Source organism: Chenopodium quinoa, unplaced genomic scaffold, assembly GCF_001683475.1.
Source record: "Chenopodium quinoa cultivar QQ74 unplaced genomic scaffold, ASM168347v1, whole genome shotgun sequence".
Taxonomy (NCBI): Eukaryota; Viridiplantae; Streptophyta; class Magnoliopsida; order Caryophyllales; family Amaranthaceae; genus Chenopodium; species Chenopodium quinoa.
The window spans coordinates 2,573,793-2,635,112 of NW_018745080.1; the positions used below are offsets into that span (position 1 = coordinate 2,573,793).

The window sequence follows — 61,320 nt, forward strand, 5'->3', positions numbered from 1 at the left end:
TCCAAGATATATATTACACAAAAATTGATTGATTGAGAAAACTAATTCTTTGCATTTCGTAATAATTAACCACGCAATATGAGAAATGACACATGAATGACTTGATATCGACACAATAATAAGGTAAAAATTCAATAATTACTTTAGTTTAAAAATGAGCTTATTTGGATATTGAATTTGGTCAACTCGACCAAAATCTAGACAAACACGGAAAGGATTTGAATCGAAATTGATCAAATACTGAATCAACGTTATCTTAATCAAACCGAACTTGACCGAACCGAAATCAACCCGACCCAAATTCATCCGACCCGAAATTAACCCGATCAAACCTGTTTTGAACCCAATTCGAATTTATCCGAACCGAACATGAATCGACTTTGGAGTTGACCCGACCCATATCCGACCTGACTCGATAGACCATGACCCAAAGTTGACCTGACCCGACCCGATCCGAGTTAAAAGAATAATTTTGACCCAAATAGACCCGACCCAAACTCCATCCGGTTATCCAAATTGACACCTCTACTATTAATACGTCTATTTCAATCTTACTTTTTATTTTTGCATAATTAACAGAATCAAATTTCTAATTCAATTCTACAAAAGATTTTTTGTATCCTCCAACAGTTCTTAGAGCAAACTTCAATTCTTATGAATAATCTCAATAGTGCAAAAAGAGAGAGTTGGTCAGCTGTCTTTCCACTTGTTACGCAACATTGTTTCGCAAAAACTATTGCTTTAGAGTTGGGGTGAGTCTTGCATTTGGCTAATGGTCAAATCTTGATACTTGTATTATAAAAAATAAGGCTTGGAATTTGTTAATTTTGTTCTTGACAACCTTCTTAGATGTAAGAGAATTAATGTATCTCACCTCCACTTTGCCCCAAAAAACCATCATTAAAAGGGTTGTTATGGACATAATTTCTTATTATAAGGTCAAAGTGTAGAGTTTTCTTTGCGAATTGTAATGTACTAATGTGAATTTATGATGTTGTACTATAAACGTATTAAAAAGTGGTGGTTCATACTTCATACACGCCATTATATATAAGTATTTTCTACATTTCAAAATAAATTTTATGTGTTTTAAATTTTATGAGCATAACTCAAGTAGTTATAAGTTATTGTTGGTATATTACATTTAATTATCACGCGTATTGTACATAGTCAAAACTATTTGTAACATTCTTAAATTTGTATAGCCCTTGTGATATTTGTTTGAGAGCAACTAATTGATTCAAGACGTACATATTCTAACACTTATCTGATAACCTCTAATATATTATTTTAAAATTTGACAATGACTTAAACGTAGTAACATACACTTGAATCTTCTTGTTCAAAGTAGAATACACAATACAAATGTTGTATACTCCGTAATTATGAAGGAATATTGAGTAGTATAATGTACCACAGTATAATTATCATTATTTTTTCAAAAATTTAATTTTACAAAGTCAATTTTGCTTTTAAAAGGGGAAAGAACGAAAAGAATGTAAAAGCTTTAGAAAAAAGAAATTCTTCTTTTTCTCTTTTTTCCCTTTTCCCAAACGTCACAAAATTGAAACCAAGAACTTGTTAATGAAGCATAGAGCTCTATGATATATAATTCATGGCCTACCAAAAAAACAAGCTCAAAACTTCAACGGCAAAAGCTACTTGTAATGTCAATCTCAATTTACTTGTCCCGTTTTAAGTTGGGGTGTTCCATTTATTTGTTTCCTTCCTTCTCTTGAGTCGGGTTTCACACTTATCCATAATATATATTTTTTTTTTCCCGCTCTCACCTATCCTATTTACACGTCGTACAAGATCAATAAATTAGATATGAATGAAAAGCAAAAAGAAGTAAACATGCAAGTATGCAAGCTAGGCTGGAAGAGAATGGATTTAAGCAAGAATATATAAATGACGAAACAATTTTATAAAAGCAGGAAAAGATAAATAAAAAGTATATCAAAAATAAAGAACCAAAGGAAAAAATAAAAAAAGGTGAAAGAACAAGGTATGGGGTCACATGGAAGAAAAGTCTAAGTTGTTCCCATTTTGATTAAGGTAGCCTTCATTTCAGTTTCCAATTTCACATCTTAGGGTCCCTTTTGTTCATGTCTTTGCTTCTTTGACTCATCTATATCATTAGATATACTTTGCTACTTATTAAACAAGCTCTAGTATGAGATGTCTCGGGTCGTTCTTCTTCGTACGAATGCATAAACTTGGGTGGGATGGTCTTCGTACGAATGCATAAACTTGGGTGGGATGGATTCAATGCGACATTTAGTAGACACGTAGAATTTAGTGAATGGTTTAGTCATTCATCGCAAAAAGGGGATAAGTTTGATTTAGAGTTGGTCGAAACAATCAAGCTAGTCGAATTCAGCTTTATGACTTATGAGACGGAAATTTTGTGTGCAAGGAGCCATATAAAGTCGTTAGTCAATTATTGGGGTTATATGGAATTATCTCAATTGGATCTAGTGGAATGTAGACTTGTAAGTAAGGTGATGATGAAGAAGTTTGTCGATACATAACTGGCTTATGAAAGGTTTTAAAAAATACACGTACTTTCAGTTGCTTCTTTAAGGAAGTTGAGGTTGGTAATAAGCTACGTTAAAGGACAGCATGGACATCAACCACCCCTAAAAAAAGAGATCAAATGAAAGGCAATAATCACAATACTAAATTTTGCAACAAAAATTTCGATTTTTTTTAGAAATAATTAAAACATCATCGTTTTAGAATCGAAAGTCTCGTATGAATATCATTTTAGAAGGTATTAAAAAAACTCGAACGTACGTGGTTTGATTCTCATGATACGTACACATGGAATAAATAAGGAAGAGTTTAAACGCGTATGATTTAAGTTGATTTACCCTTATGCTGTTATGCAGCATACTAAAAATCACTTGGATGGTGGATTGAATATCTTTGCTTACCTTTCTCGATTATTAAAATTCTTTCTCAAAGAAGTTTGAACTTTGAAATATGGTGATAGTACCTGCACATTAAAGTTTAGGCAAAGTGGGCGTACTAATGACCGAGGACCATCGTTAGAAAGGAACATATACCCGAATCCTTATATTTACTTATCCTTATCCGTCGACAGAAAGGAGTCATAACTTGTTCTACATTAACATGGTATAAATTTTCATCAAAAAGATAGCAAGAATTCCTAAAACAGGGGAAACCCCCAAGTAGATGAACTACAGCAGATTACTGGGCAAAAAGTGATAACAGGGGCATAGTCTTTGGATGTATGGGAGCTTCACAAACTTACGCAAATGCTTTCTTAATCACGATTAAGCGGTCTTAGTATAAACTCCCATCATCTATAAATAGTTATCAGACTAGTCACATTAGGAAGCCCTATTCACGAGGGGAATTCCTAATGTAAATATTAAATGACATATACACCCTACATACATGTACTTTTCAAGAACGGGACATTATTTTAAAAGCTAGCATCGTGAAGGCAACAATCATGCCCATCCATTTTACTCCGTGGTTGATATAGCATCACCATACAAGTTCAAATTGAAGTAGAGTTATCTAGCTGATAAATACTCCGTAGTAGGTAGGCTTCACTATCCTACGAGTTCAAAGTTTCCCACACTAACTAGTGGTTGCATAAATGGTTACAACGACCTTGAAGAACAAATCTAGCTCAGAAAATGACAGCAGGATCAAAAATTCTGAAAACAACATTAATAGCAGCATGTCTAATCAAGTATCCATTGGTTTTGGTTCATTCTTTGAGATTTCTATAACTTGTCTTGTGACGTTATCACAAAGAGAACTAATAAATAAATAAATAAATTCAATGTGCTCCTATTGAAGATCAACAAATGAAAGAATAAACCGAGAAAGCAGATGAAGTAGATAGGTAATTTATGTAACCCCCCTCCCCCCCTCTAAAAAACGAGGCTTGTGTTGGCAGGAATTATGTTACAAATGATAAAAGCAGAAGGAAACAAACAGGTGAAAAATACCTTACTGTGCGACATGTCTGTCATACAGCAACAAATTCTGCACAATGTATTATGTAGAGTATAATTTTGCGAGCTCGTCTGAGAATGTCTTCTTGACAACTTCTCTCTTGAGCTTTAAAGCAGCTGTTACTAATCCTGACTCTGGTGTCCATGGTTCTGAAAGCAATTTGATTCTTGCAGGGATCTCAAACTTTTCCAAGCGAGCCTTCTTCCCTTCCTACATAATAGAATAACATAGCATAAGAAATCAAGCAGCAAATGCTATACATTACTTTAAATCTCGTGCTTGTTTGTTAAAGAAAAAAAAAAAAAAAATCCTAATGTTTCAAGTCTTTCGACTTTTTTATACTTAAATTTCCTGTCTCTAACGAAAGGCCAAACATACATAATCCCAAAAATTTATGCTTAACGTTATTTATATTCAAATGTGTGTTATGAAGGGCATTCTTTTTCCATTTTTATTTGGAAGGATGAGAGGCCTCATGAGGGTGAGAAGCATTTAAAAAAAGTATTAATCATAATAGACATAATTAGACTAGACGCATGCTAACTCAAAAGAGTTTCCTCTTTGCAATCAAATTCTGTAGTAGACTAACCTTTACTAGTGATCCAAGAACTTCTTTAACAGTTTCTTCTTTCTGGCACAAGTCAGAAAAGTCTGTGAAACTAATTCCTTGCTTGACTGCCCAATCTCGTACAGCAGATTCTGAGGCTACCACGAGAGCCACACAGTAGCTATGATAAGGATCACAATGCAGCATGATGTTCTCGACATAGGGACTTGTAATCAGAGCTGCCTCAACCTACAGGTAAAACAAGACTTCAGGTTTTGGAGCTGATAGTAAGATTTATATTTATGTGTAAGCAAATACCTTTCCCAGAGAAACGTATTCCCCATGCTGAAGCTTAACAATGTCCTTTTTACGGTCAACTATCTCAAGGCAACCATCAGCATGAAACTGTCCTATGTCACCAGTATAGAACCACCTCATCCCTCTCTCATCAACCTTCCAATTACAAAGTATCGAAATTAAATTGAATGCATATTACCATGGTTTTCACAAAGCATGGCAGGATAACCAGCAGAAGACGAAAATAACCTTGTACACTTCATTGGTCTTGTCTTCATCTTTGAAATATCCAAGTGTGACATTCGGACCACCAATTACAATTTCCCCCCGAGGCATAGGTTTATCACTGACAAGATATCCTCCTTCAGGCCAATCTATTAACTGCAACATGATATGTGTTACACATGTTTCAATAAAGAGACTATACCTAACTACATGTGAAATACAAACCACCATCATATTACAGCAATTATAGATGTTGCAGCAAGACATGAAAAGAACTAAGAATTAGACCATGGTCATGCATCTTGGTCCAGTGAAAAACCATTATCATCCTCGTTTTCAAGTAGAAACAGTTTCAATTGACAAAGCATGTAATAGACGTGATTACAACAAAGCTTGTTGATAAAGTACTACATTAAGCATTTTCCCTAAGAACAGCCACAGTAATGTATGTAAATTCACAACAACAACAACAAGAACAACAACAAAAAAAAACCTACAATATTTCTGTTTTGCGGTAGCAATTTGAAAAATATATATATTAAAAAAAAATCAATTTACTTCACCTTAATATATGAGCAAGGAACAGGAGGTCCAACACGACCAACGGTAGTATCATCATACTCGGTAAATGTTCCACCAGCACAAGTCTCAGTAAGCCCATAACCTTGACCTATAGGAGCACTGAATGTGACCAAGATGTTAAATTATGCAACAGACACATTGGATTGCTATATATGGAAAGAAACACTTTGGATTATTATAGGCAGACTTCCATAATAAGAAAACAAAACTTGTTTTGACTTGGACATGTTAAGGAAAAAAAAATTCATACATGTACAACTTGAAAGTTATTAAAATTTGTGAGCTAGTATAGATAACTTTCCAGAGATAGTTGCAATGAAAACACCATTTTGATATTTACTTAAGTAATTGCAATAAATCAACACCAACTTGACTATGACATGAGCCTCTTTTATCTACAGCGAAATTTTAAATGACATATACTAGTTAATTGTAAAAAGTCAACACCAATTCGACAATGATATGAGATTCCCCTCCCCACAAACACTTGCCATGGAGCGATACCAACAGAAAGGCAATACAACATGGAAAATATTCATAGCTGCTAGGCTCTAACTAGACTAAAGACGTGGCAGGTAATAGCACAACTACTTAAAAGGATGATGTAATCCAACTGTCCAAATTCTAAAAGAATTTAAATTTTATCAAGGATTATAAACAGATTGGCAAAAAAACACACAGCACTCTTGTTGGGTCATCAAGGTGCGAATTGCTTCTTAAATACACAATGAGCAAGAGATAGAGACAGTATATTTTTATTAAAACAGGGAGCATATTCTAATATTAAGAAAATAAAACCCCCAATATCTGCTCACTTAAGAACTTTGGCAGAAACAGGTTTATACAAAAAATATCAATATCAAGTATTCACTGTCCAAATGAAAACCAATAAGAGCACTTCAGTGGGAAAACATGAGACATATACGAATAACAACCAACTCCACTTCTCCCCACATTTTGTATGTCACCTATTTAGCTTTGAGTTAAGATCCATATATAGATGCTCGTGACAGAACAACAGATCAATTAGGAAACATAAAAACCGCAATGAACATACTAACCCGATACAAATATTGATAAATCTTTGCGTATCACCAGAAAGAGGTGCACCTCCAGATAGAATAAAACGTATACGACCTCCCAACACTGCTCGGACCTTTTTAAATACTAGCAAATCCCAAAGAATTTTCTCTGGACCCCTTGCACCACACCAGCTACCATTCATTGCTGATAAGCGGCGGTTGTACGCAAAATCAAATAATCTTTTGGCCAATCCACCCTTTGCATCAACCTTAACCGCAAAACAATCCAACATTAAAAAAATCAAAATTTACAATCATAAAGAGGAAGGGGAAAAATCACACTATCATGTTCTATCTTCATGTATCATGAAATTAAAAATTCACTTACCCCACCCCCCAACAACCCCTACAAGAGTATCTGCCTCTAATAACTACTTGTTTTGTTAGCTTCTACTAAAGTTTCCTTGGATGCCAATAAAAACGAAACAAAATAGAACAATATAAGGAAAGCAAATTTCTGCTCGGTTGATAGGTGCATGAGTTTAGTAAATAGGCAAGGACAATACAAACATATTGCTTGTAATTCCTGAAGCTGGAACTATAAACTTGGACTATAAGAGATATACGAAAGACTAGCTGCATAACTGTAGTCTGCAGTAATGAATTGCACCATTGCCAACTTAAAGGCGTGCAGTAATCTATGACCAAGCAATTATTACTATTCTAATTTTTTCACAAGCATGGAGCATTGTATCAGCCATATATAGCAGAGTCTAGATTAGTTCTGAAATTTATTTTTCTCTCTATAAACAGAAGGTTCCCAACTGAATTGGGGCATCCAACAATCAACAGACTTTCTTATGTGTTTAGGTTCCTGTATACATCTTTAAAGCTAGAGCCTTAAAATTTTAGGGCACAGAGAGATGTATATAAGGACCAGAGAAGGACTCAAATACAAATGCATTAATATATTTGAAACTGTGTACAATGGATCATGTTACAAAATGTTCAGGAGGCTCATCTCAGATTCTCAGGTCTGAAATGAAGTAAGTTGATCGTCAGAATGTATTTTGCTGTGAGACAGAAAGGATGGAGCCTCTCTTTAAGAGTTAAAGTAGATAGGCCTTAATCAACTACTACTTCCATTCCCACCAGGAATAATATGTAAGCTTTCATTTGGTTTATTATTTACCCCTCCAACAAGTACTCCAAACTTGTGAGAAAGAGAGCAAGATATCACCCAAAAAAAAAAAAAAGACCATTCTTACCAACCTTTTTGCGTACACCATCTCGAACACGGTCCAGAATTGCTGGTACAGCAGCCATCAGTGTAGGTGCCAACACAGAGGCATCACCCTTTGTACCTTTTTTAATCTTGTTTGATGTATCTGTCAATGTAAGTGGGGATCCATATCCTATTCTCCCTCCAATTGCAGCTGCTATGTTCTGCAGTAGAAAAGATATGAAATTATAGGATGAGATTGAGCATGTGTTGATAATTTGATAAATTTATTGGTCAGCTAGGCACCTAGGCTGCAAGGAATTCTATGGTACAAATACAACATAGATCATACCTCAGCAGCTAATTCCAGGATGTGAGCTAGAGGTAAATATGCTAAATAAACGTCTTTTTTGCCAAGTCCAGGAACAAGAGTCATGACAGCAGAAACCGTGGCAAGTACATTACCATGCGTCATCATCACCCCCTGAAAGTTGAAATCGATTCACATACAACTTGTAAACTCTATGGAAGAAGGGGGTGGGTGATTATGAGAAGTCTCTGCAGAAATCTTATCCATCAGAATACACATATTATAGCACTTTCTCATACTTATTTAGAATATGTCAAATTGTCAACTACAAGAAAGCAAGAAATCTCCTCCCCATACATATATTTTTGGCATAAAAAACAATGGGAAAATTATTTGCCAGCCAGACTGCACCCCCATTAGAACATAATACAGGAAACCCCCACAGATAAACAACACAGCAATGCAAGGAGAACTGCTCTATTCTGCAAGGTTCGCGAATAGAAAACCAAATCCAAATTCACTCATTTCTTTCCAGCCACCGAAACAAATTCCTATTCTTTGCAAAGTAGCAAACCTATAAAGCCAATTAGTAAAAGTTCTAAAAATAAAAAGGCAGACACAACACCTTCTGCAGCAGCACAAACTATAAGATTCTTCTACAAAAAGACATAGTTAGCTTAAAAGAATACATAATACTCATTTTCTATAACAGCACAAAATACACACATAAGTATAGGTATTTGCAGAGATGGGAAAGGATGCTTTCAGTCTCTGACTCTAGGGTCTGCCATGCTATTGAGCATTTTCAAAATACCACACTCAAATCTCAACATTTTCCGAGGTGTTGTGTTTATGAAGAAAAATAAACCAAGGATTCTTCTTACTTAAGAAGGGACCCTCAAGATTGAGGGATGGAGATCTTACTAGCTCATAGAGTGTACTTCAGGCCCTTTCCTAAATCTCTATAGATTAAAAACAACTAAATTACTTCTTAATAATCAAAAGTAGAAGATACTAAATTTAAGGAGCAACGAAATTTAGCTGCACTTAATTGGAAGATTAAACACAGATGAAACAAATTAGAAAACAAAAAAAAAAAAAATCAATATACCCAACAATCAATTATGTGAACAAAAGCACATTAAATGATATTAGAGGTAAAATTTGCTACGACATGATGCAAGACCTTAAATCTGACTGGAAAAAGGTTTGAATAAATCTTAAATACAAGTCCATTCTTGTATTTTGCTGTATGTCCTAATATTGTGGTCCGGAAATTGCACCTTTGATATCATTTAATGCATTGTTGTTCAGATAGTTAATAGTCGAACATATTTTGTGTAATTTTCTAGTATATTTTTGTTGGATCACCCATACTTCACTAGATATTCATTAAAACTTCCCACTTTATTTCATGTTGAAAGCATCAAATAGCATCAACATTCAGTACAATCCTTACTGGGCACCAATTTTTCTCCCCATCCTTCATCAAACTAAGTTTAACAAGCAATCACAATCCAGCAACTTTAAAGCACATCCCAACAGAAGCACAAATCACGATCATTGATAGTACTGCACAACAGTGGGCTTACCTAATGAAAAGCCCTGAATGTTATCTGAAGTACCTAAAACCCTCCTCATATTAATTGAATACCTACCCTTTTTTTTTTTTTTTGAAAGACATTGAATACCTACCTAGAGATCCCGGAATTTGCGAAGTGGATAGTCAATCAACGCACCACTTAAGTTGAGTTTTTTTTATCTTTTTTCCAGACGTATACCAAAATTTTATTGCTGCCCACAAGTGACTGCATTTTGACTCTATAGAGGCAAAGAAACAGCATCTTTGTCTTGCAATTAAATCAGTCAATAATAAATCAGACAAACAAAATTGTCCATTCAGAAGAAAGTTGAATGAGCTTATGAGGGGCAATTATTCAACTTTAAATTACAATGGACTAAATGAGATGTCTAATTACATTTTACTTTTTCATAGTCAAATAGTATGTTAGTCAGTAGCTCCAGGATCAGGGGCCCTGAAGGAAACAAAATTAAGGCCAAAAGAGCCTCTTTGGAATAGTAGAAGTGAGAAGACACACACCTGAAAAGCTGAAAATCCTAACTAGCCTTAGGTAGGGAAGCCTAGTTAGATACATTGGGGTGATGGTATGGTGCACATGAAACTATCATCTCTGTCTATCAAGCAAAATAAAAGCATTTATCGACAGAAACAGAAAGGCTAGAGAAATTATAAAGTTAAGCCGGTAAAGATTATATTTCATGGGTTTATCAGTAGATGGTATCATTGTATATTGGTATCACTTAATGAAAATCTACAATGTCTAAGTAATCAGTCAATTACCCATAAACATCAAAAGATAATGAAAGAAAATCATAAAATGCTGATAACTCAAAAGGAGCTAAGATGTAGCTGTGGATCAGGTTCAGAGCAGTAGAGGAGAAATGAGGGAAGAACAGACATTCTAAATCTAAATTTTAAAAATTAAATGGTTCTTGTAGCCTACTCACTTTTGGCAAGCCCGTACTTCCACTGGTATACATTATTACTGCAGCATCAGCTGCTAGGGGTAAATCAGCATCAACAGGATTTTCTCGTCCAAGCTTTTCCACAGCAGCAAATGATATGACAGTCCAATTTTCCTCCACCAATGAGGCATTAGATGAGAAATCATCATCCATACATATAATCCTCTTTACAGTGTCAAGCTGTCCACTTATGTCCACAAGCTTTTTCATTTCTTTCTGCCCACAAATTACAGTCGTGACCTCTGTCTGCAAAAAAAATAAAAGAAAAGCTGTTTAGAGAAGTGCAAGTAACAGGGATCTATAATTCTATATACAATAGACTAAGTAATTGCCAAACTATACACTTGGCAAGTTGGCAGGTTCTCTTTAGAAAAATTGCCCACCAAAAAGTTCTGTGATCATAGAAAAAAAATTTCAGGCTTGTAGATTTTCTGTTAAATGGTTTACAGCCCTATCTGCTTAGTTGGACTCCCATAGCTAGCCCCTTGGTTTTCCCCAAAATTGTACCCCTGTTACTGTAAAGCCTTCAAAACTAATGGGAATTCTCAATTTCTCAGAAAACTATATCGTTAACATCAAGAAAAGCATACAGTAGAGCACATTCCTACACTCCTACTTATCTTAAATATCTAGTTATCCACAAGAGCATACAAGATTGAAGTCCCTATGCATCATCTGCCCTGCTTATTTGCTGTTATCTCTACTCAACAGAAGAAAAGGTACAAGAGTGATTAAAGCGTGCAAGTTGTGATTGAACAGGCATTGAAAATTTTTGCAATTAGACAGAAAAAACCCTGCAGTTATGCATGTCTCTATAGTCCATGGATCGTAATGCTCAAAAAAGTCAAGTGCATCATAAGCCATAACTGAAATTTAACCACAAATCCTAACACTATATTTACAAACGGACAACATTCAGCACAATTTTATGTGGAAGGACTTTGCACCATTGCTACTTTTGCTAGGAATCAATTCTTTGTCGGTGTTCTTAGAGAATGTCCGGGCCATTGAAAGGTTCTGAAGGCACAGCATAGAAACTCACAGGAATAAGAAGCAAATTCCAAGAATGAAGAAGGGGTAAACCTACTGTGAGTGCCTGCAACAAGAAATGCCAGGAAAAGAAATCAAAGAAGAAGCAGAGAAAGAGAAAGCGAACCTGATTCAATGAATGAGATAGAGCTTCCTCCCCAAGAGAAGAATATATTGTCACAATAGTTATGTTGCGCCTGAAACAAGCCTGTCAAAGAACATCAATGTTATGTTTCATTCAAGGACTGATAAAAAAAGGGGGGTGGGGTGGGTAGTACTTCAAGACTACCAAACCCATTGGGAGCAGAATGCGGAAAAATCAATAACTAACTACAAATCCTAACACTTGTAATATGAAGTTCAAATACACAACAAAGAGTAAGTCCTACTGCACAAAAGTTTCTTCCTGGATAAAAAAATATGCCTAATCAGCAAGTTTTTCAATTCCCTTTTTTCTTATTCTAATTAATGGAAAACAAAAAGATTTACCAAGTACCTGCATTGCGATGTACCATTCCTCTCGTGTATCAGCAAAGATTGCAGCACGTTCATTCCTTGAATGTCCAAGTTGTGCCAAACCAGAAGCAAAACTACAGACAGATTCAAAGGTTTTTCCATAGGTAAGCCATTCATACTCTCCCAAGTGAAGTTTCTCAAAGGATTTCCCATCTCCTGTCACTTCAGTCTCCTTAGCAATCAGCTTTCTGGTTCCAAGAAGGGGTTCATCTCTGTAATTTTCACATGACCTCTCAAAAAGTTCCGCGAGAGTTGAGACACCCTCCCATGCTGTTGTTACAGGGGAAGTAAACCGAGCATTCCTGATTGCATATCCAGGTTCCCCAGCAACATCAATAGGCAATCCTCTTTTTTTCCCACGCTTAGTATTACGAATTATAAGAGTAAACACAAGAGGAACAAGGACCCCAACTACATAGGGAGTCATCTCCTAAGTGTACACCTAGGAAAAAAAAAAAAAAAAGGCATAACCCTTAATATCACATATTGACAAAATCCAATTCTATATAAACACCTTCCATTAACAAAGATTCTATCAGCATTAGCTTCGATATATGCCAGTTCTGATGTAAAGAGAACAATCAAGGTCCCCTATGTAGCAAGCCTGTATTCCACATCAAACTAAAAGCTATACCACTATAGTACAATTTAGATTAATCCTAACATTCATGACCTCCTGGTAAATCGTTACGACCAAAGTAAGAGGAAAGAAACTGTATCAATTAATGAGGCCAATCCTCTAAAGCTCCACCCTCAAATTGTTATTTAGGAACTTCTAGCAACATGAAACAGGAAATAGTAATAGAACAAAAAAAACTCCAATCAAGCAAAGTGATGCACAATGGAAAAAACCCAGTCCAATTTTTTTTTTTTTTTTTAAAAGGGTAAAAGTAAGTCAGCAAGAACCACCATTGATGGGTCCCATTCCCACCACTTGAACTTTCAAAATAAAGGTTGATAATACACTAATTTCAACAAAAGTTTCAAACTATATTGTCACCCATAATGCTTAAATTACCTATTAATTTTATAAAAAAATAAATAATTATTAGGTGAGCTAGAATTGAGTTGGGCAGATCATACAAATAAAAACAGCACAAAAAATGGCTTCTTTGAGTTATCTTTAAATTTAATGCTTCTTAATAGACAAAATTACAAATAAAATAAGATAATCAGTTCAATTCCTTCGAATCAAAATCAATGATTTTTTTTTTTTTTTTAATGATCCAATAACCCCAGCATTTCCATATACTACGTACATGAATTATCAAGTAAAATTCTGGTTAATTTTAAGTTCTGAAGAAAGACAGAAAAAACCTGAGTAAGTAGAGGTTGAAGATGAACTGAAGTGGCTGTTTCTCTATCTATCTCTCCAAATTTGTGATTGTATTTTGCGGCACACTAGATTTTAATTTGAATTATTTTTTTTTTATTAATTTTGAATATGGGTGAAAATAATGCAGGTGACTGAGAAATCGAGGAAATTGCTTCTTTGTTTTTATTATACGCAGTAGGTTTTTTTTTTCTCAATTTTTGGTGAACAAAGAACAAACTTTGCATTAAGGGCGGCTTATGCAATGTGTAAATTTATTGATACGAGGGCCCATCGAAATAACTAGTACGAGTAGCTTTTCTTTGGTCCTTTTTAATTTTTTTTTTTTTGTTTTCCAACCACACTCAATCTGATCCAACTCAATGATCTAGATTATATTTTATTTTATTTTGATTTTGACTTGAGTGAACATAATAATTTAGTATAACTTAAGTTTAAAAATAAACTGTTTTTAAAAATAAATCGGTGTAATTGTTCGCTTCCTACCTGGTTGCATAATGCTTTGAAACTTATGCGTTGTTTTTAAGCCTTTATAGATATTGTGTTTGTCTTGTATTAAAACATTCTCTCCAATCTAAGATAACCTTCCAAAAAGGCCCCTTTGTCGTCGGACCTGCTTATGCCTACTTTGAATTATCGTCAGTCACAAGTCCCGACTCTGCACTCATTATCCATAGACGTGTGTTTCCTTGAAATACTTTTGCCTGCTTGTGTTGCTTTGTACTCACGAGCCCTATTTTCCACTAAGCTTGCATTTTTATAGCCAGAAAGGCAAGAACATGCCACACGACCTGGTATCAAAATATCCAGGCCATGACAATTGGTACGATATGGATTCAGACATCCGAATTGACACCTCTAGTCCAAAAGGATGCCAACATTATGTGGAGGATAGAGCTTCGATGCCAACATTAGACGGTCTAAAATGATGGTCTTATCCGATGAGGACAAGTGGACGGTTAATCATTACACTCTCCCTCCTCAGTCCTCACTACACTATTATAAAGTAAATCCACCCCTTACTCTTTTTCTTATCTCTATCTATCAGCTCCATTCTGTTTTTGATAGTATCATCAATTCGCAATTACTCTTTGAAAATGTCTTGCTGTGGCGGTAACTGTGGTTGTGGATCTAACTGCGGTTGCGGCAGCGGCTGCGGAGGGTAATTAATTTTCATCCTTTTCATTGTTTTTGTTCGTTTATGCACGGTTTTTTATGACGATTTATGTTAGTCGACCCCACGAACGATTTTGTCACTGATCGTCATAAATTCGGTGTTATGAAATTTTACCATTTATTTTATTTATGTGAAAGGGTTTTATTTAATTTTCTTATAAAAATGGATTAATGGTGTTTCAATTAAATAACTTTGTTTATTTATCAAATATGTTGATTCAGTTGCAAGATGTTTCCTGATTTCGTGGAGAACAGCTCTAACCCCACCGTTCTCGTCACCGGTGTTGCCCCCAAAATCTCGTAAGTTTTTTGTTTTTTTTTTTAATTATGTTATTGATTTTGATGGAAATTATGCGCGAATTGATTGGTTAACAAATGAAAACAGATACGGTGAAGGAGCAGAGAGTGGAGTAGCTGCAGAGAATGGGTGCAGGTGTGGTGCCAACTGCCAATGCGACCCATGCAACTGCGGCAAATAAATACCATCTTAATTAATTAAGATGAAGATATATTTAAACTAATTAATGTTGTTGTGTTAATTTAAGAAGTGTTGTATGTTTGTGGGACTATTGTGGTGTATAAGCCAAACTCCTAATTAGGCTTAGAATAATCGTATTATAGCAGCCTTATGATATGGTATGGTATGATATGATATGACGTCGTCTCTATCGTGTTACATGTGATGTTTACTTTATACCGGTTGGACTAATCATAATATTGTGTTCGTTTTACAATACTTTGTGATCTTGTTGGTTGGTGTTCAATTGTTCATATATTTCAAATCTGCGATGCTATACTTAACTTCCATTATTTCAAATGGCAACACTTTGTACAGCTTTGGTTTTCCGCTTTGCTCTAAATTTAAAACTGACTTTAATAAGACTTGACATGATCCTATATGAAATAAGAGTATATGATACCAATTGGTTGTTGGTGTAGTGGTGATTGTGGCTGCACTTGGTAGGGAGGAATGCGTGTTTGATCTTCCGCAACAATAATTGGGAGGGGATCGGAACCTAACTACTCCTGAGCCCTGAATTCGGATTACTCCAAAAGGTGAACCGGGTGGAACACCAAAAAAATAGGAGTATATGATTCTATTGTAGCTAGCGTAGAAAAAACGAGGCAAACAAAATAGTCATCCTCTTGAATAAAGTGAATAATAATAATAATAATAATAATAATAATAATAATAATAATAATAATAATAATAATAATAATAAAGTTGTAAGCATAAAAATCACAAAAGAAATTTGTCAATGAACTTGGGCCCTACCTCAAAATATCTCCCCAAAATGTAACTAAACGCATGATTGAATCATGTGAACTAATGAATGACAATTGACAACCAATTTAGTGGGGGTATTGGTGTATGAAATTGTTGAAAAGTATAACACAAATTTTTATTGCAGTTGGGTTACTCGGTTAGGGGTTATTCACTTAATTAAGAATTACTGAATTGATAAGGATTTTCCTGATTAGTGTTTGGTGTATGTTAGCTTGTTCCACGGTAAAGCGCTGAAAGAGAAAAGGACGATGAGTCAATCAAGTCATTGATCACTTCTCCTCCGTCCATATTATTCGTACGCCTTATCCATTCCTTCCCAACGAAAACGAAATTAAAGCTGATATTTGTGGAGTGGGGTTTTCCTCCCAAGCTTGCTTTGGACTGGGATTCCCTACAAGTGTATGGAATCTTGGTAAGAGATTTGATTGTTGACCCTACTTGTACAATTTGTTTATCAATTACTCCTTCTGTCCTCGATTGAATACTACCCCTTATGTTTTATAATGATTTTCTTTTTAGGAATCTGACACTATTTACTTCGTATGAGATTAGAAAATCTTCTAAATTACACTTAATATATATAAACATAATATAATCGACTTAGGTCTTGTTTGATTTGTGTCAATGTATAATTAATATTTAATTATTATTTATTTTACTAATATGCAATTAAAGATATATATACAAAATATTGAAAGGATTGCAGTTAATGCATACCAATTGTGCAAATTTAAAACTAAAACTGGGTGAAGCCTTCACCATCTGTACTAGTAAAAAAATAGCAAGAGAGAAAATTGAGAATTATCATAAGATGAAAGGACTGACAGACTAATAATAATCACAGCTATTGCCTCATTGCAGTTATCTTAAGGCAAGTCTTCCATAGCTCTTGATTTTTCTTGAGGCTTTCCCGATAACATTCCCATCATCGATCTCAATGAATATTATGAAGATAACAGGAACGACAGACTAGTGAATTCGTGATCATATCTATTGGCTCATTGCACTTATCGTGAGGCAGGTCTTCCATCATCATCACTCTGTTGATCTCCTTGAGGTCCCCCGAGAACATTCCCATCATTGATCGGAGAGTCCTATTTAAATCCTCGGGTGTTTGCTCATTAAAGTTGAAACTGAAGCTTGTGCTTCCAGCATTTATTTCTGGGCCATCAACACCAGCATTGTTACCTCCTTGTGGTTGGTCTTGAGAGCCTTGTCCATGAGAACCTTGTCCAGCCATATTCATGAACATACTAGCAAAATTAGAGAGCGGATTAGTAGGTCCGCTTTCATGGTTTTGCTCAGCAGACCTGCTCTGAGATTCCTGCCCCTGAAATGTACCCCCGGCCATATTCATGAACATGCTAGCAATATCTGAGGGAATAGCATTGCTATCAAAGTTAGTTGATGCAAATGGAAATTGTGTCTCGTGATGAACTTCCGCGGGCCTGCCTTGCCCATTCTGGTTGTGAGATGCATTTCCAGCAATATTGGTGAACATGCTCGCAAAATTGGCAGGAATAGTACCGGCATCAAATGAAACGGATGCAAAGGGTGGTGGGACAGCTTGGTTTCCTGATGCTCCAGTAGAATGGTTCCTTGAATCCTGGAAAGAATGAGAGCATTACTACCAAAAATGCCACATGTCAACTATTACTTGTAAATCATAGATCAAATTAAGATCCTCTCAAATTCTATAGCTACAGTCTACATTGAAGAATGTAAAAGCTTTTGGTTAGACAAGATGATAACTATTCAACTTTTAAGCCATGTTTGCTAAAGATTTGGTTTTCTCCAATCATGCCTCCAGGGCAAATAACAATTTAGAGAGATTGGTTCATTAAAAGTCAACTTAAAAACTTTAATTATAAATGTAGAGAAGAAACTAGAAAGGCAGGTTCTCTCAGTTTTTAATTTACTCTCTAGTTTGTCACCACTGTAACTCAGACTCCGGAAAATACAGACAATGGTTGCCTTTAATAGGAGAAAGGGGAAAGAGAGGATGATGAAATCATGTTAGTCGCCACGCCTCTGCACGATAAATTACTTGATATTGGAAAAGCTAGAAAATTACCTGATAACGACGTCCTTGCTCCTGTTCTTCATTCAATTTCTGCTCTGCCACCTACAAACAACAATGACAAATTAAGAAACTGGAACAAGTGCGGCACTAAGAGAGAAAGTAATTATCTATGTACAAACCTGAAGATTTTCTTTGACAGCATCATTATTTGGATCCAATTCCAATGCTGCAAGGTGAGAAGATGGAAAAAGTGAGATCAAACTATCAATAGCATTAACTCTTTTAATAAATGTAGAAAATCAAGCTGATGCATCTTTCTATTTCCTTTTCTTTTTCTATATCTGTTTTTTTTTAGGATGTCTAGTAAGATGGGGAGGGCTATGGTGGTAGGCAACTCTACATATTTCTTTGCCAAGGGATAAGTTTGACAATGCATCTTGCAGAAACAGAGGTAAACTAGGGGATTGTACTATCATCCAATTAGGTATTTCAAAGTGTGTTCACCAAAACATATAAAAGGTAAAATAACTTAAGGGTTCTTATGACAGTAATATTTGCATTTTGCACAACTCAACTAAGATCACGCAGGAATCTCTAAAACTGAAAGTACACAAATTCTGGGTCCTGATATTCTGAGTTAGCATTACAGACCTTTTCCAAAACCATTATTGACAGCATCATCACTAGACATACTGAAAGCATACAGTTCCTCGATCATGAAATTTGAGTAAACAACTAGAGACAGGTACCATACTGACCTCTTTTGTAGCCTCTATTGATTGCATCACTATATTTTCCTTGTGCATAATATGCAAGACCCAAACGACTGTATGCCTTACTATAATTTGGGTCAATTTCAATGGATTTGAGGCAATCTTTAACAGCTTCGTTGTATTTGCGCATCTGAGTATAAGCAGCTGCTCTGGGTGAATAAAAACAGGATAAAGTGCATAAAACAAATTACTTACGGTGAAGTTAACCAAATATAATCACCAAACACTGTAACGTAGACAATTTCAATTGATTTTATAAATGACACATAAATCAACATCTGGAATGAGAAGGATTTGACATTTGCCAAAAAAAAAAAAAAAAAAAAAAAAAGAGCCTCACCATATGATAATGATGCAACTCAGTATCCAACAATCTCCATACTTGCTGTGTCATATTTTCAATCAAATAAGTGGCCAAGTAGAAGCTTTTCTTTGTTTTCTTGTTTTATCAAATTTATAGTGCCAAACAGAAGCATTTAATGCAAAAGAAAAGGTTAAAAAAAATATAGTTTTCCAGACCACCTTTCTTACTTAATACCAATAAGAAAGAAAAGAAAAGTGGTCTGGATAACTTCATTTTTGGTTATATTCTCTAACCCCAGGACTTAACCAGACCCCAGCGCTGTGGTTAGTGCACGTGCTGCTTCCAATAAATCAATAATTAATATCTAATCAATGGTTGATGGTGATGGAGAGGTTAGTTTCTAAGGCTATTGTCAGTGGATCAACAACTCAGATACAAATTTATCGGTCAAAGTAGCAATAGATATTGTATCAAAGCAGAAAACATCAAGTTTCCAATTCCAATGTCCTTACCTAACCATAACCACCAAAGCTACCAGCTCTAGTGTTCAAGGCATCAGGCAGCACATTTGCACCAAGACAGCTAGGTATGCTGATACAGAAGGATCATCATAACTCATAAGCAACAAGAAAGGCTAGTCCTTTTTGCAGTACTGATGAAAGAAGTTCAAGGGCTACATGTATAGCAGAAAACTGATAGGTACAAGCAGGTTTGACACACAGCAACAGTAGAAAGAATGGTTAACATGGAAGTTTTGGAGGCATGGTCTTTGGTTCACCCAAGCAACAGATAGAGAGACAAACTCATTTAGTTGCTATTTCTAAACATGGAAAAAACTATGGAACATCACATCAAGTTAAAAACTGAAGCCATAAATTAAAAGCAAAACTGAGATGATAACATGGGGGGAAAAAACACTACTTGTAGAAATCTGTGAATATACCTGTTACAGTAGTACACTGCGTTTTCACAAAGAGCAATAGCGCAAGTATACCGCTCAATAGCATCTGAGTATCCATTAGATTGCACAGCTTTGTTGCCTAACACAGAGTAAGACATGCAATATATTAGTGAAGACATTTACATGCTAAAAACATGTGACGGCCTCTTGCCGAATTCATATAATGATATAACAACTCAAAACACATTTTAGAGAGAGAGAGAGAGAGAGATTGATAGTGAAATGTGCAAAATTATTAGACTGAGAATAGAAAGATGCATATACAAGCACATAAAATCCTGGAATGTACCACCATGCCTTATAGATGGCAACAAGTCCAATGATTGAAACGATAACTGAGGATTACCTAATGTCTTTAGAGCATCAGCCAAGTTTTTACGATCAAATATCTTACACCCAGATCTTTCCATCTCCTGCATAGAGTGAAACTTCCTATGTCAAGCGAAGATCTCCAATAATATAATCAAAACAGTTGTGTTAAGTAAATAGCGTGTGCATAGTTTACAACCACACTGATATAAAAGCACACCACAGAAGAATCTAACAAAAATAATGTTTTAATGTCAAGTTCTAACCTGAAAACAGCTTGCTATTTGTATATCTGTTCAAGTTTTATAATTATATTTTAATCTTCCAGCAATTTATAGAGGTCTACACAAAAGGCACACTCTGACTGCCTCATACACATAACCTTGGATCCACAAAAGTTCACATAATTTTTTATATAATAAGCTCCCTTACTCAGTTACTCCCACTTTAATAAAGACCAAAGCAATGATTGAAGAAGTACCTAGGATAAAACTTTCTTTTCTAAATACTCAGGTGCTTTAACAATCAAACTTAAAATACGCCAAAAGCATTCAGGGTTTGGGTGGGGGTATTCAACAAAGGGAAAGGGAATCAACTGTCATGATTCCCTTTGTTGATGTTTGATAGGCAAATTCAATCATTCCCTTTACCCCTCCCATTACCCCATTTTCCTCTATTTTCATTCCCCCCCCCCCCCAAGGGAATCACTCTAACCCCCAAACTCCTCTTCACCCAACTATCTTGACCAACCTTTTAACTACCTTGACCACCCTCGAAACACCAACTGCCCACCGACACCACCGCCCAACCACCACTAGAACCAAAATCCCAGCCCACCACCGACGCCGAAAACCACCAACCAGCCTTCTCCACCCACCGTCGGCGACCGAATCTGTTCCCCAGCCAACCCACCTCCCTCCCCTTCCGGCGTCGACCCACCCCCCTCCCTTTCCCTGCTTTCCGCCATCTCCGGCGATCCCCACCTTCTTTAAAAGCAAAACCCGACCCTCCCTCTCCCACCGTCGGCATCAGATCGACTTTCCCCTTACCCCAATACCGCCGGCGACTCAGCCTAAACCCTAATTCTAACCCGAAAAACCAATTTGAAGAAGAAGCCGCTACTATGAATTTTTTGAGTTGTAGACTCAATTATGAAGATTGATGATGGTGTCTGAAGTAGCCAAGCAGAGGATCAAAGCCCAAGTTGGAGCAGCCAGCCAGCCAATTCGAATTGAAGAAGAAAAAGGGGGCAGGTTTAGGGGTCGGGTTTCGGCGATTTGTGCAGGGGCGTTGCGGCGATTGCGGTAAGGGGAAGGGAAAGGGCTTGGTCGGCAGTAGGTTAGGGTACTGGTAGGTGGTCGCCGGCATTCAAGGGTGGTGGTAGGTGAATGGTAGATTTAAGGGGTAGTGGTGGTTGATTGTAGAAGGAGGAGAGTAGTGGTGGTTGCAAATGTGATTCCTTTGTTTATGTAAAACAAACAACAATACAAAAATGAGGGATTAGCTTTCCTTTCTCCTCCTTTCCCTTTGTTGACTGCATTTTGTTTACCTTGTGCGAACCAAACGGCCTCTCGGTATATAGATGTTAGGACATGCAATATATTATTCAAATAATATATTACCACTTTACCGGTCCTTTAATCAGTGATCACCTTTTTCTAGCACCCACCCGCCTTTTTCCACACATATTTGGTCAACGAATTTGATTCAGTTCTTAAATGGATAGATGCAAATAAATGCATGAACATTAAGCAACACCCAAATTGACCCATCAAACCCCCAAAATGCCACCTCTCATGGTGCAAAAATCAGCGGCCGGTAACATTCTCCAAAAGACATACACGCATATTGGCTTACTCTTCTGATAAGAAAATGGTATATAAATTCAAAACTTGTCAAAAGTTGCATACATTGACAGCATCGTGAAACATGCTTGTTGCTCTATCTAGCAATACGTGATCATCATCTCCATTTGGTGTTGTCCTGAAGAATCGGATTTTTTCTAAAGCATCAAAAAATTGCCCAAAAAGTTCATCTTTAGACACCCCTGCAAAGGCAATTATCAATCAAAACAACAGTGATAAAATAACCTTGAATATTTGGGAGCTTGTCAAACTCAAAAGAAGTGGTGGCGGCATAGAGAAAAGTACGGCATAATTTACATTGTCAAGGAAACAATTACATTCAAAATGTTCACATTCACATGTTGAGGGACATTTCATAATCAATCAAAGTTTTCTTTATATAAAATAAAAGGCTTCAATGTATTGTTATCTTACTATATACTTATTAAAATGCGTTCCTATACAAGTTTATGTGCCATGTGGCACTCCTTCATTCAATGGATCTTTTAATTTATGTAATTTATACTATATAAAACAGCTTTCTTACGTATGTTCATATATTTATAAACCTTGATTCAACGAGCTATACTATATACAAATAAATGTTCCTAAGCAAGTTTTGTCAATAAAGTTAATAACTTTGAAACATGCAAGATTCAAAACCGCAATCTAAAGTTTAAACAATAAAGTCTTGACCACTAGACTAAACCATATTGCAGGTCATCCTTTCAAAATGAATGATACAAAAATGAAATTAAAAAAATAATATCATGTCATTCATGCATTAGAGTATAAATGTTATTCATGTGATAATTCGGGGCATCACCAAGGCCCAAACGCTAGTTATTTAATTAAATAAATACGAAACTATATTAAAGAGGGGACACAAATGCAAAATTCCTTCATACCTAAATAAGACATGTCAGAAAGATAGAGGAACAAGTCCTACTCTTATCCCAACTAGATATATCATAACGGAAAAGGTTGCAAATCTTGTAAGTCTTTTACCATATCACTCTTATTTGCAGAATGAAATGCACAAAAATCTGTAGCCCATATAATCCAGGAATCAAATCCTCCCAAGTAGCGACTAAAGTGTATCAACAACTTTAAAGTGGAACTAAATTTTGAACACAAGATACCAAAAGTAGGAGTATAGGATATCCAAAACAAAGGTACCGGAACTGGAATTTTGCAAAACCTCATTACCCATTATGAAAATTCTCCTTATTTAATAGAATTGCATTACAATGACTGTATACCCACATAGCTTTGTCAGGGGAAGACAGATTTTATATCCAACAGAAACCAAAACACCATGGCAGAATGTTACAGAGGTTAAAAAATATATACCTGTATCACTGCTTTCCCTCACTTCAACATTACCCTACCAAGACAAGAATGAAATCTCAAGGTTAACTTAAATAGGAAATAAAAAATATAATTTTTCTCAGCAGAAAAAAAGGAGGGGGGGGGGGGGACAATAGTAGGACATGACTGAACGGACAAGAAATTATTATTTTCTAGAAGTAATTGAATGAGCATAAACCTGATTTTTGGATGTTCCTGAAACATCACCAGTAGCATAATTTTCCGCAGATGGTCCAGGTTGGGCCTCCTCGCTACGGCTGATTCTGACTTCACTTTCAGTATCTCTTTCCCGAGAACTGAAAATGTTTAACAATAAGTTAGGTTCTGGTTGCTCACTCTCCGGCAGTTGATGAAGTCTGAAGACTTCTTTCAAGCAATCTTTGGCAACTTCAAGACCTTCAAGATCAACTCCGGGGGCAGGTTCAACTGTAAAGGGATATAAAATTGAATAAGTTACAGATAAATACATGAATTTCACATCAGGAGTACAGGCAGAAGGGTTTGAGGCTACAAATTTTATATCAACGTATCAATGTGCCTGGCTGATAGGATAATTAATTATATACAAGTCAAATATGATGTTTGACAACTATTCTTGTGCAGCAGGCCCTTGTCTGTTAAACATTAACAAAAATTAAATAGAAACAACATTTATACATCATAGAGTATACTCATTCAAGGGCTTTCAGGAACCCCTAAGTCAAACCACCCTCAATCTCCACACAGACACATAGATAAATTTGAAGCAAACATGTCAAATGATTATGGCACATAGTGTATGACAGTATGTAGCATAGAAACTTGTCACCAAATCCTAAAAGGCTATAAAAGCAAAATTGATTTCAAAAAGAAAAGCAAAGAAAAGAAAATATATCCTGATTCAAGCTGTGATGCCATTAAGTAATCAAAACATTTAATTGCCTTTTTCCTAGCAAGCACATATAAAGATAAATGATTTATACCCAATACTCTACAAGGATGTATGGAAAAATCTGCCTTCACAGTTTACACAGTAAGGTAGTGGGATTAAGGGCAAACTTCGCAGAGATAAGCAAAACAAACATATTTATTTTCAATATCTATGGTCTCAATTGAAAAGCAACACCGACGAAGAAATCTCCTAAAATGTGCTTTGTATTATAGTATAACGCCCACAGCCAAAAAAGATAGCTCAAGGCAAAGAAATATTTATAGTTAGTAAAATATTAACTAGAAACAAAATTAAGATAGCGGGCTTTGGAGTGATACATCAAATAACCACAAATGTGACAACTGATTCTCCCCGGCAACCACCAGTTTCAAACCATTATATCCAGTATCAGAAAATTACAAAGGAAATGGCCTCCTTCAGTACATTTTGTCGCACGTCAAGCTGGAGGTACACAAGGTGCAGTTGCAAAAATAGCTGTTATATAAGATCTGTTGCAACAGCCTTGGCCAACAGAGTATTCATAAGAAACACTCCCCCCCCCCCAATCAATCTCTTTCATAAGTGTTTGAAAAAGCGTGCCTAGGCGCAAGGGGGTTAGGGGTTTACGCTTAATTGGTCTGGGCGGGGCTTTTTGGTTAGGCGCACTTAAAGCAAACTTCAGCCAAATTGTTTTAACTGGCCATATAGTGCGCCTCACTTCAAAGAGGCGCACCTAGGAGCAGCAGAACCTCTCTCACTTCAGTGCACCTTGAGCTTTTGTATACATTGCTTTCATAAGAAACACATTTTTTCAATATCTATGGTCCCAATAGAAAAGCAACACTGAAGAAGAAATTTACTAAAAAAAGTACTGTAGTATTATGCCCACAGCCAATATGATATCTCAGGGACTCAAGGCAAAGATATATCTATAGTTAGTAAAAGATTATACAAAAAAAATTAAAAAATTAAAAAAAAAACACTTCGTATAGCAGGCTTTTAAGTGATACATCGAATAACCACAAATGTGAATCCCCCAACAATCACCAGTTTCAAAACATTTTGCTGCTAATCAAGTCAAGCTGTACACAAGCTACAGTTGCATAAACAGCTGCTATATAAGATCTGTGGCAAGACTTGCAACAGCCTTGGCCAGCAGAGTCCCCCCCCCCCCGCCCACACACACACACACAACGGCAGACGATTAAAAAGCTGAATTTAAAAGGCTGAATTCGTATCAATTCCTGACAGACCTTTAATATAATAAATCCGATACCAGAGGAATTTATTGACCAATTGTTCATTCCAACTGTCCAAGTCAAATGCCTACCAAAACCCATCAATAAGAGAGGAAAAGCATGTAAAAAGGCTGTTTTCAACCCCTCCCTTCCAAGACTAGCAAGAGCATAATTAAAATTCAAGAGGGGTACAGTTAATAGAGTATTGACATATTTACAGCGCTAAATTCAACAAACAACAGGGCTATAGCTAGATTTAACGAATACAATAAGAATAAACAAATAACAAAAAAAACCTTCAACGTCTCCAATCCTTACAATTGCCTATCACCCCCTCTGGCACCGCCTCGCCCCTGTCCATTAATCACCACCCCCACCAACCAAACCACCACCTGTCTCACTCACCATAATTGCCACCCATCACTATCTTCCGCCTAGCACTCAGCTCCATTTGGGTATTCGGATATCTCAAATCCATAAACTGATACTCAATTATACCTACCTATAGTACTGTACTTAGGTCCAACCCAATGCTTAACCTACAAATAGGCTACCTTTAATTCCAACAATCTTTCCTGAAAAACTCTCAATAAGATCAGTAGCAAACCTCACTCTTTACTAACCCCCAGCACTCAGCCACCGAGGCGCCGGCTGAAGAACATCTAACATACAGTGATATTGTTTAGAAGATCACTCCCCCCACCAATGCCCGGCAAAAAGGAACGCTTCATGAAGCGCCCTTAACCCCCCTCCGAAAAAAAAAATAAAAAAATAAAAAAATTATAACAATAGAGAGTGATTGCAAGATTCAAATGCATATTTTCACAATCCAAGAGCTGATTTTTATTCATAATCCAACAACAATCAAAATCAACCTAAAAAACTGAAAAAATGATGAACAGATTCACAGCAGAAAATACATCAACAACCAGGAAAACTCAATGACAAGTAACAATAATGTATGAAACAATGAATTATAAAACAACATTAATCTCTAAAAATGGAAAAGCGTAAAAAAAAACAAAGACAAAGATAGAGAGAAAAGCATACCAGAATCGAGAAAGTCCAAGAAAGCACGGGTAATACGGCGAGAGATGGGAGCATCAGTCCTCAAATTCGCCATGATGGGTCGGGGAACACTGGAGAAGGAGAAGTGGGTTGATGATGATGAAGAATTGTCGGGTAATATGGAAAATTTATGAGAGATTGGATTGTAAAAGGAGAAATTATTCTAGGCTTCTTAAAAATCAAAACTTTAATTTTAATCAAATCATGTACAAGTACTACTTGCTTTATTTTAATAAAGAGCGTTTTGTCTTCAAAAAAAATAAAAATAGTGTTTCTTTTTTATTGGAAAAATACACTTTAATAATCTCAACTTTACCCAATTTACTTTAAATAATCTCAACTTTTACTTGTGTTTTTCTTTTTTCAATCCCATTTACCGATAACCTGGAGAAAAGATTATTTTTTTTGTAACAAAATATAATTGCCACGTGTCGTTTGTTTATTGATTCAAAAAAAATTTAATAAATTTTTTTTTAAAAAAGAACATTTAAAGAAAAAGAAAAAAAATTCAAAGGCCAAGCCTGCCATGACCATCGCCAGTGGCCACAGCCTCCCTAGCCCAGCCCTATTTCCGACCCTGATTTCCGTTTTCCGGCGCCCACCACCAATTTCCGACACCTCTACCCCGATTAACCTAGCCCCGAAACCGTAAGCAACGTTGGAGCTTGGGGCAGATTTCGAAGGTGAGGAAGAAAGAAGGTCGGTTTTTGGGTGGAGAGAAGAGAGAAGGTCGGTTTCTGGGTTGAGGGAAGGGAGGAACAGCCGGTTTCGGCGGTGTGGGAATTGAAGGGGCGTTGGTTTCGGCGGTGTGTATAACACCTTAGAAATTTCTTTCCTTTAAAATACCTATTTTGCCCTTTTTAAAATACGAATTAGGAAATTCTAAGATATTACCACCACCGTGATAACGGCTAAGGAAATTATCAAAGACACACAGCGAAAGACTTGTTTTAAAAACCATTCAAAATAAAACCAACTTCAAAAGTCAACCAAACGAAAGTAAAGTCAAACAAAATCAATCTACAACTTGGAACCATTGTAGGCCCTTTTAAAAACCAAACAAATACTTAAAACCATTGTGTTAATCTCACAAGCAAATATATATAATAATCAAAGCAGATAAACACATCATATCTTTATAAGAATTAAACAAGATTCGCTTTTCACTCATGCCCATCATGAATATGCTTTATCACCTAAAAGCTTTCCTTTACTTTGTCCCCACTACTCGCCATTAGAAATGGGTCGTCATATGGCCAAGATAAAGACAAGGCCAAACAAACATACAAACGCACAATTAGCAATGATGAGTACATAAGCGTAAACGAATCACACTAACATGCTTTCATCCTAGCATCACACAACTTACCTTATTGCACCTGTTTACAAGCATACAACATACAACACAATCAATGGATAATTAAATTTCTTATTTAATTTGATTACGCAACGAACGGGTTTCCCACCAAATCCCTGCCCCAAATAAATTGAGGTAAACTACTCCGAGAGCTATTCGGGTAGGCATAAATGTCACATGAAGTGACAGGACGTCCAGCGCATAAAATAAAAAATACAGCGTCTTGTACTCCCAGTAGAAGTTATGATCAAATATAAATTCACATAACTCCCCCCATATGTTCATACTCTAGGTATATACGTCCCAAGAGTTTTTGTGCGCAATCTCTTTCAATTTACGTTGTTTACATATTTTACACTTGGTGATGACTTTCAATCCACAACATAATCAATCAACATAAATCATTCAAGTAATCAAACATTCCAATTTAATTCTTGAATTATTAGTAACCATAAATGATTTAATGTTGAATCCTTTTAAACTACCTCGGTGTTGTTAAATAACACCTTAAGCGCATAATGCACCGCAAATCCTATCCCTCGGTCTTTAAAACACCTTAAGTGCACTTAGACATCACATTTCCTTCTATTCATGTGTACTAAGACACTTACTAGCTCAATTCCTATGCTTATAGCATCAATAAAAATTATATAAACCAAAATAAAATTCCCTTTTTATATTTTAATCCAAATTAAACATTTAGTTTAATCAAATGAGCCTCTAAACATGCCAACAATATAAGTATGGTTTAATAACAATATTTTATGTGAACGAGCGTGAATTTTGAATAGTTCCGCCCATGTAAAATACCGCACGTTCTCCATTTCAAGGATGATGGGAATGTTGTTTTTGATATTAGAAACAGCGAGTGCCGGATGAAACGAGTTCTTAGAGTTCGACATGGTGGTTGTGCAAAGGAAGAAGAAAGAAAGGGAGAAAAGAAGGAGAAGATGAGGGGTGGAACAAGGCTAGGGTTCAGCGGAAGAATGCCCTAGACTACTGATACCATGAAGAAAGTATATTCCGTGAGTATTCTCATTGCTTAGCCTTCAATATATACAATATACAGAGTTATCAAATTCCCTATTCTAGGCTACAATTAAGGAAACTAATTATACACTTTGACTAAGCATAATATTTACATATATATCTTAACAGCCAATTCAAATTAATAATTAATTCAACCAATCATACTTCATCAATATTTCACCAAGAATCATTCCAACTCAATCAATTCAATTCAAGTCACCAATTCCAACAAGTTCCTAACATGATACTAATTTTAAAATCATAAAAATAAATCCTAGCAAGCTTCTACACGCTTAAATAATATCGAGTATGCGTATGTACCTCGAATATGATCTCAAAATCGCCACGACTACACGAAATCACTCACTTGGAAGTTTCCTACAACCCACAATTACAAAGAGATATTAATACTCATTCATATTAAATTTCCAGCAATATATACACTCTTTAAAACACTTTTAAACCTTAAACATACTGAAAATTAAATTAAACCATCTACTTTTATTCCCAATTAATGGGTAATTAAAATACCTTCAAGAAAACTTTATTCTAGCCTCTACACAAAATTTTCAGCAATATAAAAACTCTTAAACTTGCTGTAATTTAGTTTAAAAAAACTAATTTTAATAGTTTTAATTAACCACCATTAAATTCCATCAATAAACATCAATTTAGAAACTTAGGGTTTACCAATTTGGAGGTTTTTTCATATAAAAACCAAACCTGAAAATTTTGTGAATTAAACATCATTAAAAACATTATAAAATCATCACACAATACCCAAGACAATAATTAATCAAGGCTAATTAAAAATTGATGCAAGAATTTTTTTTTTCTTTTGTTCGAACCCGCATGCACAAGAGGGAGGGAGGACAGCTGCCGCCGCCTACCACCAGCTGCTGCTGCCGGTGTGTGCTGGTGGTGGCCGGTCGGTGGTGTTGGTGGCAACCGGCCACCCTTGCGGTGGTTGTGCTTGTGTGTGTGTGTCGTGCATAGTGAGAAGGGGAGGGGGAAAATTAAGGGGAAAGAAAATAAGAGGAGAGAGAAAGAGAATTTACTTTTGGGTATTCTCCACCTTGGACAAAGTCTAATTTGCTCATAAGATTGGTATTTATACTCCCTCTCAAAACCCTCATAACTTAATTTCCCTTTACCCTTAATGATCCCCATTCCCATTTAAATTGACATTTGACTTTCTTTAAAATTCCATTGACTTTAAAAATTCTTTTTATAAATTAAATATGCCCCAAAGTTTCTAAATAAAGAAATAAAATATTTTCAAAACCAAATAAATATATAGAAATGGATTTTTAATTAAAATAAACCTTTTAAATTATTAAAATACCATAAATAATTCATTTCAAATTATTTAAATACGTCGTACAATAATACTTTAAATTAATATATGTATAAAAATACGGGGTATTACAGTGTGGGAAGGGAGAAGGTCGAATATGAGTTTAGGGAAGGGGGGGACGACCGGTTTCGGTGGTGTGGGAAGGGAGGGGACGCCGGTTTCGGAGGTGGGGTTGGAGTGGGGGGGCCGATTTCCGGTGTTAGGGTGGTTGGGACTTGGGAGGCGAAAATCGGTGGTTGGGGGCTGGGAGGGGGTGATTCGGGGGTAGGCTGGGGAAAAGGGCCACCGTTGGTGGCTAATGGCTGGTGGTTTGGATTTTTAAATTTTTTTTTTCCTTTTATTTTATTTTATTTGTAACCCAATCACGTGTTAACACGTGTTGGGTAACCTAGAATAATGGGTTGTTGACTTTTGTTGACCGGTTTGGGATTGAAAAAAGAAAGCGCAGGTGAAAGTTGAGATTATTGTAGAATAATCAAAAGTTGGGATTATTTAAAGTAAATTGGGCAAAGTTGGGATTATTAAAGTGTATTTTTCCTTTTTATTTTTGAAAAAAAATGAAATTTTCTTTGAGTACGAAGTATTTGGAAAGTATATTATTTGCAATATTGGTAAAAAAAAAGGATGTTTTAGATTATTTGTAACAAAAGTTTTCTTTCTTTTTTAAATGGTCAATTCTATCTATCTTTACCTCTTGAATTAACACTCACCAACAATATTATCATTTCATATATCCCTTCACAAAAATAATACTCTCTCCGTTTTTTTTATTTGCATCACTTCTATAAATAGTAACTTTATACTATATTTTATTACTTCTCTCTATCATTTTAAACCCCACCCAAATTATTTTATCATTTCTCTCTCTCATGGTCCCCACTACCCTCTCACATACTTTCACTTTTATGTCCCCATATTATTTTTATCATAATAAATTATTCATCTACTCACATCATTATATTATATCAAATTCATTCTCTTAATATTCCGCACATTTGCAAGTGATGCAAATAAAAAAAACGAAGGGAGTATTATCATATTCTCTATTTTTAAAAGATATGCACAGAATATATACGAGAATATTATCATATTCTCTATTTGCAAATAATATGATACGGAGTAGAGATAATACTCCTTCTGTTTCATAATGATGTTCCTGTTTACGTAAATCGATATAAGATTTTACCCATCTTTGACCACAAATATCTTTAATATCACATTAGCAAAAATTATAAAAGTTAATATTAATAATGTACTCATCAAGACGAATCAAACTATATCCCACATGACTATATTTATTCTTATGAATTGAGAGAAATTAAGAAGATTCTCTCTTATTTTTAAAAAATCAAAGATTCCAAATAGGAACATTATTGTGGAACGGAGGGAGTAAAAGAATTGTTTTAGGTTAATGATTACAAATACTTTAGAGTTTTTTTTTTTTTTTTTTTTTTTTTTTTTTTTAACACACAAATACTTTAGAGAAAAAGGGGATCAAACATTGAAAAATATCATCGTTCTCTCTTTTCTCTTCCTTTTCTTCACTAATATTTAGCTAAAGAAAGCATTATTATAATTTAATCTAATCGAAATTTTAGAAAGTGTTTAGTTTAAACAGGTGAAATTGAATAATCTCTCTTTTCTTCACTAATATTTAGCTAAAGAAAGCATTATTATACTTAAATCTAATCGAAATTTTAAACGGGTGAAATTGAATTTCATGTAACATTTAAACCCACGAACTTCAATTACATTTATTACGGATACAGCAAAACTGGAGCATGGTAATTGATAAGCCATAGGCTCGTAGCCATACATTCATGATGCATGGTTATGAATAAGAAGCAAGGTAGTAGAAAAATGTGTGAGAGAATAAATAAAATATAGGAGAGACTCATAACAAGGTTGTCATAAATTCATAATCGAAACAAAGTTTTTGGCGAGTCATTGCATTATAATTTTTCTTTTATAGACTTCTGCAGAAACTATGTTTGCAATTTAATGTTTCAAAAAAAAAAAAATTAAAAAAAAAAAATTTGTTTGCAATTTAAGGCATCGAGCTTGGAATCTAAGGCTTTAGGTTTGCTTCAAACCTGCAGCAGAAGGATAATGCAACACTCCTCTTTTATCTTTTGCTTCCAATGGCTAGATAACTACATGCTTTACTATTAACTTAGCAAATAATGCCATTGTTATAATTCAAAAATTCAAGTTAAAAAATGTACTCGTAATAACTTAAATAATGAGACCAATATTGAAATATTTTCACATAGACAAATTGACAGTTTAGCTCTTCTTCAAACAATTTCACAATTCCTCTACGAATTATTGTCGTCATAATTTGTACTTCGTATGAGATTATGACTATAATTCGTAGAGAAATTGATAAATTGCTTTGAGTATATTGAGTAAGAATTAGTTACAAATTATTGTCGTCATAATGTCCCAGTTATAATAGTATGTTGAGTTTAAGAAAAAAAAAAAAAACAAATGGTACTAAATAGCTCATAGTTGAGAGTCTTGAGACTGTTAATACTTCTTATATTATCAATTTTTACTGAGACTTGTTGTCGAACATCAAAAGCTTCCAGCTCTTCCCCTGTAAAAGTTAGAATTATGTAGCGTTTGAGAGCACGATACAAGATGCTCTCAATGTCTTGGACTAACAAAATGTTGTATTTACACGGCAAGATAGCACCAAAATCGGTCCTTTCTATAAACTTTAGCAAGGGTATAAATACAGCAGTGATGCTGATTATAGGACATTTACAGAAGGACCCTATATATATATGGAAAGCTATTAGCTTTACAGAAGCTTACATGTCAATAATTATGCACTGCACTACTCAGGAATACACGTGTCTGATACTAGTATGTAGCAAACATAAGTTAATAACTTAAACTTTCCGTCTCCGAGTTCTGAAGGCAATCTGCAATGAACACAAAAGTACAGTAAGGTTGTGAATTCAAACCTATGTAAGATTGACAAAAAAAATAGCCGAAGATTCAAATGGATAAGCGTAAAATTATCTACACTTCAATACATAACCAAAGCAATGAGAAGTTCATGGTTATACCATCACATAACATAGCCTCAGAAACCGAACAAGCAAAACCAAACCCAAGGCAAAAGCTTTTTGCACTTCTGTCTCCCCACAATCTCCCCCAAAATAAAATCTCGAAGTGTATAATGATTAAGTAGATAGCTAATTCACCCTTGGTAAGCTTCAGCAAGACAATTTAAAAATGTATGGGAAGGCTGAGTAGGACTTACCGAGTTACCGCATCCTTGTTCTCATGAGAAACATCGGACTCTGAAGTGTCTATAGATACCTTGAGTCCCAGACAACTCTTCTTAGGCTGAGAATGTTTCAGCAAGCCATTCACTGCGTGAAAGAATGACATATATTCATTTAGGGGAAAAAAAAAGTAAATATTGAGGGTATAAAAGCAAATTAAGGGGGAAAAAATTAAGGCAATCAAGAAAAAGAAGAATAGAAAACATATTCATTTAATGGTCAACATGCTTACTACTTAAAATATCAGCAACAATAGTCACTGAGTTTAGAGCATAGGGTAGCACAGTAAAGTCAACAAAAGCAAAAGCAGATAATAATATTCATAAAATTGGGGATGTTTTAATATTAAGCAAAGATTAAAATCAAATGAAGCTATGGAGAATTGAAATTTATCATTAGTTTTAGCTTATTCAGTTAATCTAGTAATCTACACCATACTTTGCTCTCAATTTAGATCAAGACATTCACTTTAGAATTGAGAAATTAAGGGTTAGATTACAAGGTGCACAGAAGAACTGGACTAAAAAAGAATAAACAAAATCACATCAACTCAGAAGCAGCTGCTTGCATTTCAAATGTAAACAAGTTAGCCAACATCTCCAAATGAGTTTAAAAAACTATGTAGGAGATATATATACCAGACAATGAGTTTGTTCTATCTAACAGAATATTTCGCTGACTGGTTCCTGATCCTTGTGATTTAGCACCGCCTGCTCTTGAAACAGTGGTAATTCTACTTCCAATGTCATCAGAACACTGTTTTTTGGGACCGCTGCACAAGTGATATCATGACTATGTTAGAAATCTGTACATAAACACTCTACAACCACTAACAAGTTTCTTAAGGAGAATAATATACCACTAAGGCACTAACTGAGGAAGTGATTGATTGATTGATAAGGCACTAACTGAGGAAATGATTCATAAAATAAATAGATAAACTTCTCAAAACCTTAAGTGGTGCATATAATATGCATATTTTGGCAAGTTCAACATACCGGTATCTCAGACATACAAGATTTAGCTATCCAAGGAACTCGTTACAACTACTAAGTGTCCAACCTATAAACACCACACTGACTGAACATTACAGGAACATACAAGTTTCAGAAGACGAGACACATCTGTGCATGACAGAGGACAAGTATCCTCTCAAAACAGAAAATGCCAACATTTAGTGAAGCAAAGTAGAAACTTTCAGTTCATCTGTATACCAAAAAGAGAGAGGTCTTTGGTGACATGAATGGAGTATTCCTGATGTACCTTTCAGGTACTTCTTCACAGCTAAAATTTTAAGTACTTTTATTTTTTGCAAGTCTTAGTATGAAAATAATACTCCGTAAATCTTTTTTTTTAAAAAAATGATTAAAAGTAGCACACATTTGACCCGATCATGTTCAGGAATGTACTTCGTACCACTGAAGACACCCTTAACTTCTGCAAAAGCACATGAAGTGTCACCACAATAAAAAGAGGGAGTACAGCATTCAACTCATCTACTTAGATGATGAATGTAAAAAGTCCTCCGGACATTCTCTGAGTGTCTAATGCTCAATGATAAATAATAGTCATATGGAAAATTCAGTCACAGATCAAAGACAATCAAGTTACAAGAATTAAAAACATTTTTGGATGACCTTCAGCTTTGCATCTTATTTCATATATTTACTTCTAAGTTGATATAATCTGTAATTAATTCAAATATGTGATTCAACTCCAAACAGAGCAATGAGCAGCATTAGATGCTCGCAAACAACAGCATACTGAAAGCAACCACACCAAACAAAACCTTAATAGAAACAGAGAGATAAAGGAAAGAGAGACTACATTTAACCATGTCAAAACCACCTACAACATATAGAATTCGACAACTTACCGCTGCCGGAGAAGGGATACAGTTGACCCCTGTAAAAAATAAACTTCACAATCAGGTGATGATAAGATTGATCAAGGATTCCAGTATTGCATACAGAGAAAGCATATAAAAATTCCAATCACAATGAAACAGAAGATCATGACATGCAATCAAAAATGAATTATGCAGATCAATCAAAATTAAAGCCAATTAATATGTCCTCATACCAAATCAAATACAAATAAGCCAAGCCAACCTATCGATAGCTAGATGGGCAGTTTTACAGGTCATTTCTTTGCAGGAAGTGAAGGATATTATCCAAAAATCAGTCTAAAAATACAAAAATTAAAAATTAAAAAAAATCCAACAGAGTAAAAGGGTCATAGAACCAAGGTCATTGCATGCCAGGAAAATTATCTGCGTACATAATCTTTTTATGCAGGAAAATGTTCCACTTTAGATAATATAGGAAAGAGAATACAGTCAAAGTAGTCAAAATTTAAAGAAGAAAATATTCCTCATTTCATGACAAGGTCCTTCATCATTCAGCTTCTTGAGTAAAGAAGTTTGTATAATTCTTTGGAAAAGAAAAAAGGCAATGACAACTATTAAGAAGTGCAATATCGCCAATCAGTAAAAGAAGATTTCTACGACAAACTAATTGCACTCAGATTTATAAGCCTACTTCACAATTAGCAACTTCTAATGCACACCAACTATAGCAAGGCACAAAAATATATTCAGCAGAAAAATGAAATTTATCAAGTCTGAATAAATACTTACGCCTGAGCTGCAACTTAATCTGACATTTGTTTCACAGTGACCCAGATTTTCTGTGAAATCAGAGACTTTTTTCCTTTTCCTCTCATTCTGAGGTGATTTTTTCAACGAGACATCAACCTCTTGAGTAGAAATATCTGATTCAATTTCAAAGAGTTCCAAAGTTGCAGACTCAGAATCGATTTGATTCTCTTTTGCGGGTAAATGTACAATATCTGCAGAAATATTTGCCTCAACCTCTTCAATAACTGATGAACCAACTTGCAATTGTAGTGTTCCAACGGAAGAGTTATCTACTGCATTTTGTTGTCTTCCTTTAGGGCATGCTTCAAGGACACAATTTGAGGCCATCTCTATCTCGGCAACCTTTTTGTCTGCCGTCCTATTTTTTGACAGTCCAACTTGCTTAGACATGGGTAACTCAAGGGCATTCTGACCTTGCAAACCATCTCTCAGGTATTTCCGACTGCGCTTAACAGTTGAGCTGGACAACTGAGCAACAAAATGCAATGAGATCAATAGTTTTCCTTTAGTCCCAAAAACAAATTAAAAACTGAATACTAATATGACATACCTGAATAAAATCACATTCAAAGACTTGAACAAGCATTTTCAGAAAATTATCATTGACCTGAAATACTACTGAAAAGCAATTATCCTGAAAAAAATATATATTAGGAAGGGAGTCAGCAATGATCAATTATAAACATATTCTAAGGTTGATGAAAGTTAATGAAAGTTCTATACAGCGATGATGGAAGAAGAACTAGTCCAGGGGCACGGGACAAATTAATGAAAGTATGTTTAAGAGAATTTAAAACTGACAGTCTAATCTCTGCTAACATATGCAGCTTCTGCAACATATAAAAATAAAACTTTCAATTATCAGTAATACAACAAAACAAACAAAAACAAAAATTATATCCAAAAAACTTACAGGTGTTTTCTCAGGATCTAAAACATCCTCTGCTCTTCTGATGGCCCGAAAAATACTTTGCAAATACAGAAAGTTTTTGTTGGCAAGATCCAAGTCCCCGTCAACAAATTGAGAGTTAACCAACACATGCAAAAGGAGAAGAAGTGGCCTGCAACAAAGACCAGCTCAAGCACATGCATTGTGATATAATTGCCTCATGAAACATAGATTATATAACTACCTGCAAAACTGAGCAGTATGCTCTTCATTGTGAGAGTTTACAGGTGGACATCCTGCATCATGAGCAAGAACATGGAGCAAGAACACCACTGTGTAAGCTGGGCTATCAGTCATTGATCCTTCTTTGCCCAAAGTAGAACAAGTGCGAGCAGCTTTGCTGTTTTCCTTGATGAACTCTATCAAATAATTTAATGACTGACAAGCAGATTACACTAAGTTAGCTGTAATTTAAGTAAATATATAAGCTATTGCCGAAATGATGGTAAACCTTATCTTGCAGATCTTTGACACAATCAGATGCCGCCAAAGGAAATGCACAAGCTACTTTACTTGAGGCAGCACATCCTTTCAGTAACTTGTGAGTTTTATCAAGAAATGCTTCACGTGCAAACGATGAAGTGTCCTGCAATGATACTAGGGGTGTTACCACTAGCACAATGTACAGACAGTAGCTGTAGTTTTTTTTAAGTCAATAACCAAACCATAAAGGCAGAGAAACACTTTTAATCTCATGCATCTTCATTATTCTTCTCTCAGAACAACAAAATTTGCAATCTTATCAAGTTTTAGGAGGACAGGATTAGTGCAGGACTCTAAATGTTTTCAGTCTATCTACCAGTCCTAGCAAAGTACTAGGATTTAATTATCCAATAAAGAGTAGCACGAAAAACATTCCTCAAGATCCTCAACCAAAAAAGGCCAACCCCCCCCCCCCCCCCACCCACAAAAAAAAAAGGCCACCTCAGACTACCATAAATCCATATTACTTTTATTTTCAGAATAAAATTTACATCCAAGTGAGTAATGAATTGGCTTCCTCGGATAAAGATGCAAATCTTGAATGTCTTGAATAATCCCCACTGTCAAAAAAATATAGTTACATTGTCTCAGCCCCTCAATTTATGGATACGACTTCACCTTTATGCCCTTGATAATATTTGCACTATCCATATCCTAATCTATTAAATAAAGGTCAGTAGGACAATCTTTCCCTAATCATTCTCTAACTTTACTTTATCTTGAGAAAAATTACTATATTTCAGGACGTCTCAAGATAGCGCATGTGTATTGTTTTCAGAAGTATAATTCATTTAAGTATCAGAAAAGAGAGGTGGATGGAAAATATGAAGAGATCTTTTTAGTTTTGCTAATGTAGGATCAATACATGAAGAATAATCTAAAACATTCTCTTGAACAACTCAAAGTGTTGGATACCTAATGCCTTATCTTAAGAATACTAAATTACTAATAATATTTCAGGATATCTCAAGATTAGCACATGTGTATTATTTTCAGAAGTATAATTCTTTGTCAAGTATCAGAAAAGGGCAGTGGATGAAAAAGCTGAAGAGCTATTTGTAGTTATTCTATTGTAGAATTAATACATGAAAAATAATCTAAAACATTCTCTTGAAGAAGTCAAAGGCTTGGATAACAAGGGCATAAAAGAAATAAACTATTATGAATAGTTAACAGAACAAGAGACAGATTTTGATCAAATAGTCAGATAAGTGAAGTTATTTTAAAGATATTGTTCACTGGTCTCTGCCAACAGTATACACTTGCACATCAGAAGCTCCATACCTTTGCCATCAGAATAGTTGACTGAAATAATTGGGGTGAAATATGTATCTCCCACCGTCTTGAAAGCCGCAGAACAGCCTTAGCAGCTGCTAATCTAATGTGAGCCATGTCATTTTCACTGCATTTATAAATTTATAACTTAGGCAGACAGACAATATTAAAAAAAGTATATGATGTAAGAATAAACCCAAATTTAAATACTCCTCATTTAATTCAACTTTGGGCTAAATAAAAGCATCCCAAATTTGCATCATTATTTCCATAAAGGGTTCCTGTTAACAAACTAGACCTTTGAGAGGCTTTTTAAAATTTTATTCTTAGTACTCTTGTAAAACTCTCTTAAATTTTACTTGGATGCTCTTTCTTTTTCTCACTTTACACACCTTTCATCTAACTTTTTAAACTAGTTATCTTGTTATGTCCTACTTTCTTTGTCGGACGTTTCCTTATGAAGATTCATGTTAGTTGACCCCAAATCATATTGGGAGTAAGGCGATGTTGTTGTTGTTGTTGTTGTTGTTAGAAAAGATTACTTTTTTGAAAAAAAAGAAAATATTCATTAAAAAGAGGGCAAGGTGTACCCTAACAGAGATCCATACAGTAAATAACAATTCAACCACGCATCACATCATCAAAAGATACCCCTAAGAAAACAATACTCTTAAAGAGTAGCCTCAAACAAGTTCTTCCGGTCTTCCTTTACTATCATTTTCGCAATTTACAAAACAGAGAAAGTGTGCCCCCACCCTTCCAGCATACACACACACACACACACACACACACAAACAAGTTCACAGAGTAAAAACATTGTAAAATAAGGCACTTGATTTTCAAATGCAAGCATTCTTGTTCTGAGAAAAATCACAAGGGTATTAGTAGTTGAAGGATGTTCAGAAGGTTGAATAGAACATGCTATTCTTTGGTTTAGACATACATCAATACTGTTATTAAACATAAGCATGGTGTCAAACATGAAACTCAGCAAATAGTCCATAAGCATGTAAAGCCAAGATGAAGCAGCAGTGACGAGACAAATTACCATACTGTTGCAGCATCAGCAAAATCGTCTGTCAGTAGCACTTTGGACAAAATATCCAACAAGTTACTAATTTGTACTTTCCCATTATTTTCTTTCTTTGGTAAAACACTCTTGACTAGTGTTTTCAGCCCATAAATCTGCGAGAGAAGTACAAAAGCAGAATAGTCAAGAGGTAGGGTCTAGAACTAGATATTCTTGTATATGTAGCACTTAACAGCATGTAGCAAAGACAATACAAACATTAAGAAAACTCATACAGTGCCATGAGTCCGTGATGCATTAATATTTTGAGACATAAGGGGAAAAGTGGATAATACAGCCTGGTATCTTTTTGATTAACTTCATAAAAGAGACTCGGAAGCATATACATGGGTCCATATCTCTCTCACTCGTATAAAACAAACTAATGCTCATTCATTCCAGATCCATATATCTACAATTCATATGTTCCTATTTCTAACCAATTTATTAAACTTGAAGTAATGAAAAGTGAAATGATTCCAAATCCTTAAGTCTCACGTTCACATTGTCATTGTTCCTAAAAGTAACTCCGCCACTCCAGCTAATGCTAATGGTTAGCTGGATTTCAAAGTTTTGTTCAATACTGTGCTATCCTCTATGACCTACAAACCTTAACAGCAAACAAAATAATAAGCTTGACGGATTTGTTATGTTGTTGTAAAAGGTACCAATATGAACAAACTACAAATGACTAAAGAAGCATAAGTGATTCAACAAAAGTTAAAATCAGAAGACAAATTTTTATACATAAGGTGATAACTGATAAGTAGAGCATTATAATTTTTTTGGTGAAACTGATAATTTTTTTTTATAATAAGTAGAGCATTAAAAGTAGAGCATTACTGATAAGTAAAGAATTATAATAGATACATGCTTACGCCTACATGAACAAAGTACAAAATGACCTGGCCTTGTATGTAACCCCGAATGTTAAAATACAAGACCATGTCACTAAGTAATCACCATGAAATAGTCATAGGGACCAATAGAAATCCTCCGCAACTGGTCATATGCAAACCAAGTTTCTCCAGCTAAGCCAATTAAAAGAAATACTCCCGTTGTCCCCAATAGTTACAACACTTGCCTTTTCATGGTCTCCAAGACACGTTTTTGACTATTAATACTTCTGGTTATGAACAAATACAAATTTCAAAGGTTGACGATGTTGAAAATGCATAGAGATGAAGATAAAAAATTTCACATAACAACTTATTGTATATATTGGTTAAAATTTACGGTCAAAGTTTGTGAGGTTTAACCTTGAAAAAGCAAGTGTTGCCATTATATTGGGACAGAGGGAGCATAAAATTAAGCCAATGTCATTGGTCTTGATAACAAGCAATTGTCACCCCATTGGCTTAAGTTGGTAATCTAAAAAAATGATAGGATGACCTCAGGTTATCTGAAAACAATTCTCCACACAGCAGATAGTTGAGATGCTATAACTAAAAGAATAGTTCACTTGATGTTTTCCCTTCCAAAACCACCAGCTTATGAAAATCCGGCTGGCCTGAATAAACGAGATTGCAGATAATTGTTTTTTTTTTTAAACAGAGAGAGAAAGAGAGAGAGAGTGAGCTGCACTGATATTAAAATGGATAAATAACATAATAACCTCTATGTTCAATTAAATCATAATTTTTGACCCTGATTTCAGCTTGCCAAGCAAGAACCATCACCACCAGTCCACCCAGACAACACCAGTTTCTCTTTCCTCCCAGCAGACCTTTATCAGTCACCTAATTCTTTGCCGATACATACATTCCTACCTCCAGACTGGCAGACAGACATCAATCAGATAGATAGATGCAACCTAGGACCATGGGTCCAAAAAGCATCTTGCTTATCCCAGCTGTGAAACATAAAAGCTTCTCCCGGTGAAGGATTCCACTGCTAAATCAATCCAACTCAAACATCCTAAGTTATGTGGGGACTTAAAGCACCTCATATGAACAATTTACAATGCACAACATCAACACTGCTATATAATTTAAGCTTCTCATGCATCTAACTCTATTGATCTGGCAAAACCTAATTAGCACTAGCTTGTTTCTTCTCCTATTTCTTCTGATATATTCAGCAAGAATTTGGGGTCCAAAATGTCCATTAATTTATTTTTATTTTTTTTGAAACCAAATGTCCATTAATTTGATACAGAGATGATTGAGGCAAATATCCTCTAGGATGGTGGCTGTGGGTTGTAGTTGTAGAGAAGATATGGTGGAGTAGCTGTTAACGGGAGCCAGGAAAGGAAAAGAAAGAGGCTTGAAGTAAAAGTCAAACACAATGGCCATAGAAACTTCATTTTTTGTTCGAAATGTAAAATTGGCCTAATTTTGCATAAACATGAGGGGTAAGCAGCAAGAAGCAGCGGATTAATATAGCAAAAATTCATTACAATTATTTACCCTCCAACCTTGCACTTCAATTTTAATAATCAAAAACCAAACCACGATACAAAGACTCAAAATTAAAGACTCAAAAACCACGGTGTATACCTAATAGAACAAAAGGTGAGTCTGGAGAAACAACATGAACTCATATTTAAGAAAAGACAATCAACATTTCACTGATGAACTTAGATAACGAAATTTACTTTCAACTTGCAATGGAAGGAGACATTGCTTCCAGATTTCTCATCTACCACAACAGCATCTCCATACGTTTTGTTCTGCAACAGATATAGTCATAATAAATTAAATGAAGCATAACCATAAATTCACAGGATCATCTCAGCAAGAGAGAGAGAGAAAACTAGTCACTATCTGATCAATCAAGGAAATAACTTGCCTCAAAAATTCTATTCCGTATGTATGATAGTATCTCATTTTCCTGTTTCTGAATACCACAACAGCATGTTGTGATAGACATCCCAGAGACTGCAATACAGTGGGAAGGTTACGGCCACTATGAAGTGACTTCACAAGTTTCTGGAAGCATACACATGAGAATAAGATCAGTGGAGTATTAAACTAAAGACTTTGCAAGCAAGCAGCATTTATGCAGTCATGATTAGTCAGTTAAAACGGAATAATAGGAAAATTGACTTCAAAATTCTGGCATCAGTAGTCTTTACTTTACATCAATATTACAGTACTTACACTCTGAGATCCATGATTCACAACATTGCTGAAATAATAGAGACAATTTCAATCTCATCAAAACGTCAAAATAATCAACTGTACGGTGTCAAGAAGATTTTCAATTGACTATTGATTGGACAGTGTCCTTTAGAAAGTGGAAATGCATATGGAATTACATGCTATAACAAGACACAGAAAAACATCCCGGTACAGATCTTGCTGCCTTAGTGTCTTCAAGATTTGATATGCCCTGGGAGAGCATATAGCACTATATATTAACACCAGGGAAGTGCCTTTCTTTCAAGGGCAGAGAACCAGAAACGTAATATACCATATATCTACACAAAGATTTAAGAATATATACATGGTAAGCCCAAGGAATAATTAGATGGTTTATACTTGAAAATTTCTATGTTGCTTTGCTTATTCTGATTTTAGTCAGTAAACCAACTGCGTGCAAACCTAGCTTGATAATCCAGAGAAATAAGTTAAAACGGCAAAACACATTCAAACTATCCTTCAACATAATTAAGATTCAGAGAGGGGAAAAAAAACCATGCTCAAACTCATATTTTTTGTCATAGTGGATGTTGATTGCTGAGAATCTAAGAGTGTCTGATCATATATACCAACCCATTTCAAATCAGGGTGGCATTTCAGCCTCAAATTGCAGAATTACAACTAAGAAGAAACAATAATAATGGAAAGAGTATTGCAATACCAATTAGGGGGGAAAAAATATGCCATGTTAGGATGAGAAAATAAAATGAAGGGGTATAAGCAAAAACTTGTGGTAATTCCTGACACCTGCAATCCGATGACGTACAATTAAGTTTCTGGAAATTAAGATAGTAAGCCTGCCCTTGTCAAGAAAGTAGCAAAAACTGTACAAGGTAAGATGTTAACATCTTTAGACTTCCCATGGACTACATCAAATGTATCATCAAAGCATCTATATTATTTCCCAGCCTCCAAATCCCTATCCCCACCATTAGGTCCCCTTTAGGGGCATTGTGAATTTGGATGCATGACATGGTACAATTTGTATAAGACATCAGTAAGAACCATACAGGGCGACAATGCACCAAATATAAAGAGATAAAGATTCAATAGCTAAAATACTTATTTAAGATCTGATTTAGATTTGTAATTAAAATCTGATCAAGCAAGAGATAAAGTAACAGGTCGGGTTTAAAATGACTCAACTTCAGATATAAACGTTTAGATGCGAACAGATAAAATCTGAAAACATGTTGACCAAAAGGCAGATAAAGAAAGTAATACCTGGCACAGCTCCACCCAAAGATATTGTTCAGAAGGACCAAGTAATGCAGCAATGACTAATATAGCAGCCTTGGACTGAGCACGAGTCCCCTCCAGGCATAACCTCTCCAGCAATGGGTAGATTTCACTACACACAATCATGCAAAATATAAGATAGTGTCAACATTCTTTCCTTTCAGCAGATAGCATACCAATACAAATAGCATCAACAAACATTAAGAACAAGACCAATACTCTCACCAATATGTCAGATGAGAGGAAATTGCCTAGAAGAGAAAAAGGTAATACCCTTTTTTTTTTGAAGTGTTGCACACTTGCACTTTGATCGACACATACATTTAGGTAATTTAATTGACTTTAATATAATACCCCCTCTGTCCCTATTATTTTCCCCATTTGACTTTTCACGGCTCCAAGAGGTGTCTTAAAATGTATATATCTCTTTTTTTATACGCGTAAAAATTATAAAAGCTTGATCTTAATAATATATACAATGAGACGAATCCAACAAGATCCCACATAACTACATCAAATCTTAAAGATTAATGGGAATTTATGGTCTAAGTTATTTAAGTTTGACACAAATATTGACAATTGGGCAAAAAAAACAGGGACGGAGGGAGTAAGATGTAAAGTGGGGTAGTTGGGTTATTTAAAAATTATAAGAAAAGAAAGTGGAGGTAATAGTTTATTGAAAAATAAGGGATGCGAGAGAAGATAAATAACATGTGGGGATCATGAGAGTAGAAAGATATAATACCAAAATGTGGTATTTGCAAACACACACCAAAAAAAAAAAAAAAAATTAAAAAAAAAATGTAACTACTAAATAAAAACAGCCGCATTAGGAAACTTAAAAAAAAAAAGGGGGGGGGGGGGGAGTACAAAACTCACATGAAGTTGAATTGTGAAAGAAAGTCAGCATCCTAACCATTACTTTGACCATTAATTTTACATGAGCTATAGTTTTTTAATCAGAACATCTATCATGAACTGATGAACTGAACTTCCATGTAGATTTGTTGCCAACCTTGCTCTTTAAAAGAATATTCACATCATACCACTGCCCATCTCTCAAAACAAACTAATAGGGAAAAACACCAAAATTCAAGTGCAAAACATTTGAAGATTCCAGGAACAGATTAATTTATCACAAAAAATGCAAAACCTAGAATAAGGCAATGGAGTGAGCAACAAAAGATAATATGCTTATTGGCTTACAGGGGAAGATTTAACGATTTGCACATTGTGAGTAAGAGCTATAATTCAGTATAAACTTGCTTCATGATGTCCACCTAAAATTTTTAAATATATGGAAGTGTTGTAAGGATCAAACCTGAGTTCCATAGTTATAAATGGACCAGCTTTTGCAAACATCTGAAGTAACCTTGCACACCATGGGGAATCCTCCTCTAGTATCAGCAGTTTAAATTGTTCTTCTGAACCTCTCATGAGTTTCGGGAAGTTTCTGACAATATCCTGATTAAACAAGATGATCATGAATGCAAACAATAAAAACAAACAAAACTTGTTATTATAAGCCAAAAAAATGAGTAATGACTATATCTTATCAAATTAAAGGAGTTTCTTTCTTTCACCAATCACATATCACTGAGGGGATTTCAAATAAATGAGCCTTACCAACAGGATGTTAAAAGCAGATTCCTTCTGATGTTTATCTCTGCATCTGTAGCCAGAAACATGATCCAAAATATATCGAACATTCTCAGCACAAAATATATTGTTTGAACATCTCAGAGAGAGCAGTTCCAAAAATTCAAAGAGAGGATGCTTATCCCCAATGCTTTTCAAAAACTTTTCCTGCACGGAATGAAAAATGATATTCATTTCGATATAGAATTGTATTTCATATAGCAAGAGAATTGAAGGGAAAACAGCTTATTTGTTCAGATTTACTAAATTTAAAAGCCAGTTGTGATATATTTCACCAGGATGCTTAGTATATCAAACGGGCAAGTGGGCAACATTTTTTTTCTTTAAAGATAAAGAGGGTATTAGCAGCTGACAAGGGAGCACCATCAAAAGACATCAACCGTGAGTAGTTTATTAAATAACCACCCCATTCTACAAAAATGCCTTATAATAAGATTCAATCTGGTAAGTAATAGAAGTTCTTATATCTATCTAATTTTGGTTAGTGGTTGACAACCTTGGATCTGCAAGAAACGGATGTGCAGGGAGTGACTTAGGGGGAAAAACATATCAAATGAAAGACACTCATAGCAGGACAAAGGATAAGAGAGTTGTGTTAGGCTATAGGCATTAAGAGAGTGCTATGGGTTGGAGGTTAATATTTGAGAAAAGCTTCCTAAAATTCCATTATTTATTACACTTACAAAATAAGATATGAAAAAGTACAGCTTTTCCATGACTAATGAGACCTTAACTTGAACCAGAGTTCTTAACATCACAAAACAAACATCAAATTGCTTGTTAAAACATTATCAATTGTATTTTACTGTGCATTGCAGTAAATATTAAGTATTGTCTGCAAACAGTACACCTCTGGGATTCCAACATTCGCTCTTATTTTTATCCTAAGAGCAGTAAGAAAGGCACATCTAAGCACTGACATTAAACGATAGGCATAGAGGTCAAGCGCCATTTTTGTCCAGGAAAGAAAATCTCAATGAAGTGTACATAGCAGCACCTGAGACTCACTTTTTTTTCAGCAAATTTTAGTATCCCTTTGTTTCTTTTTGTTAGCCCTATTTGGAAAACGCTCTCGATAAATATATAAGACAAATTATACTCATGTGGAATCTTATTTGATTCGTCGCGATGCGTAGTTTCAAAATATCAACTTCTATAATGATTTATAATTTGTAGTTGAAGATATTTATATTTAAATGTGTGCACTTTGCTGCGACAACCTTTACCAAGTCCGAACGATTGTCTATGCAAAAAGTGAAAATGGGACTGACAACAGACGAAGTAATTTTATTAAGTGCGCCCCACTTCCATGAGGAACAAAAGGGCACAAAATGATCCCTATCACCTTAATGCACCTTCAGCCCATTTATACATTGCCTAGGAACAAGACAGAGATAGCCATATGTCCTACGTCAACCATGTACACCGTATAACCACAATCAGATCCAAAATATATAAGGCAGTTCAAGATACGCACCCTCAAATCCTCTGCACTTGAAAATTCTGGTTCTTCCAACAGTCGGGACAATTGATAAAATAGGTTATCATCCTTTAGTAGGTTCAGCTTAGAAAATGATTCTTCTGCTTTGACAGAATTAAGGCACGCTGCTGACATTCGTGTGAAAGAACTTTTTATTCTCGCATCCACCTCTTTTGTATCATTTCCCTACAATATTATAAACAAATTTAGAGGCCTTACTAGTCTCATTCAACTCTTATAACAAAAACACTGTAGCTTACAGAATCTAAGATGCCTAATGATTAAACCTAACAGTAGACATTATATGATATATGATTCAAGGTACCAACATCTAAGCAATATCCAAACACAGGAACAGGCATCTGTTAGATTATGGGTAACGGAGGACATACAGAAGAGAACAGCATTTGACGCCTGAGACATGTAAGTGATTGATTTCAGTGACTCCATTATTTCTTCCATTCTTATGTAAGTGACTCATATACAAGTTTAGAATATAATTACAGAAGTTAATTGTCAATATTTTTTAAAAATCATTGCTAATAATTCCAGATAAAATTAGGAAGATGATTCAAAGATTTTTAACAAATTCCTTAAAAAAAAAAAAAAAAAATCTTCCCTGGGTTTTTAGTATGAAATAGTAATCTCCAAATTACACCCTATTCCTCCCAACAACAGACAACAGAAAACCAATCAACATCCATTGCTTCTATCAGCAATATTTATGAGGGACCCCCATTCTCTCTCTCTCCCTCTCTCTCTCTCTCTCTCTCTCTCTCTCTCTCTCTCTCACACACACACACACACACAGAGTCCATGGAACAGAAAATGCAAAAATAATACAAAGAAAAACCAAGAGTAGTTATTAGAGAACCTTTTCCACCCTGGAATATTTCTACATCATGAGATATGAAAGAATAAGGAACATTGTATATCTGTTTGAAGTACAGCATCAAAGAGATAATAAACAACAAAAGCTGAGGATTGTATTTAGGTAGCATCAATCTTTTATAATCACATTTAAACAGTTTAATTTACATTATCCTTCAATAATCAATAATGTATACATTAGATCTATTACAAACCACAAAGAACTAAGACTATCAAAGTAGAAGCAGAATAATAAACAAATTAAAGGATAAACACAAGAGCTATATATGCGGAGAGCAAATATAATTTTTTGTAGTGATTTACAGAAACTATTAGCCTTTTACCTCTGCATTTGACCGAAGGGATAAATAGCTTTGCATCTCTGTTTGAAACCTGAAGACCCACAAAAGGTAAAGCAAACATCATTTTTAAAATTCATTAACACAGAGCAAACACAAGTAACAACCCTCACATCCAAGAACAAAGATGATTCTTAGATTGAATTAGCATCTCTATCCTTTTACATGAGCTTCAAAGATGCAATCATATAATGCTAGGGTTTTCCTTAGAGATCAGCCATTTCAAAATGCAGTAATGACTCTTGCTTGAGGGTAAAGGAACAAATAAACCACGTATTAGAAGGAAAATCACTAGAAATAAAAGGAGAATATAAGTACATCCTCCATCATCTTTCAAGAAACTTCTCAAAAGGCACCAGTTAACTATACATTTACAAATACTCCCTTCAAATCAATAAAGTTCTGCATCTCCCATTCTTCATTATTGTACAATATCAGCCAATATTGTCAAATAAAATCATCAGAGCCAGAACAGCCATTACAATGGCCAAATTCCACATTATTTGGGACCAGTGAATAGTTGTTGAGCCACAGGTAAAAAAAAAGACTACCATCTCCCAAGTCATAATTCACGAACAAAGAATTCAACAACTCACAAATAGATCTAAACTGAAAATTTGTGAACACACTATATAAGTATCAGCACCAGTAGCATGAACAAGTATTCAACCCACAGTTGGCAAGAATTGTTAAGGTCAAACATTGAGCAACGTTACCACAACTAGTAAAGCTTAGTACAAGAAATGTTTCATAAGACCAATAGAAGTATTGGTTGTATGTCATCATGCAATCATGCATATAAAATCTGTGATCCTTCCAATCCACACAGACCCATATTACCAATTATAAGTCATCTACTTCAAGCAAGAGGCATGCCATCCAAAATATAAGTGATTGTAAGAAAATATAATTCCTTGACTTTTGAGGAAACAGTTAGAAAAAGTATGAAAACTGAGATGGCCAATTAAATCAGAAGAAAAAGTAAAGTGTGAATAGCAGTACCTTCTTTTTTGACATAATATCAGGTTTAGTGCATTAACATGAGCAGAGGTAAAAATTGAGTACAGGTAGATCCAATGTCTCATTTTATCATCCACTGGAAGAGATGCTGGAAAGAAATCCACAGCCAGAAGAAGCTCCAAGTTTTGGGGCCTATCAAATTTCACAGCAGAAGTTGATATTTGAATAAATAATGACTTGTGAGATTATATGGTCAGATTATCAATCAAAGGGGACACTAACCTGAACTCCTTCAAATTTTTATCAAAAGAGAGCACCAGTATTTTACAGGGAATTTGCTCATAAGATTCATTAAGTTCTATCTGCCCTGCATGACACTTGATGCAATACTCACGATAAACTTCTAGCAACTTCTTCAGGGCCTCCTTCCTAACTGAGGTCTATATAACGAGAGGATGACGGCAAAGATTAAGTTAAAGGGATAGTTTAGCAGCACAAAGAGCTTAAAGAAGTTTAAAGAGGGCATAACGAAAAGAGAGAAGAAATCTAGGAGAGACAATATATATGAAAAGAATAATCACCATCTTGTCACGAAGTCTGTCAGTAGCCTGAGCTATTAGAGCTTCAGGGAAATTTTTCAAGCTAAACTTGGCCAAATCACAAACAACCGCTATTGCCTCTGTCCTTACACTGGCATCAAAATCCAGCAGACGGCCTTCAAGGGAAGCTTCATAATCAAAAATTGTAGTTAAAGAATGCATCTATCAAGACTACAATCAACAAAGCAGACGAGCTGTCATAAAAGAAGAAATCTTCAAATGCAGAAGAGTTCGGAAGAATGTAAAGATTGCAAACTTACAAAGAATTTTGTCTGATTCAATTGCAGATGGGTTAGCCAAGTAGCAAGCTTTAACAGCGCGTATAGCACTGATTCTGACTTCAGCTGATTTGTCAGAAAATCTTTTCAGAAGTTCAACAAATAGGTAATGGTGTTCTTGTATACCATGATCTTCAACTAGTGCGAGAAGTTTTCCAATTAAGTTAACAGATTTTATCCTGACATCCACTTGATCAGTCTGCACTTAGAGACAGATAGTTACTTAAGCAATATAAAATAGATAATAAAAGGCAGTTAAAAGTAGCTTAAAATGCACAAAGAAGAACCTCAGAATCTGACAAAAAATAGCCAGTAAACCCACCACTAATTCTTGAGCTAAATTTGGGATGACTGCAAGAAGCATATGTGGAGTGCTCTGAAAGATTTCATATATCATTTCATGGTAACATTCTTTCAGATCACTTGTCACACTTTCTCTATCAGAAATGCAAGACATTAAAAGTCCACAGACAGCAGGCTTGATAGCTTCTGCACAATTTTGAATAAGAGCAACAGCAAGACGATAAGAAGCAGGAGCAGGACCCTGAAACAGAGGAGAAAAGGCACCAAGAATAATGCACAGCCTTAGTGAAACCTAGAATAAAGTCTCATCAACATAAAACAGGAAGGCAGGCTTTGTCAAACACAACATATCAAACCAACTAAAAAAAGCAAAGAATCCCCCTCTTTTTGATAAATGACCTATGAAGTTGATAAAATCATAATAAATTTCACTCAGAGCCACAGGGTAGTTTACTAAGCAGAAATTAATATATAATAGCTACTTGTATATAACATGGTATGAATCAAACAGCTTAGCCTTAGAGGTCAACAATGGCAGAAAATAAGGGAAGAAAAAAGGCAATTTGATTAATAAACTGGAATTGCAGCTATATGAAGGATATTCAAGCTTTCAAGAGGTTTCATCCTCTCCCAATTAGCAGCCTAAATGATAAACAAAAATCTCATCAAGAATTAACATCATTTCCCTCTTCCTAATCTTCTCTATACATAGAATTTCTTGATTTAATTCCCAACTCCCAAGCTACTCATAACTAACTTATAGAGATAATGCCAAAAGTGACCCTCCCCCAATTCCCTTTACATCAGTTTGCTGCATAACACCACTGAGTATAGTACTGATTATTTACCTCTCCCTTGTTTCTTAGATTCCTTAGAATCAGCTCCAGAAGTGGCTGAGGAGCCTCTTCTTCATTTAATATTAGTGACATGATGGACAGCATATCACTAATCAAGCTCTGCGGGTGCTCCTCCCTAGAAAACATCGTCACAGTACCACACAGGCAACAAAAGATGATGAATAAGATGGAATATTAAACATAAATCAAGAGAATTTGACTGTGCTAAAGGATGACTACATAGTACAGACAAACATTAAATCCACATTATATTTACTGGGACCAAGAGGGTGTAAATAGAGTCAAAAAAAATATTATGCCCTTAAATCACCTACAAGTCTCTTAACCAATATGAATATAAACTATAAATAAAACCTCACCCTCAAGCAAGAAGAGTCACATAGTTTCTTGAAATTTAGGCATTTCCAAAGAAAATGTAAGCAAATTAAGCAAGTACGTTACAGCCTTATCTCAAATCTTTACAACTTTACAAGAATGTTTTGCTTGGAATTAACTTTAATACTAGCAGCATAATCAGGCAGGAAAAAAATAAAAAAAGCATACATGGGGAAGATGGAAAAAAACCTTTTCTAGTTTCTGAGCTGATAAAAGAGTTGATACCTTACAACATAGAAGAATGTTTTGAACATTTTATAGATTAAATCAGCACAGTCCAAATCTAGCATCCGACGACAGCATTCCAGCGTTGCAATGGTCTCCAATATTTTAACTCTTCTTGAAAAATAAGGGCTTGTGGTATCAGCAAGATCCATAAACATACTAACAAAAAGCTCAAAAATATCCTGCGAATCCAAAATAATCAACAGATGTATGGCACTCAACTAAGAAACAGAAGACAGCAGAGTCAAAACTCAAAAGTATACCTTAAAGATTTTATCATCAAATGAAGGGTCAGGAGCGAGGGAAGCTGATCAAGGTCCAGCAAAGCATTCGCAGCTTGCTGTAGAGTATATAGCAAAACTTTAATTTTGGTCTAAAGCAGAAAAAATAGACGCCAAGATTGGCACATCGGAAATGTTTCATGTTACATTGTTACCTGGACAGTAGGACTCAATTCAAAGACACAGTAAAATTCATCAGATCACTGAAGACCAACACAGTAGGACACTTAAAGACTTCAATTCAAGCATATATAAATAGCTAAAAACCAGTTTTTTGACACTTACATGAGTCACATCCATAACATACCCAATCCCTCTCCCTAAATTCAAGATTAAAAGGAAATCTCGTAACAAACAGACAATCTAACTCAAACACCATGCATATCACTCCGATTCTCCAAACACCGTAACTTACCTGTGTCCGATGTATATTAAACACCTCATACAAGCATGAACACTTAGGATGAGGTCCAGACTTCCATCGAATAAACTCGAAAATCGTAATGAAAGCAATCACATCTTCGTCGGACCCTTCTAACAAGTCCTCATCCCCACACTCCTAGAGAATTCAAGTACAATAGACTACCATAAAATCAAGGGAAACACATGGATGATTACTCAAAGTAACCTTCATCTCCATAAAAAAATAAATAAATAAAAAATAAAATAAAAAAATAAAAACACCAAAATTAAGTACAAACTTCATGACTACTTAAAAACCCAATCGATCACACTTCAATATTCTCCTCCTTCCTCTTCCTTCTCGCTATATCATCAATCACAAGTAAAATCAGCCAATAATATTAGGCAAGTCATCTGTGGGATTCTAAACGAAAACCCATTTCATCAATTCCAACTAATCTTCTATCCATGAGTATAAACCCGTAAATTAGGGTTTTCCAACATCAAGCTTACTATATCACAACCAATAACAGCTCTAATAATAGCTTGAGCATGAAAATCAAGTAAAAAAAAAAAAAAAGCTTAATAACTGAGAAATTCATGCAATAAACTAGAAATTCCCACTTATCAGCAAAATCTAGGGTTAAAGCGGAAAACATAATCGGAAAAATAAAACAACTAAAAACAATTTTGTGAACAACAAAAAAAAAATTCAAAAGAGGGGGAAAATATCAATGAAGTTTACCCGAAGTGATTTAACTAGAAAATCTTTAGTAAGACGAGTTTGTTGAGCAAGTTTTTTGCCGATATCGGAAACTACTTTTTCTGGATTTTCCGCCATTGTTAACCAGCTGTGAAGTTTGAGACTAGAAGAAGAAGGGGAAAGGGTTTTTTGGTAGAGTTTGTTAGGGTGATTCAGGAGAGAGAAAGTAGTGAGTGAAGGGGAAAATGAAAAATGATGAGTGTATATATTCAGTTCGAGTGTAGGTGCTCCCGCCTTTTGTTCGAAAGAGAAAGTGAAAACATTACATTTGCGTGATTTTGATATCACGTGCCCTCCCTCCAACTCGACTCGACTAAATAATCCTTTGTTACAAAATAATTTTTGAATCGAAATTATAACAGCATTCACAATGACTAACTACATGTATTTGTAGCTAACAATTACCACATTATTATTTTTTTAGTTAAAATAAGGTACACTATCTAAGCTACAACCTTCACAATGGTTAGCTATTTATTTTTGTAATTGGGAATAATAATAATAAACCAAAAATAAAAAAAATAAACATAAAACAAATACATACAAATATTAAACAAATCAATATAAGTGCATTGGGAGCAAAACCTTGTAGCTCCATGAGTTTGTGTAACACTCTAAAAATTCTTTTCCTTTGAAAATACCTGTTTTGGTTTTTTTTTTAATACGAAATAAGAAATTCTAAAACATTACCGCCACCGTGAAAAACGGCTAAGCAAACTATCAAAGACACACAGCAGAAGACTCTCTTTAAAACCATTCAAAACAAGTCAACTTAAAAAGATCAAACCAAATAAAAGTAAAGTTAACCAAAGTCAAACAAAGTCAACCTACAACTTGGAACCATTGTAGACCCTTAATAAAAAATCGAGATAAAACATTTGAAAACCTTTGCGTTAGTCTCACAAGCAAAATATATAATAATCAAAGCAACAAACCACATCATATTCGTATAGAAACTAAGCATGATTCGCTCTTCACTCATGCCTATCATGAATATGCTTCCACACCTTAAAAGCTCCTCTTTACCTTGTCCCCACTACTCGCCATTAGAAATGGGTCGTTGTAGCGCCAAGATAAAGACAAGACCAAACAAACATATAAACACATAATCAGCAATGCTGAGTATATAATTGTAAACATTACACTCAAACATGCTTTCATCCTATCATCACACATGCACCTATTTACAAGCATACAACATAACCAACTAACAAATCACTAGATTATTTATTTAGTTTGATTACGCATCGAACGGGTTTCCCCTAATCTGCCCCAATGAAGGGGTACTAACATGGGAGCTAATCGTGTCAGTATAAAAGAACCACTGATAAGTGGCGAAATTTCTGCGCATAATAAAAAGGAATATACAGCGTCCTGTACTCCCAGTAGAAGTTATGGTCAAATATAAAGCCGCATAACTCCCCCCATATGTTCATAATAGAGATATATACGTTCCAAAAGTTTTGGTGCGTAATCTATTTCACTTTATGTTGTTTATATATTTTTAGATTTGGTGATGACTCTCAAACTATCATACAATCAATCATAATAAGTCATCCAAATAATCAAACATACCAATTTAATTCTTGAATAATTAGTGACCATATAAATTTTAATGTTGAACCCTTTTTACACTATTACATTTTTAATCTAATACAACGATACAAAATTAGCTAATACAACGGCTAATTTCATACCGTTGTATTAGACTAGGCTAATACAACAGTTTATACTAAAACAGGTCTAATACAACGGTTTATACTAACCGTTGTATTAGATATAAGAATCCGTTGTATTAGACCTACTCTAATACAATGGATCAAAATCCGTTGTAATCTATTTCACTTTATGTTGTTTATATATTTTCGTCTTGTTTTTTTTTTTGTTCTAGATTTTTGATAGTTTTTTTGTTTGATTTTTGGGTTTAATTGTTTTTCAGATCGTTTTTTTTCTCGTTTTTCAGATCTTGTTTTCGTCTTTGTTTTTCTTTTTTTGTTCTTGTTTTTTCAAATTGTTTTTTTGTTTGATTTCTAGGTTCGATTTCTGGGTTTTTTTTATTTCGTTTTCTGGGTTGTTTTTTTTTTGTTTTTTCAATTTCTAAGTTCGTTTTTTTTTTTTGGTTCAATTTCAGTTTCTGGGTTCATTTTTTGTTTTTTCAATTTCTACGTTCGTTTTTTTTTTTGTTCCATTTCGATTTCTGGGTTCATTTTTTTTGGTTTCAATTTTAATTTCTAGGTTCAATTTCAATTTTTGGGTTCGTTTTTTGATCTTTTTCGTTTTGTTTAGTTTTTTCGTTTTTGGTCTTATTTTATCGCTTTTCTGATCTTTCTTCATTTTTCAGATCTACCTTTTTTTTTTCCTTTGTCTGATTTTTTTTCGTTTTTGAGATCTACTTGTTTTTAGATTTTTCTGATCTTTTTTCAGATTTTTCAATTTTTCATTATTCCAGATTTTTCATGTTTCCTAATATTCAAGTTTTCAAGGCTAAGAGGGTTCTATTATTAAGATTTTTCAAGTTTTCAATTTTTCAAGAATTCGTTCTCTCAGTTCTCCGTTTTCAAATTTTTCAATTTTTCGTTCGATTTTCGTTTTTCAATTTTTCAGATCTACATTATCTCAGACTTTGAATCCTTGGAACATTATCTCAAACTAATGAGACATTGCATGCTGGATTTTAGATCAGTTCCTGGACTTCTGAAACTTGACAAAATAATAATAATAATAATAATAATAATAATAATAATAATACCGATACTGAAACTGGACAAAATAAATAATAATAATAATAATAATAATAATAAGAAAAAGAAAAAGAAAAAGAAAGACCTAATACAACGGATTGGGGAGCATCCGTTGTATTAGGTTTAGTTATAACCAGGAAAAAAAAAAAGACCCTAATCCAACGGATTCCTCCAATTCGTTGGATTAGGTCTATTTTGCCGTTGTATTAAACTTAATCCAACCCTAGCAAATGTGACGGTTGCTAGCCGTTGTATTAGGTCTAATACAACGGTTTTTGACACCTAATACAGCGGAAATAGGGTTGTATTAGATAAAAAATGTAGTAGTAATTAACTACCTCGGTGTTAAATAACACCTTAAACGCATAATGCGCTACAAATTCTTATCCTTCGGTGTTTAAAACACCTTAAGCGCACTTAGGCACCAAAATATAATTTCATCCTCGTGTACATAGACACTTAAAACGCTATTTTCCCATACTTATAGCATCAATAAAATTATATGAACCATAATAAAATTCCCTTTCAATATTTCAAACTCAATTAAACATTTAGTTTAATTAAACATGCTCTCAATTATGCCAATAATAAAAGTATGATTCATATTCAACATGCCAACGTAATTAACTCCAATCATCAATTCATCACAAATAATCCATACTTTGCAAACCAATCACCAGCATCAATCCAATCAACAATTCCAACCAATACCTATCATGATACTACCTTGGAATTAATTAAACAAAGTCTAGCATGCTTCTATACACTTAAATAATTACCGACTACGCGAATGTATCTTGAATATGATCTCAAAATCGCTACAACTACACGAAATCATTCACTTGAAAATCTCCTACAACCCAAAATTACAAAGGACATTAATACCTATTTAATATAATTTTCAGCAATATATACACTATTTAAATCATTTATAAACCCTCTAAAACAAGCTGAAAATTAACTTAAAACCCCTACTTTTATTCCCAATTAATGGGTAATTAAAAATCCTTTCAAGAAACATAATTCTAACCTTATTAAAAAAATTTCAGTTTTATAAAAATATGTAAAATTGCTGTAATTATGTTTAGAAGACTATTATATAGTTTCAATCACCTACAATCAATTTCCATCAACATACATTAATTTAGAAACCTAGGGTTTTCAATTTGGGGCTTTTTAATTCAAAAACTAAATCTGAAAATTATATACATAATGATCATAATCAAACATCATAAAAATCGTCACACAACCCAAAAATAATAATTGAATTAAAGCTAGATTAGAATTCAAACAAAAGAAGAGATTTTTTTAAAAAAAAAAACTGGCGAATAGGAGGGAAAAGAGGGGAGAGTGGTCAGCGCCACCTCCCTGCGGCTACTGCTAGCGCCGCTATTTGCGTGCGGCAGCCGGTTGTGGTGGTGGCGGCAGCTGGCCACCGTTGGTGATGGTGTGCGAAAGTGAAAATCGAAAGGGGAGGGTGAAAATTAAAGGAGAGTGAAAATAAGAGGAGAGAGAGTGTGTTTACCTTTGGGTATTTTCCACCTTGGGCAAGATCTAACTTGTCCATAAGATGGGTATTTATAACCCCTCTCTAAAACCCTCCTAAACTTAAATTCTCTTTCTACCCTTAATGATTCTTTCTCCTATTCAAATTAGTCATTTGACTTCTTTAAAATTCCATTGACTTTAAAACTTCCTTTTATAAAATCATTTGCCCCAACGTTCCTAAATCATGAAATAAAATATTTTCAAAACTATTAAATAGATAAAAATGGACCTTTTATTAAAATAATTCTTTTTAATTAATAAACTAGGGTATAAAAAATTCATTTCGAATTATTTAAATACTGTATGAAATACAGATTTAGATTAAAATATGTATAAAAATACGGGGTATTACAGTTTGGCCTTAGCTACAACCTTTGTAACTCCACAATGGTGAGCATGTAACTCCAATTATTTATAAATTGCAAGCAAGTCCTTTTTACTATCATTGTGGATGCTCTGAGCTTTTTGTACACAAACCTATGAACATCACCCCGTCTCGTATATCATTCATGTGCTATCGTAATTATGCAATCTATTGAAATACGATGGAAGATACATACAGTAAAAAAAAATACATGATTTTTTTTTGGTAAAATTACACTTATTGACACCGACTTAAGAGTATGTTGCAAAATTGACATGAACTTGTGTCACTTGTTAAATTGACACCAATTTGCCTAAAAAAGAAGGAAAAATTCATGGGAATAATCCCACCTTTGGGCCGTTCGTTTTTAATAATCCCACCTTTGGATTATTTTTTAATAATCCGACCATTACCCCCAATTCTGTTATAACAGGTTACATGACACGTGGCGACGTGTAATTGGTCAATTTTTTTTTTATTTTAAAAAAGTTAAATTTATTTAAAGAAAAAAAAAATTATTTAAAAATCAGCCCAAGCCACCACCCTTCCCAGCCAGAAACCACCATCTCCTTCCCACCTTCCACCACAGCCCCACCTCCTTCATGTGAAACCACCGCAACCGCACTCCCCCTTCACCTGAAAACACCCCTTCTAATCCCAAATCCGACCACCCCACCCCTTTTCCCTCTGAAATTCGAGCAATCCAAGTGGCCTGGGTCGCAGCGGGGACGATTTGTGGCGATTCCTTGAAGTTTTTGCCGGAGGTGGGTAGTAGCGTGATAGGGGAGAGGGTTGCGCTAGTGTAAGGGGAGGGAATTTCGAACAATGGCGGTGAGAGGGGAGAGGGTTTTGGTCGGTGTCGGTGTTTATGGTGAGGGTTTCAATGGTGGGGTTTTGGGGTGTCTGGTTTCGGGGTGGGGTTGTGGCTGATTTCAGGTGGGTTGTGGCCGTTTTTGTGTGGGGTTGTGGCCGGTTTCAGGTGGGTTGTGGACGAAAAGGCAGGGTGGCTGGTAAGGGAGGGTGGGCGGGAAGAAGGTGGTGCCATGGTGGCTGGATAGAGGAAGGGAGCTGGGGACGACGGTGGGGCAGAGAGGTGGTCGGGGCTGGTGGCTCAGGGCAATTTTTTTAATTTTTTTTTTTGAAACCAAATTGGATTTTAATTTTAATTATTTTTAGAAAAGTTAGTTTTAAACTAGTTAATTAAAATTAATTAGTAATAATCTTTTCTTAAAAATTAATTAAAATTAAAAGATATTTTTTGACCAATTATATTGTGACACGTGTACTTTAAACCAAAAAAAAAATACCTATTCAACCGGTTCCATGTAAAATGGGACCATTAAAAAAGAATTGGGGGTAAAGGTCGGATTATTAAAAAATAATCCAAAGGTGGGATTATTCCCATTAATTTTTCCAAAAAAGAATATAATTGACATTAAAGGCACTAAAAATTCAATATTACTCTGCATATGACATATAGTTTTATCTTTCCAACACATTAAGAACTTTTTGAAGCAAATGATTGTTGAGAAGGAATTTTGTGTACAAGGGTTGAAAGATATGTAAATTAGTTGTTCAGTGTCATTTATGTCAATATTGTAATTTTTGTAGCAAGTTGGTGCTAATTTAGCAAGTAATATAAGTTAGTGTCAATAATAGCAAAACTTCACAAAGTTGATGTCAATGATTAATTGTAAACTTGCCTTTTTTTAAAAAAAAAAATAAATAAATAAAAAATAAATAACCAAAGTATGCCAATTGGATGGGCAGGCTGAAATCTTTTGGTCACAACATTATTTATTGTTATTCATTTTTTCACTTCACTCATGACCTACTTTATTTTAATATCCCTAAAAGTAAACCCAATGGTTGCCCTATTCATTTTTATATAATAATGAGTACAACACCCAAAACCTTAGAAGACAAGGTTATGATGGTGCTAGTAATATGCGAGGAGAATGGAACGGTTTATAGAGTTACACGCTTTATTTATGGAAGAATATCGATATGCTTACTATGTATATTGTCTAGCACATCAATCACACGCTTACAACTACCTTTTATGGCTGCAGCAAGGGAAGTTGAAGAGGTTTATGATTTTTGTAAATATTTAATTTTTATTGTTAACACTGTTATTTCTTCTTTTAAGTGTCACGATGAGTTACAAACTAGCTAAATAGCTGAACTGGAACACTTAATTGTGATTGATCAGGAGGTTTAAAACAAGGAAATCACATAAGCAAATTGGCATGTTGCAACGTCCCGCTAAATACTAGATGGAGCTGCCATTATAAGTCAATGTACAGCATATTAAAGATGTTTATTGTAACTCAACCAGTCCTCGAAAAAGTAGCCATTGATTGTCGGGTATCATATTCTCAACGTGGGGATTCAGAATCTACTATAAAAGAGTGGTAACAATTGTTTTTGTATTTATTTCACACCTTGTGGAAGATCTTATGGGATATACAGATGGTTTTTGTCAAGCTTTGCAGCATAAATT

General features: G+C 34.8%; 3 protein-coding genes and 1 pseudogene across 3 annotated transcripts; 1 reads left to right on the forward strand and 3 right to left on the reverse strand.

The window, feature by feature from the left end:
• Positions 1-3,874: 3,874 nt before the first annotated feature.
• LOC110709784 (long chain acyl-CoA synthetase 9, chloroplastic-like) lies at positions 3,875-14,027 on the reverse strand. The gene is made up of 12 exons (XM_021888031.1): positions 13,614-14,027; positions 12,277-12,738; positions 11,908-11,988; positions 10,734-10,997; positions 8,247-8,378; positions 7,945-8,118; positions 6,712-6,941; positions 5,632-5,749; positions 5,093-5,224; positions 4,865-4,999; positions 4,589-4,795; positions 3,875-4,209 (listed from the first exon to the last, which is right to left on the reverse strand). Exons 2-12 carry the CDS (start codon positions 12,721-12,723, stop codon positions 4,042-4,044), a joined length of 2,088 nt encoding a protein of 695 aa, XP_021743723.1. The 5' UTR covers positions 12,724-12,738; positions 13,614-14,027; the 3' UTR covers positions 3,875-4,041.
• Positions 14,028-14,634: 607 nt separating this feature from the next.
• Positions 14,635-15,541, forward strand: LOC110709785 (metallothionein-like protein 2A). Its single transcript, XM_021888032.1, has 3 exons — positions 14,635-14,791; positions 15,028-15,105; positions 15,191-15,541. The coding sequence occupies exons 1-3, from the start codon at positions 14,727-14,729 to the stop codon at positions 15,282-15,284; spliced, it is 237 nt and encodes a 78-aa protein (XP_021743724.1). The 5' UTR covers positions 14,635-14,726; the 3' UTR covers positions 15,285-15,541.
• A 1,230-nt stretch (positions 15,542-16,771) lies between these two features.
• On the reverse strand, positions 16,772-27,091 carry LOC110709786. Its single transcript, XM_021888033.1, has 10 exons — positions 26,877-27,091; positions 23,857-24,104; positions 23,661-23,694; positions 22,374-22,510; positions 20,501-20,567; positions 20,137-20,233; positions 18,875-19,038; positions 18,296-18,342; positions 18,168-18,218; positions 16,772-17,699 (listed from the first exon to the last, which is right to left on the reverse strand). Exons 1-10 carry the CDS (start codon positions 26,947-26,949, stop codon positions 17,028-17,030), a joined length of 1,590 nt encoding a protein of 529 aa, XP_021743725.1. The 5' UTR covers positions 26,950-27,091; the 3' UTR covers positions 16,772-17,027.
• A 6,238-nt stretch (positions 27,092-33,329) lies between these two features.
• On the reverse strand, positions 33,330-54,533 carry LOC110709787 (annotated as a pseudogene).
• Between the last annotated feature and the right edge of the window lie 6,787 nt (positions 54,534-61,320).

Excerpts from the sequence above, each read along its gene's own strand:
- LOC110709785 (XM_021888032.1), top strand. The coding sequence starts at position 14,727 with ATGTCTTGCTGTGGCGGTAACTGTGGTTGTGGATCTAACTGCGGTTGC. Across the intron at positions 14,792-15,027 it reads TGCGGCAGCGGCTGCGGAGG|TTGCAAGATGTTTCCTGATT; the intron begins GTAATTAATTTT and ends ATGTTGATTCAG. Across the intron at positions 15,106-15,190 it reads GGTGTTGCCCCCAAAATCTC|ATACGGTGAAGGAGCAGAGA; the intron begins GTAAGTTTTTTG and ends AAATGAAAACAG.
- LOC110709786 (XM_021888033.1), bottom strand. The coding sequence starts at position 26,949 with ATGGCGAATTTGAGGACTGATGCTCCCATCTCTCGCCGTATTACCCGT. Across the intron at positions 23,695-23,856 it reads CAGGAACATCCAAAAATCAG|GGTAATGTTGAAGTGAGGGA; the intron begins GTTTATGCTCAT and ends TTGTCTTGGTAG. Across the intron at positions 19,039-20,136 it reads GCAGTGTACTACTGTAACAG|AGCAGCTGCTTATACTCAGA; the intron begins GTATATTCACAG and ends TTATTCACCCAG.
- LOC110709784 (XM_021888031.1), bottom strand. The coding sequence starts at position 12,723 with ATGACTCCCTATGTAGTTGGGGTCCTTGTTCCTCTTGTGTTTACTCTT. Across the intron at positions 8,119-8,246 it reads TCCTGGAATTAGCTGCTGAG|AACATAGCAGCTGCAATTGG; the intron begins GTATGATCTATG and ends TTTCTACTGCAG. Across the intron at positions 5,225-5,631 it reads TTCCTTGCTCATATATTAAG|TTAATAGATTGGCCTGAAGG; the intron begins GTGAAGTAAATT and ends ATCATGTTGCAG.